The sequence below is a fragment of the Rosa chinensis genome, chromosome 3 (assembly GCF_002994745.2).
Source record: "Rosa chinensis cultivar Old Blush chromosome 3, RchiOBHm-V2, whole genome shotgun sequence".
In the NCBI taxonomy this organism is placed as follows: domain Eukaryota; kingdom Viridiplantae; phylum Streptophyta; class Magnoliopsida; order Rosales; family Rosaceae; genus Rosa; species Rosa chinensis.
The window spans coordinates 44,715,658-44,778,304 of record NC_037090.1 but is presented as its reverse complement, the minus strand read 5'-3'; the positions used below and the strand labels follow the sequence as shown (position 1 = coordinate 44,778,304).

The window sequence follows — 62,647 nt, the reverse complement described above, 5'->3', positions numbered from 1 at the left end:
TTAAATTTTGATCTAATAGGTCCAATTTGTTAGTTTTCCGACAATTGAGTTATTTAACTTGTTAATGTGGCTCATATATGGCCTATGTTTTATGATGTGGTGTCGAGCTGGTCTGCAGAGTCAATTTAGGAGTGAGTCCTACTATTAAAAATAAATAGTTTTTCAATAAATAATCCAACTATAACTTGAACCCATAACAGAATATTAACGAATTGGACCTATTAGATCAAAATTGAAAGTGCAGGGGTGTTTTTGATGAAATTAGAAGTCCAGGGACTGAATTGATTTTGGACCTAAACCACAGGGTACTAACTAGTATTTAGCCCTTTAAACTAAATACAACTAGTAATTCCTGCATAGAAAATTAGTTCAGGAGATCATCAAAAAGAACATAATCCAAATCCATAATAATCCCTACATATAGTTTAGTTCAAGAGATAACATTAAAACCAAAAAAAAAAAAAAATCATAGTAATCCCTGCATATAGTTTAGTTCAGGATACTACATTAAAATCAAATAGTAGAAATGAAAAAGGAAAACAAAATAAGGAAATTAAGCAACTCACGATAAAGCCAAGAAATCGCCCTTTCAATGCAAGTAAAAACTCCCACTTTTTAAATACAATACCCATGTGCCTCTTGAGAATGTTCCTGATTATAGTCATCATTGGGGGACGCCTCAAAGTCAGAACCTACTCCTAAAAATATAGAGCTCTCTGAAAATTACACTAGTGTCAAGGTTTTAAAAAATGCTAGGTGCTAGTCGGGCGATGGCCCGGAACCTAGCGCCTAGGGGCCTAGGCTGGGACTAGGCAGTTTTATTTATTTTTATAACAAATATTTATATAAATAAAAATACTGAAGATATTAAAATTAAAAAAAATGAAGTAACCAAACCTGTTTTTACCATCTATTATGTACATAATTGTCATTAATTCTCTTCTGAACCTTATCATCATCACACAACTAAGTAAAAGATAATCTTTGTAATTATAGAAAAAATGAAAAATACAAGAACCCCAAATCCATTTCTATTATATGATTCCCTCTATCACTATCATCATTTTCCTCATAAAAAAAGAACAGAAAAATAATCAGTCTTTTTGTTCCTTTTCTTTTACCAGCTCAAACAGAGAAACAAATGCTTGAAAGATATGAATCACTAGCAGACATATGGGTCCCATTATAACTCTCTCCAACATCTCTCCCAACCTACCTCATTCCTTTGCGTTTGCCGCCTTCATTTTCATTCTTGTTTCCTACTGGACTTCAATATATTTCCATAAACTTGAAGGTCACAGAATGATTGGATAGGAAATTTGATTTACCTCTTAGAAAAGTTTGATAGCAAAATTAGCAACAACCACAATTTTCTTCTCTTCTTTCGTGAATACCCAGAAACGGTCTTGCCAAAATTAGCTCGAAATCAAAATAAAAATCGGATCTTGATTTTCTCAGCTCCTGAACCTTAAACTCATCCAAAAACAAATACATTGCCTGCAAATAAAATCAGATCCAACTAAGAATTCAACCAATTAACACTTCTGCAATCCAACTAAAACAAATGATTAAGCAATTAACGCATGCTAACCTGGGCTTCGCATAGCTACCCTTGGCCTGAATCCTATCAGCAGTGATAACTAGATACGGGAATGGCTCGAACAGCTTGAACCCTCTGCGCAATGGGAAACCCAACATTGACCTCTGCCAGGTCGTCGATCTTGACCGCCAGGACTTCCTATGGTCAAGCCCCATCAAGCACGGACACCAAACACGAGTAGAATCTATGATGATCTAGAAATCGTTGTCTGCCGCGTACCTAATCTTGCCGTCTAGGCCATATCCATCGTTGCCCAGCGCCCAGCTAACTCCATTTAGTCTTTGCCTAGCCCGCCTAGGTAGACGCCTAGTAGCCCAGCGCCTAAGACAAACACTTAGGGAAAAATCCGAACAGGTCCTTGCTGCCTAGCGCTGTTTTTTAGAACATTGACTAGTGTATATGAGACGTGGGATAAAAACTCCATCATGAGTGATGATGTATTCACGCATTTAATTGCACATGAGTTTTTTGAATCCAATGATATCGAACCACGCTCTGTTGAATGATATCGAACCATGCTCTGTTGAAGACCTACTTGTGAATGAATGCCAACGTAGAGAAAATTGCCCTTAATGGAAAGATGCAATCCAGGTTAACTTGGATTATTTAACAAAAAGAAAGGTTTTTCGAGCCAGTGATCTCCTAACATAAAATCTATTGACTAATAGGTCTTCGTTAGACAGTGTGATGAGAAAAAGAGATAGTAATCTTGCCTTATGGCGCAAGGCTTCTCACAAACGACATGGAATCTACTACGAAGGGACATATTCTCCCGTAATGGATGTTATTACACTCCAATACCTTATCAGTTTGGTAGTTTCTGAATAACTAAACATGTAGCTTACGAATATGGTCACTACATTTCTCTATGGGTTCTAGATACGGAATATACATGAAGGTTCCTGGTGGGCTTCATTCACCCAAGTCAAGTAGCTCTAGACCACGGAGTGCGTTTGAAAAGAGGTTGAAACTCTCACTAAAGTGACTACCTGATTGGGAAGGGATATACCTGCACTTTTTCATGACAAGTTCTGGATTTTATCGCGGCTCATGTTGGTGACATGATCTTCTTTGGAAGCCATTAAAGAGTTAAGGGAAATTGTTGAACACTTGAAATCTGAGTTTGAGATGAACGATCTTGGGAGAACACGATTATGTCTCAGTTTGGTACTTGAGCATCGTGTTAATGGATGCTTACGCATTTTAACAAGGTCAAGCCTTCAAGCACGCCCATGATCGTCCGTAGTCTTAATCCTAAAAAGGATTCTCATCGTCCGAAGGATGATGACGAAGATGTGCGAGAGGCAAAGGTGCCCTACTTGCGTACAATAGGCGCATTATTGTACTTAGCTCAATGCACAACACCAGACATCTCATTTGCAGTGAACTTGTTAGCTAGGTATAGTTTTACGCCAACACAATGCCATTGGGCTGGTGTAAAAGATATCTTTCAATACTTGAGATGCACGATTGATATGGGCTTGTTCTATCCCTACAGAGAGATAATGGATTCAGACCCATCACACACCAGGAGTGACCAAAACTGGCATGCATCCTCTATCCCCATCCCAAAACGACAATAGTGTTTTGGAAGGTTTTGCTGATGTTCGGTACCTCTCTGACCCACACAAAAGTCGTTCCCAAATTGGTTAAGTGTTCACCATTGGTAAGACCGCGATATCTTGGAGGTCTATAGAACATACCCTAGTCGCTATACCTTTGAACCATGCAGAGATTTATGCTCTTCACGAAGTAGTTCGTGAATATATATGGATTGGATTCATAATTATGGATGTTCAAGGCAATTATGGTTTGAAGTCTACCATATATGAGCCTACGAGCATTTATGAGGATAATGCCGCTTGCATTGAACAAATGAAGGAAGGCTACATCAAAGGCGACATCACCAAGCATAATCAGCAACAACAAGCTCTCCTCAAGATCAAAGTGAACTAGGTTCGATTTGAGGACGATGTGGCAGACTTGTTCACTAAGTCATTGCCCAAATCCACTTTCGAGAAACATGTTGGTAGCATAAGTTTGCAGAAATTATCCGAACTCTCATGACCGTAGTTATCAGGGGGAGATGCAGACATCAAGGGGAGATGTCTACATATATGGTCTCGAAACGTGAAGGGTGTGTTGTACTATTTTTCTCCTTCAACCGAGGTTATTTTGTTCCACTGGGTTTATTTTACTCGGCAAGGTTTTTGACGAGGCAATGAGAGGAGCACCACGTTTGGGCGACACAAGGGGGAGTGTTTAAGGATACCTAGTTTGTGTGTCTGGCCCAAACTCTGATTACTTGTCTGAGTTGTAATAGGGTTAGTCTTACCGATATCTACGGAGATATTCTAATCATTGTATGATTCAGTTACCATGTAAGACGCAGATTCTTTACTTGTAATCCTCTATATAAAGAAACCCCTATTATCAATGAAAGTACAACTCAATTTTCTCCCAATTTCAGTTTTGCTAAAACAATTACATGTTAATTGTTTGTTTTTAATTACAGATTCATTTATGGTCGGGAACATTAAACATACTACATGCCTAAACTAGTATTGGCTGGAATGAAGAGCCGACGATGCGCACAGCAAAACAGCGCACTCGATGGTGGACTGGATTACATAACGGTGCAATATGCATGAACATTGTCATCACTGAAAAGATGAACAGTTTGATCAGAAACAGTCGAATACAGAGGGTCAGGGAAATATCCACGAACAGCTTCATTATAGCCGTGCATGTAGTAGTTATACGATGACGAGTAGGTTGACTCGTCGAAGTATTGAGATGCGTAGGGATAGTATTCGGAGTCATATGGAAATGGCCAAAACTCGGCTTTCCTTCCCGTTCGTCTCACCACCTTCAACACCTTCCTTTGATCCACATATCCGGTCACTGTCACCTTTTGCTTATCCATATCTATTTCCAAGCTATCCACACCTGCGCATAGCAGCATATATATCATCATCATTATCATTATATGCATGTAAACGTTTACTAATGTTAGTTAATTTGCAATCAATCTCTTACCATCTATTTTTGAAATTGCTCGGCGAATCCTCTTTTCACATCCTTCACAATCCATATGCACCAAGAGTTCCACAATCTGTGCGTACGCAGATTATACAAATGATAGATCGGGGAAGGAGAGGGAGGGAGGGAGGGAGGGAGGGAGAGAGAGAGAGAGAGAGAGAGAGAGACAGAGAGAGAGAGAGACGTACTGAGATGGCATTAGATATTTGTGATGTCTTCCCATGTCGCCAACCAAACATAATGAAAAGAAATTATATTGGCATGCAAGGATGGACAAGCTTAAGCTGGTCACTCCTATATAGCCCCTCTCAAAAAGCTAGTTTAAAATTCTTGGGCATGGATATATCGATCAAATAGCTATCTAGCTTGTAGTTTAAGCCCCTCTCAAACATGCATAAGGGACTGACACTAATATTCTGTCAATCTTCGTAATACTTTTTGTGTATATATTTTCTTGATCGAGCAGCTGTCGAGCTACCTAAACTGTTAAAGGAATGAAATTGATCACCACTTGACCCCATTGCTAGCTAGTAGCTGTATCTCAGTTATGCACTTCGTCACTTTCTAAATGCAAAAAATCAAAAACAGAATAAAATTAGAAATTCTCATTGCAGTGTTCCGGTCTATTTTGAAGAAAACAAAATAATCACAAACAAGGGACAGACGCCTTGAGAATTTCACGTTAAAAAATGTGGTTGTTTTGGATCTTTTGAGTAAGTTTGGACTGTGAATTTAAGTTGAGTGAGTCCGGTCAAAATTTGGTCAAAAAACTTATTAGTAATTCTAGTCGGATCCAGATTTTTAGAAATGTTTAGATTTTTCTACTAATTTCTGACTTTTTGGGTTTTAGAAAAAAAAAATGCTTTGATAAAATGAAAAACAGGTTGTAGAACTTTACTTTTATGATGAAGACAAATGTATAAGAATATTGAAATGGCCAATATGGATGTCGAAATTGGTGTCAGAGTTGGAATATATACTCAGATTGATTCCTTCTTCTGTGGGCTAAAATCATATCTATACATTGTCCACAACCCCACATATACGTGCATGCTAATTTATGATAAGCTAATTACAAGGAAATCAAAAATTACGTTCATGCTCATTTGCTAGCTAGTACTGAACAGGGGAAACATTATGCTTGGATTTTTGTCAAAAAGGAAAGAAGCATCCAGGAGTTAACCCAATTAATTAAGTAATTAAATGCAGCATGCATGAATTATTCTTTTTCACTTGTAACTTGTATGATATCTGATTGATGTGCAAGTTGAAGTGAGGTCCAGGAATAGTCGTGATCAGTTTCAGGAAAAACGAATTCGCAGACAATTTGGCAAATGTGACTTGGGCCAACTATATGCACGTGCACCGTTCACAATCATATTATAGGGATATCATGTTTCTCTAGGAAAATTTTAACAACAGTCCCTTATAGCCCAACTCACTTTTAGTACATGCTGGACACATTTTTTAAGAGGGTTAATTCCTGTTTACCCAGAAATCACATGTATTGTGCCCACTTGCACCAACAAGTTTGTATTGTGCCCATTTACAAGACTCTTAGAGAAAAAGACCTATAGGGGTAGTATTTTCTAAACTAGTGCCTAATATGTCTTATGCTGACTTTTGGATCTAACCTTTACTTTTTCTTAGGAAATCCTGTTCAAACTTTGGAAAAAAAAAACAAAATTAGCCTTCAACCTGCCCAAGTTTTTCACCTAACAGCTCCCTGCCTAGCGGTTACTTTAACAGGCGGAATCACTGCTGCTTGTTTCTATTCTTAAGCTGAAGCAATTTTTTCTAAGAAACAGAAAGTTTAAACCCAAAAATAGTACAGGAATAGAGGCAGAAATAGATATTAACATCTTTAGACTTTGAAATAAAAATTAACAAAAAATGACAAGGTGGATGAGCAATCTGAGATGATTTATTTAAACATAATTACAGACTATTATTCAGAGCCTCATTCTCCAGTAAACAACTTCTTAGCTGTTTAGTTATCCATAAGAATGATTACAGATACTTACTTGAAGGAAAGCACACTGCTTCATACTTAGACAGGAAGGAAGCACACTGCTACTAGGACTTTCTTATTTCTTGAGAGAAGACTCTTCTACTCAAGTTTCTGATCTAGACTAAATATGAAAAGTTTTTTATGGAGGAAGTTTTCGATCTCCAATTTTTCGATGCATCTACAAATGAAACTAAGGCTCCATATATAGGGAGCGGAACTCAAACCGAAATTCAAAACATAAAAATGTACATAACAACTCCGTGATTTTCTGCTGTTATGAGTGCTTCTGATGATGGAGGTCAGTTGTTGCTTTCAAACTTTTCAACCCACTGTAAGCATGCCAGTGTCGAGTCTATTTCCTTTCTCGTGAGAGAGAGGAAGAGATCGCTACTGATTACGTCAGGATGATCGTAAGCAGTGATTATTGTTTTTTCTCTTGCTGCGGAGATATTATTTGTATCTTCTTCGATGATCTTCTTAATGTATTCTAGGGACATGGCCTTCATCCATGGAATGCTTGAATTTGGCTGGCCATTTTATCCAACACAAGCAGGTTGCATATATCTTCTTTGAATGATCCTCACATAATGATATGGAGAAATATATTCAACTTCCCCATTTCCCTTTTGAATCCATTCTGGAGGGGTGAATCGGAACTTTAGCCTCAGCATGCAGTCATTTTTTCTGACATTTTTGACTATGTTGACAATGATGGGTGGCAGACCCTTGAGATCATCATTTGTTTTAGTCCATAGATTATGGACAAAACCATTTTCAACAAGCCAGAGCTTGTGTTCTTGAGGCTGTTCACTCTGAACATTAACTAGGTATGTTCCAACATAAGGTCCTGAGACTATGAAGAGAGTTGGAGGGATACAGGCTTCAACATTATGCTTCCCTATCAGATCATGAAACTCGAACCAATCTGATTCTTTTAGTACTATGATAGGAACTTTTGCACTTTTTGGATCTTCAAGGTAGTGAATTTTTTCTTTCTGGACAGCACTCTGCTGTGTATGAACTCCTTCAGACTGTGGTCTAGCATTTTCATAGAGTTCTTCAGCTAATGCAAAGAGAGCTGCGAACATGATGCCACTGTTTCTTTCCTGAAAGGCAAATAAGAGGTTATCTAAAATTGCCTTCTGGTGGTATGCTAGCCTCCTGTCAGTTCTAAACATAGGATCAGCGAAGGTTTTCAATTCATAATTAAAAACATTTATAACTCCACTTGGAGTTGATTTGCTTTTTGGTAAAGCAACAGCCATCAACTGTCTTGATGAGCCTTTACCATCTGCCGTTTGAGACGGGCTAGCCAATCCTTTACCCTGAGATTGATCAGTTGTGGCTAACCCTTTCGGACTTAGCAGAAACCTTTTGAGGATTTTTTCTTTGGGATCCTCAGTAGTTTCATGTTCTTTCCCAGTTCTTCTGTTCCTGGGATTGCGACATTTGTCCTTATCTTTTCGGCTGAACATTGCCATTTCTCTGGTTAAATCGTCTGGAAGATAGTTCTTGTTTCCTGCAATTAACTCAACATTATAATCATATTGGTTAAGAAATAATTGTCAGTTTGCTAATCTTCCTCTATCAGCAGCTTTATCAAGTTTAAAATTTTTAAAATTCTTTACTCTAGCACAATCGATGCGTACAGTAAAGGGTTTTCCAAGAAAAGCTGGAGAATTTAAAATTGTTTTCTTGACAGCCAAAATATCTTTTTCTCCAGTAGGATAATTTAATTCTGCAGGGTTAAACTTGCCACTACAAAATTTACAGATCTTTTCAATGTTAGTTCCAGGCGTTTTTGCCAGAACAACACCGGACTAGTAATTATCACTAGCATCCATTTGGAGAATGATCTCATCATTTTCCTCAGGTTGTTGGAGAGGAGGGAGGTTTTTGCAGAGATTTTTTATCTGCTTTACAGTTTTTTCATCATCTTCTATGAAGTTCCATTTTCTTTTGGAACTGATTTTCGGAGATAACATTGTTGTTAGTCCCAAGATTTTGGGAATAAAATCCCTTCCATAGTTGATGACTCCCAAAAATCTCTCTAGACTCTTTCATCAGGAATTTTATCTGGGAATTTTCAGATCTTCTCAAGGATATGGGATTGGAGTTTTATTACTCCATTCTTGATGTTTATTCCTAGGAAATCAACTTCATCTAAGATAAAGAAGATTTTTTTTTCTCCTAAGACGATTCCATGCTGAACTATCAACTTTACAACCTCATGGAGGTGTTTCATGTGTTCTTCTCTGTTTTTTGAGAAGACTAGAATATCATCAATATAGACGACGCAGAATTCAGCAACATATTTGAAGATGTCATCCATCTTTCTTTGGAAAATCGAAGGGGTTTGTTGAAGATGTCATCCATCTTTCTTTGGAAAATCGAAGGGGTTTGTTTTAGGCCGAAAGGCATTACTAACCATTCGTAATGACCTTGTAGTGTTCCAAATGCAGTGAGAGGAACACTTTCTGGGTGCATCTTGACTTGCCAAAAACCCGACTTTGCATCGAATTTTGAAAAGACTTTAGCTCCTCTGAGCTGGTTGATCAGTACTCTTACTTGAGTAATTTGATAACCGTCTTTGAAAGTCTTCTTATTGACATCTCTGTAGTCAATTACCATTCTAGCTTTGCCTCTGATGTTTTCTGCATGATTTCTCACGTAGAATGTTGGAGCATGATGAGGGTTAGTGGATGGTTGAACTAATCTCTTGTTCAGGAGATCTTCAATGTCTTTTCTGAATTCCTTTTGATCTTCCTCTTTGTACTGAGGAATGGTTTTGACATGACATATGGCATCATATCATGTAATCTCAACTCACAGATCACTGGGTCTTTTTCCCAAAACTTCTGAGGGTCTACATCGATATTCTGTTCGAGTAGTTTCTTGATTTTATCAAGAGTGGAAATTTTCTGAGACTCAAGCTTATTATGAAAGTACTTGAGATTATGCTCATGGATGAAACTAGCTTCTTCATCTTTGCTAGTTATTTCTTCTTCTTCGTCTGAAGAATTTTCTATAAGCAACTCTTGTTGCTGTTTGATTTGAAGCATAGGTTCAAACTTGGGTTTGTAGGGCTTAGGATCACCACTATTCTGTTGCGGTCTCTAATATTGAGTAGTAAAGTTGGGACCTACTACACTTTTTGCTTGTGTAAGCCTGTCGGCCCAAAACACTCTGTCTCTTTTTCTGAAGCCTATGGCTTCTTCATCTTGAATGAATCTTTGTTGGAGAATAAAATCATTTCCCAACAAGAAATCAGATCCTTGGCCTTCTGATTGCCAAAGAGTGTTGATAACAAATGTTCCTCCACCAATGGTGATGTGAACATTTCTAGCTACCTTGTTCATAGTTAGGTGGCTTCCATCAAACTGGACACCAGTAGCTATTCTTTTCTTATCTTCTTTCCAAAGTTATTCTGGAATTGCAAATCTCTTTGCAACTGTAAATCCTGATCCATTATCTACAAATGCATGTAGATGATATTTTTTATGAAAAGGGAATTTGAGTCTGATCTCTATGTAGTTGCTGTATCTACTAGTAGAGACGACTTTCAATTGTTCAAGCTCATTTTCTTGAACTTGTTCCTGAGGTATAAATGGTTTACATTCTTCTGGAACATTTTCTGGTATTTCGACCAGTTCTATAGTTGTATCGAGTTTTTCTTCCTCGAATTTTGTTTCAACTAGTTCAATAGTTGCATCGAGTTTTTCTTCCTTGATTTTTTCTTCCTTTTTTTAGGAAGTGAGTTCCATAATTTTTTGGAACTGAATTTCTAACTCTTTCTCTCTTTGGTCAGAGAAATATTCTTCATATTCTTGCTCTACCAATTGGCTGATAAGACCATTCTTGGTCTTTCTTCTCGCTTCAGCTATGAAGCATTCTTTGTGATAAGTCTTTTTTGACTTTTCACAGAACATAGGAAATCCATTCTTTTCATGACATAAGCAGTAGTCACAAACAAATGTACCAGAGTTCACCTGATAAGAAGACATTATTGCTTCCGTCTTACTTTCTTCCCAGTTTTTGACATGTAGAACATTCATCTGTCTAGATTCCAAGTACTCTACTTCAAAATCTATTTCAGAATCAGATGATTCTTCTTCTTCAGACCAGGCAGAGTAAACTGACCTGTCGTCATCTTCTTCATCAGAAAAGGCTATTTCGTAGCCCTTCATATTTGCTGTTTCTACTATAGGCTCATATTCTTCAAATAGAGCTTTAGTAGATCTTTTACCCTTTTCCGGGCATTCATTGGCATAGTGCCCTTCAACTCAAGCTTTCTTGCTTGGTTGAGTATTTTGATGGTTAGCTCGGTGATTCTTCTTTTTCTTGAAAAAATTCTTTTTTAGATTTTCATCCTGTTGTTTCTTGTAATTGGAACTTTTCTTAAATTTCCAATCTCTTTTCTTATTACTCTTTTTGAATTTTTTCGAGTAATATTTTTGTTTTCTTTTTCTGTGGAACTTGGATTCATGACATCCCCAGTTGGTTGGCATATCCAGTATTCCATAGCAAAAATTTTCAACTCCTTTGAGTTGTTTCTTGGCCATCTTAGCTCTAAGATTGGCTTTGCATTGCTTTTTCAGTAATTGCCTGATTCTGTCGGCAATTCCTCCAACTAATAATCTTTCAATTGGTTTTTCAGCTATGTTTTCTCTCACATCTGTTCTCCATGGTTCAGGGAGTTTCCTATGCAACAGGTTGACTAGATCAGTAGTCTCTAGTTTGCCGATTGTACAGTAATATTCTTGAAATTCATTCAAGTATTCTTCAAAATATCTCATGTCACAGATTTTGAGAGCATAAATATTTGATTTGGTCGTTTCTTTAGCCTTCTCACTCAAATTTGAGAGGTCTCCACATAACTGATCGTACAGGGGTACTGCAAAATCATACGGAGATTTTGAATTTTTTTTTATCTCTTTTGGCCAGTCTTTTCCTCTGGCAGTCTCCTTGAAAGACAAATAGTACTTTTTGACTACTTCGGTGAGAGTAGTTTCATAGTATACCTGAAGATCTGGAGCTTCAAATTTTCCAAGGGTAAGAGGAGAGGCCATCATCAGGCTATCTACCCATTGGTCAATGGCTTTTCTTTTATCTAGAGCCTTGTCTAGATTTAGCCAGATGCCGTAGTTCGTGATTGGAACTCTAGGCATGTTGTCCTCTGGGACAAATCTTTGAGAGTTTCTCTTTTCTTTTCTACCCGTAGGGGCTTTCTGCACAGGGAGTTTTAATTTTTCCTTTTCTCGGATGATGAAAGTTTTGGAGCTATCTCCTTCTTCCATTTCAATATCTTGATAGGGAAAGATTTTTCTTACCTTTCCTGTATTGAAAATTTTCATTTCTTTGATTAGTTTTTCTAATCGTTCTAGATTTTCGCAAGATTCTGCTTCATCAATAAGTTTATAGAGCTTTTCTGCTTTAAGCATATTAACTGGTCTGTTCAGATCAGCTTCTAATTCTTTTTCAGTGATAGGCTCTGATGGTTCTTCAGAGTATTTGGTACCGCTAACATTAGCTTCTCTACTTCTGAGATGATTTTTGCTTATCCTGATATTTTCAGGACAGACATCACTTTTCCTGTGATTATCAAAATTTAGACTGATTTCTCTAGTCTTTCTGCTTTCATAAATTTTTGCTTTCGCATTCTCTGGTGGCTTTTTTGGGCCAGATAATTTCCATTCAACAGGAAACATTACTGCATTCCAAGTAACTTTGTGAATCTATTGTGAATGGTTCTTCTGACTGGTGAGGAATCTAGTAGTAAGACCTGGGATATTTGACATCCTTGTCTTTGGTTCTACAGTGGTACTCATCAGTTTATAGTATATTCTGTATATTATAGCAAGTTCTTGCATATCTTCTTTCATTGATATGCCATCTATCTTGACTCTGAGTCGTAGACAATGAGCTGCATCTTTCAAGCTGGTTGAGAAGTTTGGGAAGCAGTTGAAATATGCTACTTAATTGCATAAAGATGCTTCAAGGTTTCCCAACAGGCTAGCTTGAAAATCTGTTAGTCTATTGTCTTCTAGGACACATAGAATTGAACAGTCTATGCCTTCTCGGGCAAGAAGTTTTATGCCTACTTGGACTGCTCTAATATGCATAAATTGATAATTTTTTGTTCTTGCTCTGGCAACTTCTTCAGGAGTAATCATCAAGAGATCTGTTTCTCCTGTTGTAGAAGGGGTTGTAAATTCCAATAATTTGAAATGATGGCTATCCATCAGTTCAAACTTTCCCCTTTTGTTGATTTGTTTAAAATCTAACTTTGGAATTGAGGAGTTTTTTTTTACCTCCTGCTCAATTTCGTTGTATTCGAATTCTTCTGCATTTAGGAGTTGTACTCCTTTCTTTTTTCCAAAGATGTTCATCATTTTGACATCTCTCTTTTCTGAATTTTCATACTGGATACTAATCTGACTAGTAGATGGTTCCAGAAAAATCATGTTTGGAACAAGATTTTTATCTGGTTTTTCTAATGGTTTGAATCCACTAGTTTTCTTTGTTTTTACTGGAGGCACTTTCTTGTCTTTCAGTATATTTTTCATAGAATCCAGCGTTTTTTGTTGTTCAGTGATTTTTCTATTAACATTTGTTAGCTTTTCTTCTTCCGTTTTTGGAAGTTCTTTGATATAATCAATTTTGTGCTCCAATTTTTCGAATTGGTTGATTATATCTGGTACTTTTTCTAGATGATTTTGACATCTAGATACTTCTTGTATCAGCTTCTGATATTTCTCATCAGAAGATTTTAGTCGAGAATTTAACTTCTCTATTAAACAATTCTGAGATTGTCCCCATTGGGGATTCCCCTTTTGAGCTCTTTGCAAGCTCTGATACCAGTGATGTGCGGATCTAACCGATGCTCAAATAGTCCAAAGGTTTTTGTTCCTCGCTGACTATGAATTTTAGATCTTCAATATTTTTCTCAATCTTGTGGATTATTTTCTGTACTGGGAATATTCTATCCCAAAATTAGGAGTGACTCGACTGAGTCTGTCTCTGTAGTCTTTTGCTCTTCTTAGCTTTTCTCTTTCTTCTTCCAGCTCTTTTTCAAATATTCTACAATTTACAAGTAAGTCCAATCTAGACAGAATAATATCTAAATGTGCAATGATGGATAATAAAGTTTTAACTGCTTACCGTCGAATATGGAGGATGAAACTTAGCTGTAACTAGCATTTAAACAAGTAATTTCAAGATATGGACCCACCGCGATTTATCAAAATTAAATAACAGATTAAGATAAGAGAAAAAGATGAATAAGAGGGGTATTCATGGGATGAATAGTGAGTGGTTTTAAAAAGTAGGGAGAAAAAGTGGAAAGTTTTGTGTGAGTGGGAATGAAAATAAGTTAGTGGGGTGTATGGGAAGTATATTGGTGGATTTGAGATATATGAGAATTTCCCCTTTTTAAAATTGAACGGTCGAGATGATGAAATATGATACAAAAGTAGGTTTCACAAGAAATCCCTTAAAATGATCAGAAAAAGGGGATTCTTTAGTGGAAGAGCCCTTTTTTTGGTCATTTTAAGGGACCCAATTTTCAATCGTATTTCAGCATATCGACCATTCAATTTTAGGTACTAATGTATAGATCATTTCTGCAAATTTTTAGTCAAATTGATGATCGTTAAATTATCGAACTAGATTAAATCAATGAGTGAACCGAATTTGTCCATCCTAAACCGTTCGTGTTCATAATTGTAAATCGCAGTTATGAATGCCTTAATGATTATCAATTTGGCTGAAAATTTGTATATATGATCTACTCATATATACCTAATAACTGAATGGTTAAAATGTGAATATATGATCGAAAAGTGAGTTTAATGAGCGATCCCTTAAAATAGGCAAAAAAAAAAGGATCCCTCATTAGAAGGGCCCTCTGTGTGTCTATATATTAATTGTACAATTATCTTTCCTTGTACAACTCTATATCTATGTCTTGTAATCCTCTATATAAAGAGGCCCCTATTATCAATGAAATCACGACTCAATTCTCTCACAATTCCCGTTTCTCTAAAACACGTTATCAGCACGAAGTCCTAACCCTGAAACAAATAGCTAAAACCCTAAATCCGAATACAAAACACGTTATCAGCACAAAACCATGAAACCTTTTCTGCCTCCGCCACACAAATTGAAGCCCTCGACCCCAGGAATCTAGAACCGATGGCAGAACCACCAGAACCTGTCGGAAACTTACCGAACCGGCCACCGGAAGCTCCATACAACCCGCAGCAAATATTCCAGCGGTTCACCATCTTCCAGACATCCAATTGCCACCAATTTTTCCAATAGTAGTGCCTCATTCCTAGAATCCAGGAACCAGAATCCTCTTTCCCTGAACTGGCCGTTTATTCCCTGAACCGGCCAAAAGTACAAGCTACATCTTGAACCTGCAGAGAGAAGAAAAAGAAAAAAAAAAAGGAGGCAGCCCAAGTGGAAGCCCAAAAGCTTTCAAGCCCACAGTTGACTCAGCCCACTGACCCACAGCCACTGCCACGTTAGCACGGACCCCAGCGCCACGTCAGCACCAGTCAACGCTGATCAACGCCAGTTGACCGTTTCAGGTCAACTTTCCGGCCACTTTCCAGCGACTTTTCCGGCCATTTTTCTGGTCAAATTTTCCGGCGACCTATTTCGAAGTAATTTTTACTAAAAGTTCTCGTTTTTTAGTTTTTATTTCAATTTCTCTCATTTTTCTCGAGACTTGCCAACTCCCTTCTTTTACCCCCCCCCCCCCTTCTTCATTATAGGGGAGACCAAATTAAGCTGAACTATGGGGGTTCGTGCTCATTCCAAGCTTGGAGCTTTTTGAGATCTCCAAACTTAGAATTTGTAGAGAATTTATGATCGACCAGTTACGTCATTGTTTCGATCTAATCCAATACCTCTTGGAATTGAATTTCTTGGAAGCAATTACGCTCCGAAATTCCTAATTTCTTGAAAGAGATTACGCTGAGGAATTTTATATGTTTTCGTGGTAGCTTTTTCGCTCTGAAACTAGCCCTTTTTCTTGTTCTCTTTTAGGATGAGTAACCTGAACAAATTGGACTTTGCTCCATTGGGAGCAACTGGCTCTGGATATCACAGGTGGGTTTGTGATGTCCGCCAGCATCTCAAGGCCGATGGAATCTTGGATATGATTCTCGAGCCTAGCCCGGACGTGCTAACTCTTGAGCAAGCTCAAGCTTTGAAAGCAAATAGAGCAGCCTTAGAGACAAATAAGGCAAAAGCCATCATCCTAATGACTCTTCATATGGATGATTTGCTCCAGTATGAGTGTATGAATGAAGAAGACCCCAGAAGGCTGTGGGTCTCACTTGAAGAAAGATTTGGCAACGTCCGTGACTCCCTGCTTCCTGACCTAGAGGTGAGATGGCATAGCCTCCGCTTCTATAATTTCAAGTATGTTCTTGACTACAACTCGGAAGCACTTCACATTAAATCCTCAATGGAATTCTGTGGTAAAGAGATCACAAATGCGATGTTGACTGAGAAGACTCTCTCTACCTTCCCTGTCTCTGTATTGATGGTTGCTACGAACTATTGAATCGATGTTACTGCAGGACGGATCACAAGGTTTCATGAGGTTATTAGAGCTATGAATGTTGCTGAAAAGCATGACAACATCCTTGTGAAGAACTATAATTCGAGATCTGTAGAAACAAAGCTTATTCCGGAATCTAATTATAGTCACACCCCTAAGAAAGGGTACCAAGAGCGAAACCCTAATCTTAGGTAAACACGGAAGGTAACCACCAAAATAGGTAACCGCCATCTAAGTGACGTTCTAGACATTCAGAATAAGTAACCGCCAAAATAGGTAACCGCTATCTTAGGCTGTGATGCCCCGGAAATTCGTATTTATTTCCGAGGATTTTCCGGAATTAATTTGGTGGTTATTAGACTATTTCGTGGCTCGTGGATGGAGTGGAAGTGTTTAGGGCGAATAATTATTCAGGAAGCGTCATTTTAAGGGGCGCGCAAGGGTTGACTTTTTATTCGTTAGGATTCTCCAAAAACTTCCTTCATAAAAGTCATAGAGCGCATCGATACCAGTTCGTGGACATGTGGACCGCGAAAATCGGAGTTCGTATGAGAAAGTTATGGTCTGTGGAAGTTTTGGGAAAGTTTTGGGAAGTTTTATGGGTTGAGTTCGTAGAAGCCTCCCTGATTGATCTGTGGTGTTTGTTTTGATCGATTCAAGTTGGAATCAGATCAACTCAAGGTGTACAGTTCACGGCGGCTTGTGGCGGTGGTCTAGGCTGTGTTGGCTTGAACCCCACGTATTAAAGTTGGTCTATTTAGTGTTCTGGACATTTTGGACGGTTGAATTAATCTAGTCTTGAGTTTTGGCAGGTGGTGGTTGTGCCACTGACTGTGGCAGGGTTTTGGTGACTTTCCGGCCATGTAATGGATAGTTTCTAGTCTTATATATCATCTACTCGTCGATACGAGCAGTTTGATATATAATATGCAATTTTTGGAGATCGTATGAATATATTGTGATTTTTACAGTTTTGGACCGGTTGATGATTCGATCCGTGAGGATTCGAGCATCTGATCGACTTGTGGTTTAGTCATATTGATATTGGAAGTATTCCATAGACTTTGGGAGGTCTCGGATGTGGTTTCGCCTCAATTGGCATTACTTTGGGATTGTGGTTCAATTTGGGGATTCGAACTTTAATTATTTGTGATTCGTTGACTGAATCAAGGCTATTTTTTTCTTAGGTGCTTGACAGATTGCGTTCTGTAAGTAGTCTAGTGGTGTGAAGATGCAGCGGGAGTTTCAAGGTGAGTAATCTCACAATGTTCATTTACGAACGAAGTTACCTTTATTGTTTTGAGAGTTATTTAGTTAACTGCAAACTATAGTTGGTATTAGTGGCATTCCTGAGTGAATGATCACGTGTATATATATATATATATATATATATATATTTACGTGAAATATGTATATCCTTATGGGTTGATGAATGATTTATGAAATAGGGATTGATGGGTTTCATTCTATTGTTTGGTGCTTAACTTTTCAGGAAACATTGTTTTAGGAATTGAGAATTTCTATTGTTTGAAAAATGTTGAGATTTGGTGTGAGTTTCTTAATGTTTTGATCTAACGACCAGGGGTCAGAAGATTTGAGAGTCACAAGTAATGATTTCTCCTTTTGATTTGTTTTAACATTTTGTATCCAGAGCGACTTGCTTAACGTTTTGATTTGATGACTGGGGAAGTCTGATGATCGGAGGTCACAGGGTGACATCTCCTTTTGTGAGTTGAAAATCTTTTGATCCTGAGTGACCATTTTGAAAGGTTTTGATCTGACGACCGGGGAGGTATGAGGATTCGGGGTTGCTGGGAGTGACCTCAGGCATATATATTGGGACTCCACACCTTTGGCCGGGTGAGTGGATATGATCAGTTAGAGCTCTAGTCTGTTGCCATTGTACATCATGGGGATATCGGGGAGCTATTTGATGCTCATGAGTACGTGTTTTAAAAGGGTGTTTCGGAGATTCTTTCTTTTAAATGTCCGGGGAGGTCTTGTGTATCATATTTAATTGTCAGAGTTTCAATTATTATGATTTGGTCACGGGGTGACTTGTGTTGAATTGAGAATGTGTTTTAAAAGGGAGTTTCGGGGATTCTTTCTTTTAAATGTCCGGGGAGGACTTGTGTATCATATTTAATTGTCAGAGTTTCAATTAATATGGTTTCCATCACGGGGTGACTTGTGTTGTTTCTTTTGGGAAAAGAATGTGTTGTTTTGGGAAAACAGGGTGTGTGTTCCTTTTTATGAGTTGATGGGTTTCCTTGTTGGGCAAGTTGTGCATGTGTGGTTGAGTTACTCATACGGGCTTGCAAAATCTTACCGAGTTTGTTGTGTGCCAACCCGGTGCACCATTCAAACAATGTAGGGGTTAATACTACAGGTAAGGGTAATCGTGGTTGAATTTGGGATAGCGTACTTGCAGCTTAACGGTAGGAAGCCATTGTTGTGACCTTACTGTTAATAAAGACTTCCGTTGTGTAGTTAGCTTTGAGGAGCATTTCCGTTTTATTTTATTGCTGACAATTTAATTCGTAAGTTTATGTAATATATGACTCTGTGGAGCGGGTCAATATTGACATTGTGGGTTTAGGGCATCAATATGTATTTGGTTAAAAGGAAAAAAAGTTTCTAGGTGTTTTGTGTTGATGGTTGAATGATCACGCATATATAAGTATGAGATTGTATATCGATTTTTATTTGTGTTAAAAATCAGGGGCGTGATATAGGCGAACCCTAATTCTAGATGTTCTGGTCCATATAATCGCTCTACTTGGGAAGGTAACCTCCAAAATAGGTGAACACCGAACCGAAGAGGTCAACGTGGAAAGAGAGAGGGAGGCAACGCCTCTGGCCATGTTGGGAGCGCCACCAACACTAAGAGCCATTTAAGTGACGCTTTCAAAGTGCCTCAATCAATGGAGTCTGAGCAAAGAGATGTAAGTTCTCGATGTGGAGTATCTGGTCATTGGGCACACATTTGTAGAGCTCGTGAAGAAATTGTCACCGCCTAAAAGCATATTGTGAAGAAAGAAAAGCTCATTATGTGGAACAAGAAGATCAAGACACAAAGATCAAAGCAACCAATGTCCCTTTTAACTTTCTTTTTTATGTTAATCGAAATTGCAAAGCACTAGACCAATTTATTTCGAAAAGTAGACATCACACATACGTTGAAAATTCGTTTTCAAATCATTAAGTTCAAGAAAGAATTGATGAACATGCAAATCCAAGCACTCAAAGCAAGTCAATTCATCACATGCATAATCTGATTTCGACTCAAAGCAAGCCTTTACTACTTATTTGAATTAAGGTTCACAAAGCATCAATCCTAATTGTTTGTCAGACTTAGAAAATCGTTAACATGTAATGAAGCATAAAACCAGATTATTATTCTTTAATTTCGGCAACTAAACAAGATCAAGAACACATAAACACATCAATCATGAAAAGAACCATCTAAATTGCATCCAAAAATCAGTTTGTCACATCATAGTTTCGGTTTACACAACAGAAATTCCAAAGCAGAAATTCTAACTACAAGAAAGCCAAAACCGTGAAAACTCTTGAGAAGATGGTGGTATGAACAACCCTTAGACACGTCCCAAGGTCCAACACAGATCCAAGGTGTCGCACAAGTGTTGATCATGGCTAGGAAGATGGATGGTCACGGCTTTGCTCCTTGAAGATTGTGAAACCTGAAAAACTAGAGAGAACAAGTGAGAATACGAAATCGTGGAAAAAGTTGTTCACCTTGAAACGTCAAATACACAAGGTATATATAGGAGGATGTCCCAAGGCTCTCCCAATCCGTTTCTACTTGGTTTCTCTTAGTTCATGTTGATTTAGGACTTCTTTCTCACAAAACAGATTTCCGACAGGATTGACCTCAGTCCACTAAAATGGCCATAACTTCCTCTAGAAAATATCTATTGACAAACCGTAAAAATATCTTGAAACTAGACATCCGTAGCTTTCCAACCATATAAAGATCATAATTTTCTGAGCTCTGAACGATTTTTGACACTCCGTTGAAGTTGACTGATCTGCACAGGAAGATTTCCGAATCTGTAATGATTTCGACTTTTAAAGCACAAGTTGAGTCCAATTCGGTTTTCCTTTGCATCACATGCCTCTCACATGTCTTCCACGCTTTGTTGAAGAATGAAACGTCAAGAACTCCCTTGAACCTTCAAGAATCTTACGGCAATTCCAATCCATACTCAAATAGAAATCCAAACTCCATATTGCTTTGAAATCCGATTTCTCTTGTTGCTTCCTCTTCCATGTGCACGGCATATGACCTTCTTGAGACTTCTAGATGCTTCATGATCGTTCCATAGCTCTCCTAGTAAGAGTAGAACTCCATATGCAAGTAGGTTTCCTAGTTGAATACAAACTTCTTTTCTGTGATGCTTCTACACTCTTCCGGAACCTTCTTGAGTAATCCTTATCCAATAGGGACTCCTTGTCACACTAGTATTCCTTATCTGAGTAGAATTGGGTTTCCTTGTCCAAGTAGAACTTCTAATTTCCGCGACTTAAGAGTTTGAATCCAAGTCAGCTTCTGATTCCTACTCCAACTAGGATTCCTTTTCCTAGTCAAACTGGGAGAACTTCCATTTCTTCATTTCTTTCTATTTATGTGTCACTTGTGCATTCCTTAGCCATTTTTGGACTTTGAGACTCCATTTTACCTGTAAAACACTAATTAAGTTAAATTGATCAAGATAAAGGAAATAACTTAGAAAAATATAGGGTTTAAACATTATTAACGTCGCATTTTATGCTCCTATCAATCATCAATTATGGATCAAACATATCATAGCAAGAAATCAATCAAGAACAGAGATGAAAACAAACAAAGTCCTTATTACTTCCCGTAATTAAATTAACTAGATGAAGGCACCATAGTTAACCCAATTAAGTATGCAATTACTAGTAGTAACTAATCACTAACAAAACACAATCAATGCATTAAGCACATATGGAAGGTTGATCGATTTATGCAAAGATAACAAGCTAGAATGCTAATCTCATCATGCAAAGCTCATTGTTGATTTACCCAAGGAACTATAGGTTTTCCACTTGAATTATTAACAACTAGAACGCTAGAAAATCTTAATATGGATTCAATTACAAGTCATCAATCAAAGTATGCATCATAAGATCAATAAACACATAAACAACAGCAAAGGTAATCAATTTCCTCTGGCGAAATATCTTCTGTCATTTCAGTATTCCTGAGACCATCATTACTGACAATGGCTCTCAGTTTGATAACGACACACTATGGGAACCTGTTGGGAAGTATGGCACAAAAATCCTCTACGCTTCTCCTACACAGCCTCAAACCAATGGCCAGTATCTAAAATGCCATTCTTAGCGAAATGGAAGAATCAATTGAGCTAACCACTGATAAAGATGTTTAGCCATTTGGTGATTGTAGGAGTGAGCATGTGGAGGAGATAGGATCTCCTGAAAGAATTGTCAAAAGCGAGGTTGTAACGATGAACATCAAGAAGGAGATACTTAGACTAGCTCAAACATCAACTCACCAGTGCTCCCTTATCAGTAACTTCCTTGCTTAGTGAGAAACTAGCATCGGCTAATGAGCCGACAAGAGAACAGCTAGTTAGCATGTACCAAATATTTTTTGTGATTACTTCCTTTCTTAGTTTCTGTTGAAGGGCTAATTGTTAGTGACTTTGAAATTTTAGGAAGGTAAGAAAGGGTTTGAAGCAGAGCTACAAGCTTTCATGAACGCTTTTCGGCCGACGTTTTCAGCTAGCCAGAAGGCTTCTAGGCCAGTTTGCAGTCTTCTACTTCTCAACTAACTTTGAATGAGGAAATCAATGAGGCTCTTAAGATGGTACATGAAGCTTTATCCCAACCATTGAAAGAATTTGTAGAAACTGGCCAACTACCAAAGGTTAAGGTGGCCATGAATGTGTTACTTAGAGCAAAATACTTTCCTCAACCCAAGGTAGCCTTCATGGGTGAGAAGCTAGAAGTGTTCACTCAATAGATATCTCGTGTAGCTGGCTCCTATCAAGAAATACGAAGGAGGAGACAACAAAGCTTGGCTTATTAGCAACTGATGGAAGCCTTGGTTCCCGAGTTCGGATGGTGTATGAAGCAAAATCTGGTTGTGGAGTCTCTTGAAGTCAAGATAAGTGAATTAGAAAGACAACTGGTATCCTTGAGATAGGAGAGACAAGTAGTGCGGGAAAAACTTCTTCAAAAGATTAAGCAATGTTTTCCAAGCCAAGAACAATTGAAAAAAAATGGAGGCCGAAGTGAAAAGTTTCGAAACCAAGCATAATCAAATTGAGAGTGATCTTCTGGATATTGGTTTTACCTTGGTAGCACTTAGGGCTTTATTGGCCGAGTATTAATGACTTATGTATTTGGCTCGTTTGTCGGCAATGAGCCATTTTTATCAACACTTTAAATATCTTTAGTCGATGAACAAATGAATGCCAAAACTTTTGATTAATTATCTGCTTGCGCTTAAATTACCGTAAACATTATTATTTCATGTATAGAGAATATCTTGTATTGAATAAAGATAAAGCATATTTGTTGGCAATGAAAATTTTTTATCGGCAATGAGCCATTTTTATCAACATTTTTATCATGAAAAATGGCATTCATTGCCCTTTGGTAAGTTTCTCCAGCATTCTTTAAGTAGAAAGGCATAACTACCCACTCAAAAGTTCTAATAAAGCCTGGACATCTCACTACTGCAATAAGTTAATCAGGCGACAGACATTTTGTGTTGTGTGATGACCAGCCTCACTGTGGTCTAAACGAGTGTTGTGTGATTGAAAAATCACACAACGGTGATTTCACCGTTGTGTGACAATACTTTGCTCAACAGAATACCTGTTTCCGTTGTGTGAATTCTGCGCAGGCATGTGCCTGCCATGACATGCGCGGGGATGTGTCGACACATTCAGAAAACAGAAGAAGGAATTTGCCGTTGTCTGAGATTCATAACACACAACAGATATAATTCATTCTTTGTTGTCTGAGGTTCATAACACACAACATATATTACTCATTCTTTGTTGTCTGAGATATGCAACACACAACAGATATTACTCATTCTTTGTTGTCTGAGATATGCAACACACAACTGAAGTGAAATTATCTCCCTTGTCTGTTGATTACTCAGACAACAGAGATGATTTCATTTCTGTTGTGTGTTATGAATCTCACACAACAGAACTTTGTTTTCTTTTGTTGTTGGTTGTTAGTTCACACAACCACTATATTTGGTTAGCTGTGGTGTGAATATTGTAATCATATTGACTAATAGTCAATTACTGTTGTAGGAGAAGCCTTAATTTTGAAATCGTTTACAGTCATACAATACATTATTTTGTATTGTGTTGTATGAGATCAATGCTAGGTGAAATCATACAAAATCAATGCTAGAGATTATTACCAATGAGCAATAATTTTATATTAATGCTAAAAGTAACTTTGATACATCAAAACAAACTCCAATCGATTCACTATATACAATTTTATAAGCATTTAAACATTTCATTGAACTAAGCCTTCCAATTTCATAAGCTATACAAGATTGTGTTCGATCCTCACCCATAAGCAATGCTGCAATACGAGCAATCCAATTTCCATCTCGTGCAGCATATGCTTGAGGATTCTGATGGAAAAGTTCATTATCTGGTGCATCATTAGTTCTAGATTCATCTCCTACATGGAATCTTAGGCCTGAATCCACACCCAACTTGGATGCCAAGGACAGTTATAGCAGCTGCCTTTGCTGCTGTTTCAGCATCATATTTCTGCATAAAGTATTAGCAAAGACGCATTGTGAAATCCTTAGAAGAAGCCTAGTCAAAGTCCCAGGAAAATCCTTCATTTTTTGTTTCTCTCAAAAATCCAACGAAGTATCAAATTCTTAATTGGTTTCAATACCTCATATCCTTTAGTCCTATATAAATGTGTAACAGAAAATGCAGCACCAAGGGCTTGATCAAATTCTGTTAGTCCTATATTAATGCAATTCCATATGCTCCATCATTCTATTCATGCAAATTCCAACTAATAGACGCTTTCAATCAAATCGATTCAACTCTTTCGTAAAAGAATCCATGAAACAAATAGATATCATACAAGCTAATAATTCTTTTGATATCCAAAACAAATATCAATATAAGATAACTACTGAAGCAATTAGTTCACCAGAAAAAAAAAAAGTAATAAGAAACCTAAGTTAAGATTCATACTTGAGACAAGAAGAAAGAGTGTGGAAACAAGGAGTTCTTAACATACGCCTGCACACAGAGGATTAATAGATAAACTGTTAGAAAATTTTAAGAGACAATGACACCAACACTATCCCCAAAAGAAACAAATGATGCATCCATATCTAAATAACTGAGATATATATATGACAAAAGTACCTGCTTTACAGCTTGCCCATTCATTTCTCATGACCTCTGGGATATGATCAAACCAGCATCCTTCAAGTTCCTTCTGAAGGCATTCACGAGACTGCTAGTATGAGGCCTGTCCAGATAAACTAGAACATATAAAACTTCAGAAAATTTGGGAAATGTAAATACATGAAAGACAAGATCATGAGGGTAAATGTGTATTTCAAACAAAGATCTAATCCTACCTCAAAGACCAGTCAATCTACATCAAACTCTATATAAGTTTATTGGCTACATATAGGTCAGAGAAACCCTAAGGTTTGTAATGTCAAAGTCTGAGCATCTTCAGACCTGAAGCTTTAACAACCTGCTCACTGAGTAGAGAAAAACTAAATAAAAATAAATTTTTTTTTCCAAGACAAGTTCCTATGCCTAAGAATAAAGAACAAAAATTATCTTATTTTGTTCATCACTAGTTCACTACAATCATTGATGAAAGCTTAGAACAAGAAGGGAAACCGCTAATACACGACCTACTACTAATGATTTGTATTAGTATAGAGAAAGGTGTTGACTTGCTAAAACCTTCAATGATGATTTAAAATCTGTAAAATGAAAATTCATGATCCCATAAGAAGAGGACTTGATACAAGGCCATAAGAAGAGGACTTGATACAAGGTATAGGATGAGGGGAGGACACCATATGCATCCGTGAGCCCAGACCAAGCTGCCCTTCTCCTCCATATCCCCATCCCCACACCTGTCCCATATCTGAACATATGTCAAACTTTACATAATAGAGCTTCAAGCATCTAAATACCATTCCAGATGGAGTTCGTACTTCACTGATCCTAATACAAACACACTCTGATTTCAAAATTTCAGATAAATCAAGAGATGCATGTGCTTTAGGAGATGCTTGTGCTTTATGCTCTTCAACTATTTTAAGGATGATGCTTTTTCTCATATCATCCTAATTTTCACAAATGGAAGTGCTTGACATCCTACCAATTATAAGTCAAACCTCATGATCGGTAAGGTGCGTACTGCTGCCATTTCATGAATACAAGAGCAACATATTTTATAAGGGACATGAAGAAAAAATTTTAGAAAGTTTATTAGGAAAAAAGAAGGAAACAAAGAATCTGGTGTTTCAAGATGTCAAGGTTTACACTCATGCATATGAAGTAGATATACAATATTCTTGCATCAAGCAGTAAACATTAAAGCATTCAAATGCAAGTAGACACACCATGAAAAATCGAAAATCCTTAATCAGCATAGTAACTTACTTTGAAGACGGGCCCAAATCCTCCCTCTCCAAGCTTATTATCTAGACTAAAGTCATTTGTAGCTGCCTTCAGTTCAGAAAAACTGAAAGTGAGAGGTCCAAGATCTATTCCCAACAGCTCTGCAAATTTTTGACAATGAATATGTCTGTTGGCATGTTTCTCTCTCAATCAAATTGCATTTTTTTTTTTTTTTTTTGCTTAAGTACAAAGTATGCATCTATGTTTTTCTCACAATCAATTTGCTTTCTTTCAAGTAAAATAAAATATCCTAGTTTACAGAAATAAAACAACAAAAGTAGAAGATTCCACTTATAGCTATTAGCTAATACAATATATAATTATTTTGTCTTTTGAGAAGTCAAACTTTTGTAAATAGTTTACCTTCATCATAGTCATCATCAGTGTTGTGCCTCTTTCTTCCTTGAACAATATATAAAAGCAGCACCACCAGAATTAAAACTCCACAACCAACAACAATTCCCACAATAAGCCCAGTCCTATTCTTCTTACTACTTGGCAGCTTGTTGCTGACGGTAAGTTTGAATTCTGTAGAAATTAAAGCTCTTTAGTCAATAGCATGGAGCACAGTGTGAAAGAAAGCATCGATCATAAACTAATAAACTGGTCCGACTATAATTTTCATTTACTTTACCAGGTGTAGCACTGATGGCTGAAACAAGAGGTCCATAAGTGCCCTCCTCTGGTATACAGCAAGTCCCCTTTCCAGCCCAGATGAAATGGATTTCAAGGTAATTCTCTGAAACCACCTGAGACTTGTATACCTTTTCAATAGCTAGCAAAGATGTCTTTATTTGTCTCCTTCCGTATATCAAAATCTTTAACAATAAGAACATCCTGAAAATAGATAGATGAGGAACATATAAGATATTGCTGGTGATAAATGTGACATTTTGGGCAATATAAGATATATGTGATGGTTAAAGGTAATAGACGAGACCAGAAATAAGATCTTGCTGCTGATCGATATTCTTTTCATTCAGTGATTCTCAATATCCATTAGATTTTAAAGTGCATCTTTCCTAGAGCATGGTTTTATTAAAATAATAATAACAATAATTTGAGATGATACAAACCTGGATATATATATCAAACACACGTCTTCCAAGACTTTTTGTTTTAAGGGTATCTAGGATAGCTTGTTCTGCAAATTCAAGCTTCACGGTATAGTTTCCATTCTCAAGACCCAAGCCATAGTATCTGAGTGATGAAGCAGAGATCCTTGCACTCTGAAATAGCGTAGGGTCTGAAGTATTTCCGATTGGAGATGAAGTGGATATTGTATATATACTTTGGAATGTTGGTCCCAATCAAATATGATGCAGCTGTTGGCATTATTGATTAACAAGAATTAAGTTAAAAGTAAAAGCTTGAGCAAGGATAGATTTTCATTTCATACAAGATGCCAGATGATCAACAGGTGGATAATATCTTGACAAAGGTAGTGTGAAATAGAACTTTCTATTCTATACTAGACAATTTTGGCAGTCGAGACATCTATGCACAAACTTGATGAGGAAACTTGGTCTGATTACTAAGAATGTTTAATTAAAATCTTAAGGGTTTAAATTAAACTATGCTATCATAGTGACAACTAATATTATTGAAATGGTACATGATAGCTTAGCTCATGTAAATTACATGGTATATATATATTTAAACCTCCTTATGGAGGGAAAAAAATGAAGAACTATTACCTACAAACTGTGTTTTAAGACCGACATTGCTAACTCCCCATCTGTTTGTGTCAGTCACATAATATGTAGCTGGACCAAGGGGCTCAATGTCCTTCTCATACACAGTCCCATTGGATATCGTAGCCTGAGGACCACTGCAGTTAATTAGGAAGTTATAGTCTATATAAAGATACAACAGAAGCTGTCACAGAATGTTCAGAGGGGCATTTTAACTTAGAATGTTCATATGAGGTTTGAACTGTACTTACAAACTGGACTACCACGGTGGCAAGGGAAGCCAAATTGAAACCTGCATAAACCAAATACAAACACTCTTCTCAATAATGGATCTCTACAAATAAACCTAAATTTCAATTTCACCAATCAATCCTCAAATGAACTAACAGAAAAAACAAACAACAATTCCCCAATAGTTGCAAACCCTTCTTAGATTCATTAATTTGGTCTCATGAATTTGGGTTCTGTTGGAACTATGGTTCTTAGATTAATCTCAGTTAATCAGTTTAATAGAGGAAGAGATTCAAGGATATAAGTTTAGCACCAAATCAAATATGCACAGACCCTTCTTAAGAATCTATGCTCAATTATCTCAGTTAAATTGTTATATGTATATATGCAGTACGTAGATCAAACTTTGAGAAACTTTTAAGAGAGATACATGTAAATGTGTCTGTGTGCCCATGGTTATATCATTATAGTTCGATGTTGTAATTCTGGTGGCGAAATCTTTTCTTTATCAACTATGTGATTATCTATATAATTCAGTACTTACTGTGCAATTGCATCGGTATTCTTTTATGAATGTCGTGTCTCAATAATTCAAACTTCACTACCTGAGTCTTGGGATTTTGCAGGAAGTGTAAATACAGTACTGCGTTTCTTTATATCATGTATATAGTTATTATTTTCTCTTTATGTTTTAAATATGTTAGTCTGGGAGTTCATCATGTATTATCAAGAGTTGCTTTTACAGTAGAAATAGACAGAGATGAATCCGCATGCATTGTCTATTTGTATTTCTAAAATTATTCTATATCACATCTATAGATGCCAGTCGGGAATGCATGATGTTGGTCCTTAATATTATCCTTCTCAGGGCAGAAGCTTTAATGATTCTGAACCTTATATTAACAACAAGCAAAGAAGAAAGGGCTCGGTTACCAGAAAACAACCTCGTGATGAAAATTTTTGCAGCAGACAAAGAGAAAGCCAGTTTGTGGTATGTTCTATCTATTCCTTAATAAACTCTTAGGCTCCTATCCTCCCATCCCAATGATACTTATGATTTTGGTATTCACCTGAAACAATTTGCAATGCCCATGAGACTACCAGGCAATTTCTGGTTCAAGTTATGAAGGGGCTTGATTTGGTTAAAGAGAAAATGGTTGCACTTCCATATCTGCTAAGCCTTTCAGAATCTGTTTTCGTTTTTTAATCAGACTTGTAATGGTGTGAATGCAGGTGCGCAAGAGACCACGTAACAAAAAGGAATTGGCAAAGAATGAGGAAGACATAATAGACAAACTTTCCAACTCTGTAACAGTTCATGAGACTAAGCTCAAGGTAACTGCCACTTGATGGTAAACAACTTACTAGAGAAAAGATGTTTACTCTTTGCCAACGACTTGATGAAATAAATAGACAAGTATATTTGTTGCAACTAGAGCCGGCTGAATACAGATGATGCCTCCTTTTACTTCTTCCTGCCATTGGGATGTAAAAAGTAAATAACAGTTTGTATATGCAAAATCAGAGGTATATTAAAAAACTTTCATACAACCTAGGTACACTAGACATAAGACTGGTAAAATAAATGTCATTACATACCCGTACTTGCTGATAGTCTGATAATGATGGTTGTGTAAATATTTGGTATCCTTAATTCATTTCTCTTTTTATTTTTATTTTTATTTTTTATTTTTTGCAACCCTAGATCATTTTTGTTTCCCTTTCCTCTCTTTTCTCCTGTTTAGTCTGATGCTTAGCTCATGATTGTACTCATAATTCATATTTGGTTAAGAGGATTTTTGTGTTTCTGAATTCATTCTCTATGTTCTGCAGGTTGACAACATATGTGGAGAAACATGAGTTTGTTTTTGATGCAGTGCTGAATGAGGAAGTGTCTAATGATGAGGTTTATACATATATATTTGCATACATATTGCAATTAAACTTGGAGTAGAAACAAGAATTTGAAATCATGTATAAACATTAGTGGTATTCAGAATATTGGTCTTTAATATGTTTAAGGTTACTTATCAATTGTTGTCATTCTGTACTAATATGTAGGCTTTGTGCTCAACTTGGATTCAATCTTACTAAGCTATCAGTCGGTTTGAATGAAAACTCGGATGCTTTCTCTTCTCTGCTGACGGAGAGTTCGCGTCTTGGGTCAGTTCTCAACCTCTTTTTGCACGAGTTAGTATGGGAATTTGAGTTAGTTTGGATGTTGATTTTGAATTTTTGACAGAATATTATATGCAATTTTCATTTGGGATTTCTGTGTTTGTATAAAGATAGTGTCTTTGTACTTTTATTGGGTGATTAAAGTTCATATGATAAAGTGCATATATGTAAAAAGTCTGTAAATTTACTTGTATGAAGCTCTGAATTATGATTATATGGTTGTTTGATGTGTAAAAATTCAGTTGCTTGTGAAATATGGAATGAGAAATGATGGTGTTGTGCTCATTTGTTGTACATAGGTGGGTTTGCTTTGAAGAGAAAAATTGCAGGACAGTGATTGGAAGAAGAATTCAGTGTTCAGCACAAGCACCACCTCCAGCTTGGCTAGGAAGTGCTTTTCCGGAGCCGGGCCAGAGGACTTGAGATGGTCCAAAAGCCTAGTTCTGTTGTTGGATCTACTGGTTCCATTGGAACCCAGGTATGGCAGAGATCCCTTTCTTTCATTTAATATTTGTTTTGGGATTAAAGATAAAAATGTAAGTGGACAGATTATGGAAATTGCATTAGTTGGTTAAAATCACAATTTCCTGTTTCTACAGACATTGGACATTGTTGCAGAGAACCCGAAAAAATTCAGAGTTGTGGCCCTAGTAGCTGGCTCAAATGTGTATCTTCTTGTTGATCAGGTAATCCATCAGATGGATAAAATTTCATAGAATTGTTCATATTGTCATCTGATCAGGTAATCCATCAGATGGAAATTTTGTTACTTTGGCATATTGTTCATATGTCATACGTAATTTTCCTCTTTCACATAGTTATATGTATCAGGAAAAGCCTTCTCCCGTCTTTGTTATGGGAATTTGAATCTTTTGTCGTGAGACTGAAGTATAAAGTTTTATTTAAAGTTTCTTCTTACTAATTAGATGTTGCTTCATCTTATGCAGTGAGGGATTCAAAGAATAAAGCTGGTCAAGGAGGCCGTGGGGGTGGAAGTGGATATGGATATGGGCGAGGCCGTGGCGGTGGTAGATACAATTGTGATTCAGCCAATAATGAAAACAACAGTGGGTACAATCGTGAATCAGCCCCTGCTGGTCAGGGTGCTTTTAAGGATGCACCTCCTAAACGGCGTTTCTCTGGTGGGGATGGTGATGGAAGGCCATTTGAAGTGTCCCACACTCGGGTTGGAGTGTCCCACACTCTGGAGCATCCCATGCTCTGCTCTTACTCACCCACGAACACATAGTAAGCAGGGAGGAGTACTAATAGGCTAGCTAGCAATAAATATGACGACCCAGGTATGGTGGGTTAAAATCATACGAAAATCAAAAATCAGTAAGGCTTCCCCATAAGTCCCGCGAATAAAGAAAACACGGGTACGATTCCCAACCGTACCCGGAAATTCTCTTAGAAAGTCACATAAATCGACAGCGTGTCCCACACGCTAAAAGAATAATTAGATCATCATCAAGGCATTCCCAATGCCAAAACCGAAGGTCGATAAATAAATATAAAAACTAACTCCATCGAAATCTCATTTCGAAATTCTCTTATAAAATCTCAAATCGACGAATAGAAACATAATATAAGTAGTATAATTCCAGAAATCACCTCGGAAATAATTCGTCGAAAATCATGCTTGCAAATAAAAGTCATATATCGGAGATACTTATCGAAGGCTTAAAATCCATTTCCGAAATTAAATCATAAATCCAAATCCGAACATAATAAGTTCATATCCGAAACTCAAGAAAAATCAATGTCAAATTATAATCCAAGACAAAATATCATGCTCGATAAATAAAATGATAATTAAATTAATCAATAATTTCAAGATAAATGCATGCATCATTATTTAAAACAAAAGTCCACTCACAGTACTATTGGGCTACCACGCAAACGAATTCCTTCATCTAGCCGTAGCTCGCGACATTGCCCTGTACACAATTATATTTCCGTAAACGGCAATCCGATAAAATAATTACGAACCTAAACGAAACCTCGAAAATCCCTATCTCCAATACTTCTCAAATTCAACCCAAATCACACCCACAACACCAATTCCTAAATTTACATATTCCACAACGAAAACAAGGGAAACCCAACGGCCGGATTTCCCACAATTCAATCCCAAAACTCCGAACTTCGGAATTTCACAAACAATTCCAAACTCCTCCAAAATTCACCAAACTTCACATATATGCTCTATGATAATTATAGAATTTAACTAGCCAGAAATTGAAATTAAAAAGCTACCCTAGCCGCCGCTACAGCAGCCCACAGTGGCGGCGCCGCCGCCACTGCCACCAACTCCAATGGACACCAAAATTTGACAGCAACACATACTCAACACACTGATAATTTTTCTCAACTACAACACATCCCAATTTTACCTTTAAACAGTCGAAACCGGCCGGTGCAAAAATTTCCAGAAATTCCAAGAACCCTAGAAATTGAAATTGTTAATTCGACCTCTACACTGCAAATTGAAATGAAAGACCTTAGGGGAAATGATCTATGTCAAAAACCGAACCTTCGACGCCGGTTTGGTGGCCGGAGACGGCCGGAATCGGAAAATATCGGCGTTGACTCAAAACTACTACAGTGACCGTCCTCTTCTTCTCATTGCTGCTCCTTCCACAGTTCATATTAAGCTACGAAACGAACCCAGAAAAGAAGAGAAGGAAGAGAGCTTTCCAACAACATCTTAGGCGTCAAAATCCGTCGCCGGATGGAGGAGTTATGGCCGGAAGAAGGTGAAGAGGTCGGAGAGGAAGAGAAAATTGGGGAGAGAGAAGGGAGAGGGCTCGGTAAGTTTCTGAAAATGGAAACTTACCACAGTAACTCGGCTATTTATAGAAAATTATTATGAACAGTAACTTCCACATTTTAGGCCATAACTTTCGCATACGAACTCCGATTTTTACGTACCACATATGCACGCGCTCGGTTTAACGTCCTCTAGGATTTTCATGAAGGAAGTTTCCTCAAATTTTGACCCGAACGAAAAGTCATCTTTTAGGGCCACTAAAAGTATCGAAACAACGTAAAAAGTGAAAGTAGTTGTCGTTTACCGTCCAAATGACTAGTAAACAGGTGAATTTAGGTTCGGGACGTTACAACAAGGGAGAATCAAAATGGAGTTTTGATTCGTAAATGAAATAGAATGGTTCTATAAACTTCACTGCCTTGTTAATTAGAACCTAAGAGATCGCACACTATATAAGTGGATCCTTGAGATTGTATATGAAGAAGATTAAACAAGAGTTCGTTATGACCAAATAATTAATTAGATTTATTATTTAGACATAATTAGGTTTTTGGGTAAAACCGAACCTATTGGGCCTAAACGATTGTCGGGTTTTGTTGTGGACTTGGGGTTCACTAAGTGAGACTTGAATGAAAGCCCAAGACACAATTTTAGTGCCCAATAGCATGTACCAGCCAACATATTGGCTTTGTGAAAGTCAATATTTCACTTTTAATAGTTGGAGTTATTTCCTATTATATAAGGTGAAAGCATGGACAAAGAGAGGAAGGAAGTAAGAGTGTGTCTTCACACTATCATCTTTTAGTTGGTAGGAGAGATTTCTCCCTTTGTCTAATTGCACAAGTTGGTGTTATAACAAGGAAGGAAGAACACTTGCATACTTCTTCCTTTTCTTTCATCTTTCTTCATCTCTTGATTCACTTGGTGAAGATCCTTAGAGGCCACATCCTTTTGTGGCTCTACTTGTAACATCAAGGAGGAGCCTACAAGCACAAGGAGTATAAGAAGGAGTTCTCAATCCAAGGTACTTCAAGGTGGAGGAAACATGCACAAGGAGAGATCAAGGAGAGGAACTTTGGTGGTTCACTTGGATCGGATTGAAATCCCACTCCAAGGGTGAGTAGAACATAAACTCCCTCTTTGTTCTTCCTTACTATGCATGCTATGTTTATATACATATCATAATAAGCCAAAATCATGGGTTAAAGGAATGGGTTTTATGTTTAGTTAGTAGTTTAATTGTTAAACTAATTAAAAAGTTTTTGAAATCCATCCATTCCTTCAATTAGTATTAGAGCCATTGTCTTAATTTTGATATGTTATAAACATGGCTAAGTATGTTGGTTGATGTGATTTTCTTAAGCCTAGAGTAATATGTAATTTAGATCATAAAATTTGTCTTGTCATAAAAGTTATGGAGCATGTGATGTAAGGTAGATTTTATGATAGCTATAAAAAGTTTCTAGAAATTACATGTAGGAAGTGGTATAAGTTTTATGAAACTTTGATGCATATGAGATATGTATTAAGGGGTTCTATATTTTTCTTAATTAAAGTGTTAATCTTATAAACATGATGGTTAAATATGTTTTATGGCATGCATGATTTTTGGCTTCAAAAGATGCGTAAACAAGTGTTCAAAGGAAGAACACAAAGCTGAAATTTATTTCCAGCTTTGGAAAATGTTGAAGCTAGTTATGAACTAGGTAATTTTTATGTTGTTTGCTTTCACTTTTGATCCATAAATTCATGAATTGATATTTACCTAATAGTTAGTGATGACATAAAATCATTTCCATGTTTCTCTCACCAAATATTTGTAGAGTTAGTCATCTTTACTATTGAAAGGTGATGACTTCAATGCATGTTCAATCACCAAAAGTTGATGAATAAGATAGAAGTCATGTCTCCCTAAATCGATGTAAGATTTAAGACATCATCCCCTAAATCACTCAACTAATTTACTTGCATTAAATTAAAGTAATTTAGTGGTTAATTTATTTTGATTGAGTTAATTATGCTTGTTTAATTAACCTAATTATTTTGGTTAATTAAAGGATGATTATGGACTATGGCCTAATATAATTGAGCATGAGATTGGCCGACTATTCATTTTGAATGAATGAGGTTATGTAATTAAAGTAGTTAATTCGCTTAGGTTATGTAATTAAAGTAGTTAATTCGCTTGGGTTATGTAATTCATTTATTTAATGCATTTGGTTGTGTAACTAAGTAGCTAGCTTAGTTCATTCAAGTTTGATTAAATTTAAGTGGGACCTTTTATGCCCCTTATCCACTCTTGTAATTGAAGATGGAGGCACTTAAGGATGATCCAAAGAAGAATGATCGGAGTGATATTTTCTATGTTTTTAGTATCATTTTCTCTACATTTTACTCAGTTATTCTCTTAAGAATATCATTTCTGACTTAGTTTTGTGTCTTTAGGTACATTTGAGCTCCAAACGCAAGAAATGAGCTAAGAAGAGCTGGAAATGATGAAAATGAAGGCAAGGAGGAAATTAGGTGCAGAAATGACAAAGAAATAAAGAAATGAAGTTTTCCCAGTTCTACTAGGAGAAGAAATCCCAGTTGAAGTAGGAATCCTAATGCAACTAACTAGGAGTGAGCTCGAAAAAATCTACGTGGAAATGAAGAAATGACAGACTCCCAGTTGGCCTAGGAAACCTGATCACACTAGGAGTCCTGATGCTGCTAGGAGACCTGGTTGAGACTAGAAGATGCTGTGTCTTGAAGATGACTCAAGATGGTTCAAGAATGTTCTAGAATAAAGAAGGAATTTTGGCAATGCTAAAGAATACTTTCGAATTGGCCCATTTTGGGAGAGTTTGGCCCGAAGTTTGAAGCATGTGACTTGCACATGATGTTCTAGATTCTTCTTGACGTTTTGGAGGAGTCATAGGCCTATTCTACATGCGTTTGCCGTGATATTTACAAGAAATTACTAGAAGATTTCGGCAAAAACATATTATGGGATATTATTGGATTTTCTTGGCATGGGATGCTCCAGAGTATTGGCTCAACCTACCCTCGACTACCACTCACACATAGATTGTGTGAGGAGGAGAACTAATAACCTCGACTGCCACCCACGTGAGGAGGAGAATAAATCACCTCGACTGCCACTCACAAACACAAAGTAAGTGAGGAGGAGAATAAGCTACCTCAACTGCCACTCACAAACGCAAAGTAAGTGAGGAGGAGACCTAATCGAATGACCCGAGTATGGTGAGGAAAACATTCAAAATCCATAAAATCCGAAAGGCTTTCCCAATATCTCACGAGAAAACAAATAAGTATATTCCAATGACGTGACCCCGCACGCCAAATACTCTCAAATTCAGAACCAAACCCGGAAATTAGTACGAGCACAAATTCCTTCGGAAAAATCTCATTTCCAATAATATTCCAGAATATCTCAAAATTGACTACTAAATATAATATGTAATCCAAAAATCATCTCGGTAAAGTAAGTCGTCGGAAAAAAAAATCACGTAAATCATATTTCCAAATAATAATCATATATTCCAAAACCAATTCCGAAAGTCATACCGAGATAAATCATAATTAAATTCCAAAATACTCTGGAGCATCCCATGCTCTGCTCTTACTCACCCACGAACACATAGTAAGCAGGGAGGAGTACTAATAGGCTAGATAGCAATAAATATGACGACCCAGGTATGGTTGGTTAAAATCATACGAAAATCAAAAATCAGTAAGGCTTCCCCATAAGTCCCGCGAATAAAGAAAACACGGGTACGATTCCCAACCGTACCCGGAAATTCTCTTAGAAAGTCACATAAATCGACAGCGTGTCCCACACGCTAAAAGAATAATTAGATCATCATCAAGGCATTCCCAATGCCAAAACCGAAGGTCGATAAATAAATATAAAAACTAACTCCATCGAAATCTCATTTCGAAATTCTCTTATAAAATCTCAAATCGACGAATAGAAACATAATATAAGTAGTATAATTCCAGAAATCACCTCGGAAATAATTCGTCGAAAATCATGCTTGCAAATAAAAGTCATATATCGGAGATACTTATCGAAGGCTTAAAATCCATTTCCGAAATTAAATCATAAATCCAAATCCGAACATAATAAGTTCATATCCGAAACTCAAGAAAAATCAATGTCAAATTATAATCCAAGACAAAATATCATGCTCGATAAATAAAATGATAATTAAATTAATCAATAATTTCAAGATAAATGCATGCATCATTATTTAAAACAAAAGTCCACTCACAGTACTATTGGGCTACCACGCAAACGAATTCCTTCATCTAGCCGTAGCTCGCGACATTGCCCTGTACACAATTATATTTCCGTAAACGGCAATCCGATAAAATAATTACGAACCTAAACGAAACCTCGAAAATCCCTATCTCCAATACTTCTCAAATTCAACCCAAATCACACCCACAACACCAATTCCTAAATTTACATATTCCACAACGAAAACAAGGGAAACCCAACGGCCGGATTTCCCACAATTCAATCCCAAAACTCCGAACTTCGGAATTTCACAAACAATTCCAAACTCCTCCAAAATTCACCAAACTTCACATATATGCTCTATGATAATTATAGAATTTAACTAGCCAGAAATTGAAATTAAAAAGCTACCCTAGCCGCCGCTACAGCAGCCCACAGTGGCGGCGCCGCCGCCACTGCCACCAACTCCAATGGACACCAAAATTTGACAGCAACACATACTCAACACACTGATAATTTTTCTCAACTACAACACATCCCAATTTTACCTTTAAACAGTCGAAACCGGCCGGTGCAAAAATTTCCAGAAATTCCAAGAACCCTAGAAATTGAAATTGTTAATTCGACCTCTACACTGCAAATTGAAATGAAAGACCTTAGGGGAAATGATCTATGTCAAAAACCGAACCTTCGACGCCGGTTTGGTGGCCGGAGACGGCCGGAATCGGAAAATATCGGCGTTGACTCAAAACTACTACAGTGACCGTCCTCTTCTTCTCATTGCTGCTCCTTCCACAGTTCATATTAAGCTACGAAACGAACCCAGAAAAGAAGAGAAGGAAGAGAGCTTTCCAACAACATCTTAGGCGTCAAAATCCGTCGCCGGATGGAGGAGTTATGGCCGGAAGAAGGTGAAGAGGTCGGAGAGGAAGAGAAAATTGGGGAGAGAGAAGGGAGAGGGCTCGGTAAGTTTCTGAAAATGGAAACTTACCACAGTAACTCGGCTATTTATAGAAAATTATTATGAACAGTAACTTCCACATTTTAGGCCATAACTTTCGCATACGAACTCCGATTTTTACGTACCACATATGCACGCGCTCGGTTTAACGTCCTCTAGGATTTTCATGAAGGAAGTTTCCTCAAATTTTGACCCGAACGAAAAGTCATCTTTTAGGGCCACTAAAAGTATCGAAACAACGTAAAAAGTGAAAGTAGTTGTCGTTTACCGTCCAAATGACTAGTAAACAGGTGAATTTAGGTTCGGGACGTTACAACAAGGGAGAATCAAAATGGAGTTTTGATTCGTAAATGAAATAGAATGGTTCTATAAACTTCACTGCCTTGTTAATTAGAACCTAAGAGATCGCACACTATATAAGTGGATCCTTGAGATTGTATATGAAGAAGATTAAACAAGAGTTCGTTATGACCAAATAATTAATTAGATTTATTATTTAGACATAATTAGGTTTTTTGGGTAAAACCGAACCTATTGGGCCTAAACGATTGTCGGGTTTTGTTGTGGACTTGGGGTTCACTAAGTGAGACTTGAATGAAAGCCCAAGACACAATTTTAGTGCCCAATAGCATGTACCAGCCAACATATTGGCTTTGTGAAAGTCAATATTTCACTTTTAATAGTTGGAGTTATTTCCTATTATATAAGGTGAAAGCATGGACAAAGAGAGGAAGGAAGTAAGAGTGTGTCTTCACACTATCATCTTTTAGTTGGTAGGAGAGATTTCTCCCTTTGTCTAATTGCACAAGTTGGTGTTATAACAAGGAAGGAAGAACACTTGCATACTTCTTCCTTTTCTTTCATCTTTCTTCATCTCTTGATTCACTTGGTGAAGATCCTTAGAGGCCACATCCTTTTGTGGCTCTACTTGTAACATCAAGGAGGAGCCTACAAGCACAAGGAGTATAAGAAGGAGTTCTCAATCCAAGGTACTTCAAGGTGGAGGAAACATGCACAAGGAGAGATCAAGGAGAGGAACTTTGGTGGTTCACTTGGATCGGATTGAAATCCCACTCCAAGGGTGAGTAGAACATAAACTCCCTCTTTGTTCTTCCTTACTATGCATGCTATGTTTATATACATATCATAATAAGCCAAAATCATGGGTTAAAGGAATGGGTTTTATGTTTAGTTAGTAGTTTAATTGTTAAACTAATTAAAAAGTTTTTGAAATCCATCCATTCCTTCAATTAGTATTAGAGCCATTGTCTTAATTTTGATATGTTATAAACATGGCTAAGTATGTTGGTTGATGTGATTTTCTTAAGCCTAGAGTAATATGTAATTTAGATCATAAAATTTGTCTTGTCATAAAAGTTATGGAGCATGTGATGTAAGGTAGATTTTATGATAGCTATAAAAAGTTTCTAGAAATTACATGTAGGAAGTGGTATAAGTTTTATGAAACTTTGATGCATATGAGATATGTATTAAGGGGTTCTATATTTTTCTTAATTAAAGTGTTAATCTTATAAACATGATGGTTAAATATGTTTTATGGCATGCATGATTTTTGGCTTCAAAAGATGCGTAAACAAGTGTTCAAAGGAAGAACACAAAGCTGAAATTTATTTCCAGCTTTGGAAAATGTTGAAGCTAGTTATGAACTAGGTAATTTTTATGTTGTTTGCTTTCACTTTTGATCCATAAATTCATGAATTGATATTTACCTAATAGTTAGTGATGACATAAAATCATTTCCATGTTTCTCTCACCAAATATTTGTAGAGTTAGTCATCTTTACTATTGAAAGGTGATGACTTCAATGCATGTTCAATCACCAAAAGTTGATGAATAAGATAGAAGTCATGTCTCCCTAAATCGATGTAAGATTTAAGACATCATCCCCTAAATCACTCAACTAATTTACTTGCATTAAATTAAAGTAATTTAGTGGTTAATTTATTTTGATTGAGTTAATTATGCTTGTTTAATTAACCTAATTATTTTGGTTAATTAAAGGATGATTATGGACTATGGCCTAATATAATTGAGCATGAGATTGGCCGACTATTCATTTTGAATGAATGAGGTTATGTAATTAAAGTAGTTAATTCGCTTAGGTTATGTAATTAAAGTAGTTAATTCGCTTGGGTTATGTAATTCATTTATTTAATGCATTTGGTTGTGTAACTAAGTAGCTAGCTTAGTTCATTCAAGTTTGATTAAATTTAAGTGGGACCTTTTATGCCCCTTATCCACTCTTGTAATTGAAGATGGAGGCACTTAAGGATGATCCAAAGAAGAATGATCGGAGTGATATTTTCTATGTTTTTAGTATCATTTTCTCTACATTTTACTTAGTTATTCTCTTAAGAATATCATTTCTGACTTAGTTTTGTGTCTTTAGGTACATTTGAGCTCCAAACGCAGGAAATGAGCTAAGAAGAGCTGGAAATGATGAAAATGAAGGCAAGGAGGAAATTAGGTGCAGAAATGACAAAGAAATAAAGAAATGAAGTTTTCCCAGTTCTACTAGGAGAAGGAATCCCAGTTGAAGTAGGAATCCTAATGCAACTAACTAGGAGTGAGCTCGAAAAAATCTACGTGGAAATGAAGAAATGACAGACTCCCAGTTGGCCTAGGAAACCTGATCACACTAAGAGTCCTGATGCTGCTAGGAGACCTGGTTGAGACTAGAAGATGCTGTGTCTTGAAGATGACTCAAGATGGTTCAAGAATGTTCTAGAATAAAGAAGGAATTTTGGCAATGCTAAAGAATACTTTCGAATTGGCCCATTTTGGGAGAGTTTGGCCCGAAGTTTGAAGCATGTGACTTGCACATGATGTTCTAGATTCTTCTTGACGTTTTGGAGGAGTCATAGGCCTATTCTACATGCGTTTGCCGTGATATTTACAAGAAATTACTAGAAGATTTCGGCAAAAACATATTATGGGATATTATTGGATTTTCTTGGGATTTTATGAAAGAAAATAGTGGAATAAATATTGATTTATGACTCTACATGCAAGGAGGCCGAAATATGGACTAGATACATGATGAATTCGGCAAGAGACTAAGGTGACTTGTTCTCTACTTCTTAAGGAATTTTCTCATTGGTTGAATGATGTCACAAGGAGATTTCGACCTAGATTCTCTAGCCTATACCGTTCACTATATAAAGGGAGTTTGTGAAGACATTCAACACACCACAAAATTCAGAATCAAATACACAAACACTCCCCTTTCTCTTCCAAGGTTTCGGCAATTTCAAGAAGTTCAAAGTTCAAGACCGTGAGCATCCATCCTCTCCATTCAATCATCCTTGCCATAGCTCTCATCCATTTCACCACCTTTTGAAGCTTCTTGCATCCTTGAAGATCAAAAAGTGTAAACATGGAACCTTATTTTCTGTTTTCGGTTTTGAACTATGTAAAACGATTTCGGTTTCTTATGAATTTCGATTTTGGTTTTCTATTTTGGTTTCTTGTTATGCGATTTCTATGGTGGATGAAAGATTGATTTTAGTTATGTGATTTTAGAATACTATGAAGCATGTTTTAGGTTTTAGGTTTTCAAAAAGATAAATTGCGATTTCAAAGTGTTCTTGCATGATTGTTAATTTCGAACTTCAATCCCATCTTTTATGTGTTAATTGATCTTTGGATGCATACTTAGGTTGATAAACATGTAATTGAATCCATATTAAGGTGCTAGCGTTCTAGGCTTTAATAATTTTGGTGGAAAACCTATAATTACTTAGATAAATTAATAATGAGTCTTGCATGCTTGATTAGGGTTCTAACTGTGTGTTCTTGACTTGACTTCATCAAACTTCTATGATTCTTAATGCGTTATGAGTGTTTTTGTTAGTGATTAGCTACCACTAGTGATTGCATGATTAATAGGGTTAACTATGATGCGTTCATCTAGTTAATTTAATTAAGGGAAGTAAAAAGAACTTTGTATGCGTTCATCTCTGTTCTTGATTGATTCTATGCTTGGATATATTTTGATTCATGATTTGATGTTTGAAACCCTGCCAACGTGTTAGTAGTAGTTAATTACATATTATTTTCGTTCCATTCATTTCATTTCAATTTGATTCTTGGTTTTGATGTGTCACGTGTAAATATTTACTTAGTTGTTGGATAAAATAAATCCTAAATCCCCTTATTTTTATTTTTCGTAAATAATGTGTATATATATATATTCTTTAATTTGTTTTACTAACGTTTTATTTTTCAGGAATTAATTAGGCCCTAATCCCCGGTTGAGAACGATCCCTACTTATTCTTACTACACTGATAAATTGATACACTAATTTGTGTACGTCAAAGAAGTTTGAAGTCATCTAGCCTTGAAAGGAGTTCAAGTGCAAAGTGTAATAGCTTAGCTTAGTTGTTTAATTTCGGTAATCGTTACGCGTAATTAAAATCAACCACCCAAACATGACCTTGATCCAACATATTGGCTCATGTTGGATCAAACTTCAAGTCCATAATCATCCTATATGACCTATTATAATTGCATATTCATTGCACTTGATCAAGTAATTTCATACTTCCCATGATTCCATTTGAAAAATGTTTTTGATGAAATCAAATTGTTTTTCCGAAAACAACTAGTGGAAGTATTTTATTATAGATCAAGTATAATGAACATGTTATTGCATTAGGATCAAAGCATATGCAATGTGATTGTTATTAATAAGATTATAAAAGATGAGACCTCAAAATTCCCTCAAAGTGATATTAAGTTGAAAAACGAAGAAGGTGTTATGAATACTTCTTTGTGGCCTTCCATCATTGTAATCTCCTATTAGATGTTCTTGCATGTGAATTTCATTCCGAACGGAGGTATTTCATGCTAGGAGCTTTAAAGAGAGGTTATTCAACATTTGATGTTGTGAGGTAGGGGACAAATCTTGGTTAATATTCTATTATGATGAGATTTAACTTTTGATCCCTATACTTACATGAGTTGATGGGTATAGCTTAACTACAGCGATTTGTCAATATCCTATTATGGTGAGACTTACTTACTTTAGAGGCCAAAGTTATGGATACTCACATTTGATGTGATTGGATAAGAGTATCCTCTCATGGAAATTAAGTTGACCTATAGTTCTATTATGATGCGGTTGGCTTAATGGAAATGAGTCTTCCATACTCACTAAGAGTTTTAGTTTAAACTCTCGAATTCTATGAGGGATTTGGAATTTGTCAAAATAGTGAGCAGGTACCATTTGATTCTTAAGACCCGAGTCACTTGGTTTAAAATCAATCTCACTTCTTTTATCCTATCACCAAAATTCTCAACGAGAATCGTGTTGAGGGCCCAAACTTCAATCAGTGGCTCCGCAATTTGAAAATTGTATTGACATTCGATAAGATCGCTTATGTCTTACAAAATGCACCTCCTCACACTCCTTTGGCTCAAGATGCAACCGATGAGCAACGTGTTGCTTATCAAAAGCATAAAGATGATGACACTTAAGCTAAATGTGTTATGCTTGAATCCATGAACTCACAACTTCAAAAGCAACATGAGAATATGGATAACGCCATTTCTATATTACTCCATCTCACTGAATTGTTTGGTGAGAGAAATAGAAATGTGCGCTTCACAGCTGTCAATGAGCTTGTCAAGACAAAACATGCGAGGGGTGCTCCTGTGCATCAACATGGTCTAAAAATGATAGGTCTTATTGAGCAAATTTGAGACCTAGGATTTGCACTTGATACAGAGCTTGCTCAAGATCTTCTTCTATCCTCCCTAGATGATTCATTTTCTCAGTTCATAATGAACTATAATATGCAACAAATGGATCATACTCTTCCTGATCTTCTCAATATGTTGGTAACAGCTGAGAAGCAAATTAAGAAAGAGAGTGGGAGTGTGGCCATTGTCGCTTCTTCTTCTACCAAGTCCAAAGGCAAGGGCAAACGGAAGAAGAAACAAGTGGCAAAGCCTAAAGGAGCAGTCCAAAAGAAGAAGAAGAAGAAGAAGGAACAAAAGGAACCAAAAGGTGTTTGTTTCTTTTGCAACAAGGATGAGCATTGGAAGACGAATTGCGAAGCTTATCTTGCATCCTTGAAGAACAATTCTTCAATAGTAGGTATGATCAATGTGATTGAATCAATATTTACAATTAATAATGCTTCCTCTTGGATATTTGATTCAGGTGCATCTCACCATGTTTGCACTTCGTTGCAGGACCTAGTGGGAGCAATGAAGCTTAAAGTTGGAGAAATTTCCCTAAGTGTAGGAAATGGCACAAGAGTTGACGCCAAGGCCGTGGGAACTTATTTTTTGAAGTTACCATCAGGAGATTCATTGGAGTTGAAGAATTTTCTTTATCTTCCTATATATATAAAGAACTTTATCTCTATCTCCATGCTTTTGAAGGATGGTTATAGAGTAGTTTTTGATAAACTAAGTGGTTCTGTATCTATTAATGAACGCATCATATGTCATGCTAATATTATTGGTGGTATCTTTCATCTAGCTTTAGATGCTAGTATTAACTGTATGAAGGAAAATGCTTTGGGATCTAAGAGATCTCGAGAAACAGTTAACCCCATTAAGATGTGGCACCTTAAGCTTGGTCATATTAACCAAGATAGAATTCACAAGTTATCCAGAAATGGATATTTAGAATCATTAGGATCTGATCATATGCCTACTTGTGAGTCTTATCTAAAAGGCAAAATGACCAAGTCCCATTTTGGTGGACAAAGAACAAGAGTTAAAGAACTCTTAGGCCTAATACATACCGATCTATGTGGTCCTATGTCCACTATTAGTAGAGGTGGATTCTCATACTTCATAACCTTTACCGATAACTACTCTCGATTTGGTTATGTATACCTTATGAAGCACAAATCTGAAGCCTTTGAAAAGTTCAAAGAATTTAAGAATGAAGTTGAGAAACAAACTGACAAGAGTATTAAGGCTCTAAGATCCGATCAAGGAGACAAATACTTAAGCAATGAGTTTATTGATTATCTCAAATAAGAAGGCATTGTTTCTTCACTAGCTCCTCCTGGAACACCACAACTCAATGGTGTCTCTGAAAGGAGAAATCGAACTTTGTTGGACATGGTTCGTTCCTTGATGAGCTATACTGATTTACCTATATCCTTCTGGGGATATGCACTTCAAACAGCAATTTATTTGTTGAATAGAGTGCCTTCCAAATCTGTCTTTCTTACACCATATGAGATGTGGCATGGGAAGAAACCAAGTCTCAATCATATTAAGATTTGGGGTTGTCCAGCTTATGTCAAAAGACTAGAAGCAAGCAAGCTTGAAGCTAGATCAAGCAAGTGTTTATTTGTGGGATATCCTAAAGATAGTTTAGGATATTATTTCTATCAACCTGAAGAACAAAATGTGTTTGTTAGCAGGAATGCCACTTTCCTTGAAAGGGACTATGTCCTTGATGGAAGTGTTGAGCAAATGGTAGAACTCAAGGAAGTGTCCAACAAGCCACAAGCTAACACTTCATTTCCCGATGAACAACTTCCTAAACCAACTATAACAAAAACTCCAAGAAGATATAGTAGGATCCGGATACCTCCTAAGAGGTATGGTTTGTGTCATGAAAGCCTTGGAGAGTTAAATCTCCTTGGTGACAATGAAAACCTGCATGATCCTTCTAGTTATAATGAAGCAATGTCAAACATTGACTCAAAGAAATGGCAAGAAGCCATGGAATCCGAGATTGACTCTATGTATACCAATCAAGTTTGGACTCTCGTTGACCCTCCACCTGCTATTAGACAAATTGGAAACAAATGGGTCTTCAAGAAAAAGATAGGCTCAGATGGTAAAATAGAAACCTACTAAGCTAGGTTGGTGGTAAAATGCTATAAGCAAAGAGAGGGCATTGACTATGAAGATACGTTCTCTCCTGTTGCCATGGTTAAATCCATTCGGATATTATTTTCTATAACTGCTCACTATGATTATGAGATATGGCAAATGGACGTAAATACTACCTTTTTGAATGGCAGCCTTGAGGAAGAACTATATATGGATCAACCTGAAGGCTTTGCGTCCAAAGATGACATTCATAAAGTGTGTAAGCTTCATAGGTCCATCTATGGACTTACGCAAGCTTCAAGGAGTTGGAACATCCGTTTTGATGATGCAGCCAAATCTTTTGGTTTCACTCAAAACATGGATGAACCTTGTGTTTACAAAAAGGTTAGTGGGAGTGTCGTTGTGTTCCTTGTACTTTATGTAGATGACATCCTACTATTTGGGAATGATGTAGGAATGTTATCTTCAATTAAAGTTTGGTTGTACAAGACCTTCCTTGTGAAGGATCTTGGAGAAGTTGCCTATGTACTAGGAATAAAGATCTCTAGAGATAGATCAAAAAGATTAATTGGATTATCTCAATCCTTGTACATAGACAAAGTGTTGAATAGATTTCACATGGAACAATCTAAGAAGGGTTTTCTGCCTGTCAGACATGACATTCACCTTTATAAGAAAATGTGCCCACAAATGATTGAGGAAGTGCAAAAGATGAGCAAGATCCCATATGCAGCTGCGATAGGGAGCCTCATGTATGCGATGCTATGCACAAGACCTGATATTAGTTATGGCGTAAGCATAACTAGTCGATATTAGTCCAATCCATGTTTAGAACACTGAAATGCTGTTAAGAATATCCTCAAGTACTTGAGAAGGACTAAAGATTTATTCCTCGTTTATGGAGGTGGTGATTTGCAATCAGAGTTGCAAGTGGAAGCATACACAGACTCAGATTTTTAATCTGATGTGAACGACAGAAAATCCACATTAGGATTTGTTTTCACCTTGAATGGAGGTGCAGTAAGTTGGATAAGCTGCAAGCAAGGTGTTACTGCAGATTCCACTACTGAGGCAGAATATATTGCAGCTATAGAGGCTGCAAAGGAAGCGGTTTGGATGAAAAAGTTTATCACTGAACTTGATGTTGTTCCTACCATTGAGTCACCAATTCCACTTTATTATGACAACAATGGGGCAATTGTTCAAGCTAAAGAACCAAGGTCTCATAAAAAATCCAAACACATCGAAAGACGTTTCCATATCATAAGGGAGATTGTTAATCGTGGAGACGTTAACATTCTCAAAGTAGCATCTGTTGATAACATATTGGATCCATTCACTAAGTCTTTATCACAAGTAAAGTTAGAACGACATCTTGAGAAGATGGGTGTACGTTTCATGGCTAATTAGGTTTAGTACAAGTGGTAGATTGAAGGAGTTGTGTCCTAAAACAATCATTTTGATGTAATTATTATTAATCAAAAGGGCAAGTTTATTGTTCATTGCTTATATTTGATATTTGATTGAACAAGGTCCAATGAATTTGAGTTAAAGAGAAAGTAATCTAAAGAGTTAGATATGTGAGACCTTTACTCTTTTACACTCTTATCCTAAAAGGTTCCTGGTCATAGGATTATCATTTGGATATTGATAATCTGGAAAGACTAGCACATACTATGTATGCTCAATATGGAGGATGATATGTCTCCTATCATTCGTATAGAGACACTAATACAAGTATGTGGATGCTCTTATCTTAAATAGTACACTGAACGCGATCACTGGAGTTCTTGTATGGAGTTTTACTTACATGTCAAATTTGAACTATAAATTGCAATAATACAAATTAGTCATTTGACCTGAGACACTATGGTTGTCTTATGAGTGAGTGGATTAGCTCTTGATGATGCAATAATATTATGTCCCTTAATGGATATGATTGATGCATTCATTGGTATAATCAATTTGGTCATAGAGACATGTGAGTGTACAATAAGGAATCTCTATCCTTAAGTAAATAAGGTGTATGTTCAAAGATGTGATTCAATAAGTCTTTGGTCAAAGCATTGAATGAGATTAAAAAGGAGTTTCTAATCATATTCTACGAATCACATCATAATAGAAATCACATTAGGGGATTGACATATCAATTCCATACCCCAATGATTGATTTAGAACATAGTATTAGAGAAGGACCGTATTGTATTGTAATTCCAATTGAGTAGGTTATTTGTAATTCTATATTAACTAGGGTAGTCATGATATGTTGCAAGACGTCACTCATGACTTGTGAAGTCCCTGAGGATTGATAAACATTTATGATTCTAATAACAAGGGAGAATCAAAACATTCGTAAATGAAATAGAATGGTTCTATAAACTTCACTGCCTTGTTAATTAGAACCTAAGAGATCGCACACCATATAAGTGGATCCTTGAGATTGTATATGAAGAAGATTAAACAAGAGTTGGTTATGACCAAATAATTAATTAGATTTATTATTTAGACATAATTAGGTTTTTGGGTAAAACCGAACCTATTGGGCCTAAACGATTGTCGGGTTTTGTTGTGGACTTGGGGTTCACTAAGTGAGACTTGAATGAAAGCCCAAGACACAATTTTAGTGCCCAATAGCATGTACCAGCCAACATATTGGCTTTGTGAAAGTCAATATTTCACTTTTAATAGTTGGAGTTATTTCCTATTATATAAGGTGAAAGCATGGACAAAGAGAGGAAGGAAGTAAGAGTGTGACAGGACCCGCCCCGGATTTCCCCCCCCCCCCCCCCCCCGAAATACGGAGTGGCCCTGCGGGGCCCACCTTAGTGATAACTCTACCGAGAACTGGTCGAGTCACCCCCTAAAGTGGACTACCCAAAACAGTAACCCACAATAGATCAGAGCCAAACAAAGAAGTGCGGAAGCTAATCGTCAACTATGCCTCGAACCACATACGCCCGACCCCAACTAATAACGCCTGCAAACTGGGCATTAGAAACCGAAGGGCCCAGGGGAAAGTAAACGAAAAACGTTAGCGTGAGTGGACAAAAACATAAAAAAAATATATAAAAAAAGAAAAAGATTTCATACTTTCCCACATTTATTTCTTTAAAAAAAATTCCCGATGCATGCAACATTTATAAAACGTAAGTCTTTAAAACTCGGAGTCTCGTGAAAACATACCAGTCCCCGCTGGCTAAAAGAATCGGACTAGCCCCGCTAGTCAAGTACAAATAGTAGGATATGGGGAAAGGATGTCACCATACGGGTAAAGGAGCCCCTTAGGCTCAACCTACCCTCGACTACCACTCACACATAGATTGTGTGAGGAGGAGAACTAATAACCTCGACTGCCACCAACGTGAGGAGGAGAATAAATCACCTCGACTGCCACTCACAAACACAAAGTAAGTGAGGAGGAGAATAAGCTATCTCAACTGCCACTCACAAACGCAAAGTAAGTGAGGAGGAGACCTAATCGAATGACCCGAGTATGGTGAGGAAAACATTCAAAATCCATAAAATCCGAAAGGCTTTCCCAATATCTCACGAGAAAACAAATAAGTATATTCCAATGACGTGACCCCGCACGCCAAATACTCTCAAATTCAGAACCAAACCCGGAAATTAGTACGAGCACAAATTCCTTCGGAAAAATCTCATTTCCAATAATATTCCAGAATATCTCAAAATTGACTACTAAATATAATATGTAATCCAAAAATCATCTCGGTAAAGTAAGTCGTCGGAAAAAAAAATCACGTAAATCATATTTCCAAATAATAATCATATATTCCAAAACCAATTCCGAAAGTCATACCGAGATAAATCATAATTAAATTCCAAAATCAATTCATATACTCGGAAAGTGATAGTTAATTAAATAGAACGTACTTTAGTAAATAAATGCATGCATCACTTATTTAAAAACAAACAAAAGTCCACTCACAGTACTATTGGGCGACCACGCAAACGAGTTCCTTCATCTAGCCGTAGCTCGCAACATTGCCCTATACACAATTATATTTCCGTAAACAGCAATCCGATAAAATAAATACGAACCTAAACACACTACATAAAGTGAATCAGACAACAGTCAAAAGCCTGTTGTCTGAATGAAAATGGAGATGTTGTAAACTGGCGTGTTGTCTGATCTCCCCCATCAGACAACATTCTTTTTTAATTGTCTCTCTGGTCATTCACACAACATGTGTACCTAAATATGTGTTGTCTAAATTTACCAAATTTTGATTCATGACGGTAGTCTGTTGTCGGGTATGAACTCAGACAACAACTTATTGTCGGGGTGTTGAGTGAAATTCACCAAGCACAACAATCTTTCCAAGCCTTTGTTGTCTGCTATATATTTTCAACAACAATATTGTATGAGACCTGATGTGTGAAGTAAACATCACACAAGCATTTTTGATTACCAAATGTTGTGTGAAATGTATTACAAATATCAATTTGCTCGATATGGTGTTGTCTCGGGTGAACCTCAGACTACATCTTCAATAACCGTATGTTGTCTGAATATCTCTAAGATAACAATTATCTAGATTCCAATGTTGTCTAAAATTCAATTAATATAACAATATTAATTAAGCATGTGTTGTACCGGATGAATTTCAGACAACAAATTTTTTTTTTCTTGTTATCTGAATTAACAGTTATATAACAAGTTTGATGATACTGATGTTGTCTAAATGTAATTTAAGATAACATTAATGTTGATGAATTTGTTGTCTTGAATGAACCTCAGACCACAATATTTTTTCCTTCTTGTTGTCGGTGTTCCTTTAAGATGACAAGTTAGTATATAAAGGTGTTGTCTGAATTCTCCTCAGACAATAAGCTTTATTTGGACCTTTCTTTTGTGTTGTGTGATAGTTTGCACTACAACAGTTACATTCATATATATGTTGTTGGACTTGAGTTTGCACAATTGATCTGGAAATAGGCAGATATGAAATTCAAAGTTGTCATTTACTTCATCATTCTCATACATCATTCTCGCAAATCTTACATTATCAATTCAAAGTACAAGCATCAACTCATGTCCAACCAAATCCATAGAACAAAGTTTCAATTGAACTAAAAAAGAAGATATAGCTCCATAAGTACCAAGCGCAATGCTTACATATATGTCTTCACCATAAATTTTGCCCACTCATTTCTGACCACATCAATATCTTCCTGGGTATATGTTGCTTTGTCTCTTCTCTCCCACTGAAATAAATTAGTTTGTAGTTAGTAATGGACAAATTTGCAAAAAGAATCTATAGCTGTACGTCATTGAGCATTATGTATTCTGGACAACCTTGACAAAAGACATGTAAAACAACAGCAACCAAAATTTCAAGCATTCTGGACAACCTTGACGTAATCCAAGCAACCAACACCAACCAAAAGTCATATTCACCCAAACACATGAAACACAACAGCAACCAAAATTTCAGTAACTATATTCCAAGCAACCTCAACTAGTTTTAATTACCTTGGTGAAAAAATCTAAGCTCTTATCTTCCACTATTTCCTTCATATATCTCATTACATAATATCCACAGTCTTTGTCCGTCTTTTGCTCAGGAATACCCTAAAAAAGTAAAAGAAAATTAAAGTGACCGTATGAAAAGTAGTTGGGAGAAGTTATTACAATGAGAGAGCATGAGTATCTCCTTTCAAACAGATCCAGCAATTTGGCTTTAGGGAGCCGGTCAAGAGTTGCTATATAATCCTGTCATGGAATTAGGGGTGTTTTTTTTTTTAACATATGTGATCTTTCCAATTGGCTAACATATTTTGATCTATACGAGATGCAGTACGTTGAGTAGGAGATAAGAACCTGGATTTCTTCTGCTTCTTGAGATATGTCGGCATCTCTGCCACGAAGTTTCTGCAGTGCATCTTCAAAATCTTTTTGGTTTCCTGTCTTTGCCTGTAATCACAAGGAGGTAAGTCTTCATTTATGGAAAGTTACAATTAAATAAATAGAAACAGACTCGGGAATAAAAAACAGACAAACTCCAGACAAACCTTGGCAGTGAAGTCATCAGAACCACTTAACAGGTAAGTCTTATCCCTGTGAATGAAGTAATCAATACAATTCACTCCTTTTGAGTGGCCTTGTAGTGTAAAATTCGGGGCAGAAGAGCCAATGTTCCATGTCTACGAAAAGAGACATTGCAAAAGTTTAAGTGACAGGTAAAGAGGTATTGAGACCAGAGATGCAGTACTTGATTAACTAGTTTGCAAAAAGATAAGCCTTGCAACAACAATACCTTAACGGTTCCATTGACTGTAAGCACATAAACAAATGATAAACTTAAGAGATCTTTCATTGAGAGAAATGTAGCATGCCAACACTAAGAAGAAATGAAAGCAATTTAAAAAAAAATGCTGTTATGTACCTGGTGACTCAGTGACATTGATGGACTTCTCCAGGGTCTGTGCAGTTGCATTAAGTTAGTTCATGTGATAGAATAAATAAAAGCGTGAGAATCCAAATTGGGTTATTAGACTCCACGAGTTTAGCAATGAAGTACAAGTATGTAGACTAATGGATTTACCTGTGACTGGTAGTTCCAGATACAAATAGTTCCTAAATACAAACTTGCTAGCATCCTGCATTGAATTTATTAAGCAGTATGCTTCGGTTATATGTAGTGGGAAATATAAATTGATTTTTGACACTAAAGTACAAAAGGAACCAGCAGTGACAAACACAGGTTTGAAAATCAAAGTTTGGAGATCGATGCAGAAGATCGATCACATAACAGAGTTGCCTGTTGATGGCCAGATATGTTTACATACCATGGCTCAGTTGGATGCAGATCCACAGACTTCACTCTTTCTGAGGCTTGAGCAAATTCTTTCTGAAGAAGAAATTAAACTGTTAATAGTTTGGAGTGACTATTGAAGCATATATATATAGACTTTGTTACCATAGAAACAAGACTAAGAAAAGATGAAGAACCATACCTCAGTAGTTAGTGAAAGAACCTCCTCCCACACCAAATGTGGAAACCAGCAAACAAGTAGAAATTTGTCAGTCCAATATTAAAATCATAATGAAATCGTTTAAACTACTAGTTAATTAGCTAAATAAATCCCCAGTAACCCTATTTGTTTGTGATTGGTACCTTGTATGAGATGCCTATTTTACTATATGAATTTAGTCAACGATACTCCAAAAGGAGAAAGAAAAAAAAAATGTGTTCAGCTTCACAGATGCATTGTTATACATGGACATGCAAGAGCAAATAGTCGATCACGTACAATTGTGTCATACTTGAGCAAATCATTGTAAAATTTCAATATCTAATCAAGAAAGTCTCAGTAAAACACTATCCACATCATAAAGAACAATCAATATTTATGATCACAATCATCTGATGAAAAGTGCATAATGTATATTTCATACCAGTTTTTCACTCTCTTTTGCTGTAACATCAGGAATAGAGTTATGCAGAGGCTCAATGTGCTGACTGCCATCAAGTTGTACTCAAATAAAATATTGTACATCTCCCTGTTTACATAAACAAGTAGAATGGCAAATCAGTTCCATATTCTTTTCTATTTTGGTAATTGTTTAATTTGAAATTTTATTATATCCTTATAAAAAAAGCTTGTATTCAACAGTAAATTAGAATGATAGCTGGGATAATGAGAGAAGAAAATCAGAAAATAAGGATAATTAGAATTTTATTATATCCTTATAAAAAAAGCTTGTATTCAGGAATCTCATCCCAGCTCGCTGGGATAATGAGAGAAGAAAATCAAAGAAAGATAGCAAATTAGAATGACAGACTTGGTCTTCCCATACCATCATTCGTTTAAAGCTGCAGGGACCTGGGATGAGATTCTCATTTAATCTTCCTTAAATCAAAAACAACATGTGAAGCAAGACCCAGTTCCATTTTCTCTATAAAAGTTCAACCAAGTGCAAAACCAAAATCAGAACAAGAAGATGAAGACAGACCAGAGGAGAAGAAGAGAGACAAGTCGGCTATCCTTCTTTACCCTTGCACCTCCCAAACACCACCCAATTCACGTTATAACTAGAACAAGCAATGACATCAACATCTCAAAATCTCAAACTCAAATAAAACCCAAACCCAATCATACCCAACAAACCCAGATTGAAAATTTTCAAACCCTAATCAAACAAAGGCCAAATTAAAGAGGGATATAGTACCTGTAGACTAATCTAGACTAATCAATTCTCTAGCTCGACCAGAGTTGATGCGGCCGTAAGCTTCGGCGAATTCGAGCTCAGGCAGCGGAGAGAGTAAACCACCTGGGTAGCGACTAAGCTTCGGCGACTTCGAGCTCGACCAGGTAGCGACTTCGAGCGGAGAGAGAGTGAGAGTGAGAGGCGGAGAGAGAGTGAGGCGAGAGCGAGAGAGAATGAGGCGAGAGCGAGAGAGTGTATCGGTTTCTGGTTTCGATAGGCTGCTGAGATGGTGAGATGGTGAGAGCAAAAAGGAGGGAGAATGACCTAATTTCTTTCAAGAAACGGAGGGCAGTTTTTGGCTTCGATACGACCAAGGAAGGAATTGAGCTAGCAGATAAGGATTTGACCGATTTGTGTTTTGGGCTTTTGGCTACAAAAATAAATATAAATTAAACTTTTTTGTTTTTTCTGATTTCTCAGACAACACATGTCCTAATAACTGTTGTCTTACAGTTATCAATTTCACCAAACTCCAATTGATTACAATGTGTTGGCTGAGTTTGAGAAGAAACGACAAGTATAACTAATATGTCGTCTGACTAACTCAGACGACACCAAAATGTCGTATGTCGTCTGTTACATGTCGTGTGATTCACTTTGTGTAGTAGTGAAACGAAACCCGAAAATCCCTATCTCCATTACTTCTCAATTTCCACCTAAAACTCTTCCACAACACTACTTCCTCAATTTACATATTCCACAATGAAAACGAGGGAAATCCGACGGCCGGATTTCCCACAATTCCATCACAAAACTCCAAACTTCGGAAATTCACAAACAATTCCAAACTCCTCCAAAATTCACCAAACTTCACATACAAGCTCTACAACAATATACAATTTAATGGGCTAAAAACTGAAATTAAAACACTGCCATATATGCCTCCACGCGCCACCAACAGTGGCGGCGCGTGGGGCCCACGCGCCGGCGGCAACCACCACCAATGGCCACCAAAATTTGGCAGCACCATCTTCTCAACAAACCTAACCTCTTTCTCAACTACAACAAGTTCCAATTTTACCTGGAAGAGCTCCAATTTGGCCGGTGAAAAAAATTCCAGAAAACTCCAAGAACCCTAGAAATTGCAAATCGTTAATTCGACCTCTACACTGCAAATTGAAATGAAAGACCTTAGGGGAAATGATCACCATCAAAAACCGAACCTTCGATGCTAACCTGGTGGCCAGAGGTGGCCGGAATGGCCGGAAATCGGCGAAACCCCAAAACTGTAACCGGAGCAAACCTTGCTTCGATCCGAGCTTTTCCGGCCAAATCGTCGAAACTAACGGCACCAGCGTGACCAGGGGGAGGAGGCGACCCTGTGGTGGCCGGCTTTCTGCCGGGTGATGGCCGAACGGCCGGGAATTGAGAGGAGGAAGATAGAGGCCGAAAGGGAAAGAGGGAAAGATCGGGGGAAAGAGAGAGAAAGGGTGGGTTTCCGGTTTTGGAAACCTACCACAGTAAAATTTCAATATATATATAAATTTACCATGAACAGTAACTTCCTTATTTCGCTCATAACTTTCGCATACGAACTCCGATTTTTACGCACTACATATGCACGCGCTTGGTTTAACGTCCCCAACAACTTTCATGAAGGAAATTTTCTCAAATTTTGACCCGAGCAAAAAGTCAACTTTTAGGGCCACTAAAAGTACGGAAACGAAAGTAAAAGTGAAAGTAGTTGTCGTTTACCGTCCAAATGACTAGTAAACCGGTGGATTCAGGTTCGGGACGTTACAGAGTGTGTCTTCACACTATCATCTTTTAGTTGGTAGGAGAGATTTCTCCCTTTGTCTAATTGCACAAGTTGGTGTTATAACAAGGAAGGAAGAACACTTGCATACTTCTTCCTTTTCTTTCATCTTTCTTCATCTCTTGATTCACTTGGTGAAGATCCTTAGAGGCCACATCCTTTTGTGGCTCTACTTGTAACATCAAGGAGGAGCCTACAAAAACAAGAAGGGGTATAAAAAGGAGTTCTCAATCCAATGTGCTTCAAGGTGGAGGAAACACGCACAAGGAGAGATCAAGGAGAGGAACTTTGGTGGTTCACTTGGATCGGATTGAAATCCCGCTCCAAGGGTGAGTAGAACATAAACTCCCCCTTTGTTCTTCCTTACTATGCATGCTATGTTTATATACATATCATAATAAGCCAAGATCATGGGTTAAAGGAATGGGTTTTAAGTTTAGTTAGTAGTTTAATTGTTAAAATTTTTTGAAATCCATCCATTCCTTCATTTCCGACCACTTTTGCTTGAAATTGGTTGTTGTTACAGGTATAAAAATTGTTGGGTTTGTTGTGGAGATGTTTTTGAGCTAGATAGGTGGGCCGAAATTGGGGGTGGGTGTGGTCACGCGTGAAACCACGCGCCGCTGCTGCCGGTGGTGGTGAGGAGGCTCGGTCAGCCCCTCAAAACCCATTATTTTAAGGGTCCATGACCATCAGCCCCAAAATTGGGAAATTTTGGCCCAGTTACCCCAGAAAGAAAAACTGTTCCCACTAACCCAAACGTGGGTGAAAAAGACAATTTTACCCACCAAAACCCATTTCAACATATCAACTCCTTTAAGGCGGTTCGTTTTCCACCATTTTTCAGTTTCAAAAAAAAAAAAACTCGCTCTCGATCTCTCTCTCACTCTCGATTCGCAGTTTCTCCACCAACTCCGGCGGTGATTCAACGTTCTCCGGCGTCGGTATTATAGATAGTGAGTGGAAATCTCTTTTCCGTTTCCGATTCTTTACCTTTCTGTGAGATTGAACTTGTTCATAGCCTAGGTTTGGTTAATCGAGTGGGCAAATGAGAAAAATAGTATTTTCATGTTTCAAAATTAGAAAAATCTAGGATTTCGGTTTCAAATCTATTACAAATTCATGTTTATTGAATGTTTTATGTTAACTGGGGACACAAAAATTGAAAAATATGAAAATGAACATGTATTGTGAGCTTTTTGTAGGGCAATAGACGTCTATTGTCCCAAAACATAAGCTTCTATTAGGGAGCAATAGACGTCTATTGGCCCACAATAGAGGCTTCTGTTTTTGGATAATAGATGTCTATTGGGCAATAGACGTATATTTCCCTGAAATATAGGCTTTTGTTGTTGGCCAATAGATGTATATTGCCCCGAAAGAACCTTGTGTTTTTGGATAATAGTTGTCTATTGGGGCAATAGACGTCTATTGGTCCCCAATATAGGCTTCTGTTGTTGGCCAATAGGTGTATATTGCCCCGAAAGAACCTTCTGTTTTGGGACAATAGATGTCTATTGGGGCAAGACGTCTATTATGCCAAAACAGATGTGACGTCCCGAACCTAAATTTACCAGTTTACAAGTCTTTCGATGGGTAAACGACATTTACATTTAATTTTTGGCTCCGTTTTGACATTTTAGGAGGCCCTAAAAGTTGACTTTTTGTTCGGGTCAAAATTTGAGAAAATTTCCTTCATGAAAGTTGTAGTGGACATTAAACCGAGCGCGTGCATATGTGGTACGTGAAAATCGGAGTTCGTATGCGAAAGTTATACGCGGAAATGTGAAAGTTACTGTTCACAGTAAGTAGTATATATTTGAATTTCTACTGTTGGCCGGTAACTTTTCTTTTTCTTTCTCTCTCTCCTTCCCCGCGTCTTCTCTCTCTTCTCTCGCATCACTCTCTCTCTTCGGCCTCACCCCTGCAACTTCCTCCTCCGGCCACCTGGGAACGTGAGGCGGGCACCGTTGGACTCCTCTGCCCGTACCCAACCTCCCCACGGTGGTAGATCACGATGTCTTGGCCGGAAAATGGGGCACCAAGGCCTAGAAGTTTACTGTAGCAAGTGACCGTTGACCTCAATTCCGGCCACCTCCGGCGACAAAGCCAGGCTTTTTAGAAGCGTCTTGAGGCGTACTTGAAGCTCCCCAAATATCTTGAAGCGATTTACAGCATGGAGGAAGAAAGCATAATTAGAAAATTTTACTCTACTTCGGTTTGCTTAATTGTTCGGCCACTTAGAGGTATTTTCTGACTTGGCCACAGTTATGAAAGATTCTTAGAATATTGAGTTGTTGATGCTGGTAAAATTTGGTAGCCAGATATGGTGGTTGACCGGCGGCGCGTGGGCCAGGCGCAGCTGCCTGTGGCGGCGCGTGAGGGCGCGTCCGGCCGATCCTGGTGAGTTGTTTTGGTCTATTGACTAGTATATATTGTTATGAATTTATGGATATGTGTTTGGTGGAAATTGGAGGAGGTTTGGATATTAATCAAAATTTCCGAAGTTCAATAGTTTGGTTATTGGTTTATGAGAAATTCCACTATCGGATTTCTCTCAGTTTTTCCCTAGAAACCTTCAATTAATGAATTGGTACTAATGGTGAAGTTTGGGTTAAATTGGAGAAGAAATGAAAATGTTGATTTATGAGGATTTGATGTGGGAATTGTATTTAATTTCCGGATTGTTATTGGCGAATTATAATTGTGTACAGGGCGACGTGCCGAGCTACTGCTCAACGTAGGAAACCGGTAGCGTGGTCGCCTAAATAGTACTGTGAGTGGACATTTATTTTAAATTAATTGTGCATGCAGTATATTAGCATTTTCCGATTGAGATTTAATTTATAATTTGAATTATTGAGTTTTATGGTTTTATGAGATTTAGTTTATCGAGATTTATTTATGAATTATGAGATTAGTATTGAAATTCCTTCCCGAGGGCTTTTAGTAGATTTTTGAGATAGTCATTCATGAGTTATTGAGTTGAGGAATGATTTTCGGGAAGTGACTGATTCAAAAAATATTATGAGAATTTTGGATTTCGAATATCGGTTTTTATGAGGATTCACGAGTACGAATGTTTCATCGAATATTTGAGCATGATTGATTTATCGAGATTTGTTGAGGTTTGAGCTCCGTACTTATCAGCTTTGAAGTTAGATTGAGTTTTCTTTCCGAAAGCATTTATTGATTTACAGAGTATTTGATTTTATGCTTTCGAGGATTTATTGAGATTTTGAGGTTATTTTCAGTTTCTTGAGGAGGCTATTCAGTTTATTAAGGAGGCCAGTTTCGGCGCATGCGTATCTTACCTAGTTGGCAGTCCCTTCTAGGTAATAGTCTGGTTGGCAGTCCCTTCCAGACTACAGCCCGGTTGGCAGTCCCATTCGATGCGTCACCTGGTTGGCAGTCCCTTCCAGATGACATGAGGTTGTTAGTCGGCAGTCCCGTCTACTACCTGTGGTTAGTCGGCAGTCCCGTCTACTGCTTGTGGCTAGTTGGCAGTCCATTCTATCCACCGCCTCCTATTCCGGTTGGCAGTCCCTTCCGATGCGTCATCTGGGTGGCAGTCCCTCCTAGATGGCATGAGATGACTAGACAGCAGTCCTTTCTAGTCATCAATCGAGCCTCATGATAAGGATGTTTTTATAAGGATTGGGGATGAGATTTTAAGAGGTTTCAAGATGTTCTTGTTACGTGATTGAGATTTCAGTAAAGAGGATGATTAAGAGTGTTTTCAAGATTGTTACTGCATGCGAGGTTTTAGAGAATAACTTGGGAAAACATTAAGTTTTACTTATACATTCGAAATTACTTATTTTTCGTCCACTCACTCTAACGGTTTTTAAATGTTTTCCCCTGGGCCCTTCGGTTTTAAATGCCCAGTTTGCAGGCCAGTTTAGCTTGAGGTCGAGCGTACGTGGGGTTGAGGTATAGCTGTCATAGCTTCCGCATTATAAAAGCATCGGTCATTTATCTTGTTTTCTATTCTCTTGTACGCATGTACATTAGATTGCTCTGATAACCTATGAGATTAATATTCTTAAATTCAGAATTGTTTATGAAATGAGAGATGTGAGATGTTGTGATATAGGGAGCAGGGTGGCTCCAGGAGAACAAGAATGGATGATTTAGAAGTGTGGATGTTTTTCTACAGGTTTTGGGTTGTCCATTTTTAGGGGAAGTTCTGTCAAATTTTTGGTAGAATTTCTTCTAAAGTGGGCCCCGCAGGGCCTCTTCGGAATTTAGGGTGAAATCCGGGGCGGGTCCTGTCAACAGATGCCTCTATTGGGAGCCAATAGACATTTATTGCCCCAATAGAAGCTTCTGTTGGAGATTATATATCTCTATTGGGGACCAATACATGTCTATTGGTCCCGAATAGAGGCTATTGTTTTGGGATAATAGATGTTTAATGGGGTTCAGTAATTGAATGTGGATGTGCAATAATGAATTGTTCTTCTTTCCTTTATTAGCAGAATGCCAAGAACCAAACGACCACAATTCAGCTACATCTTTGAAGAAAATATGGACGGAACACAAAGTTCAAAAGAACAAACACTTCGGCAAAGGATGGAAATGATAAAGTCTAGGAAGTCGTCACGAAGAAAAGAAGAAACTTCTAGTAATGACGAAGAAGTAGAAGAAGAAGGAGAAGAAACAGAGGAGAAAGAAGAAGTAGAAGAAGAAGGAGAAGAAACAATGGAAGAAGAAGAAGAAGAAGAGGAGGAGGAGGATGATGACCGAGAAACAACACAAAGGTTTTATGTGCAGACAAGAAGTCTAAGGAGCAAAAAGAAACAAAAGTATGATGAAGACGAGGCCGAACAGCTAACGAAAAAGAAGATCAAACGGGAAAAGTCAAACACGAAGGAGGAAAAGGCAAAGAAAGGGGAAAGGAGGAACACAAAGACAACAGAAAAGGCAAAGATCCAGTGGAAGCAACAGAAATGCACTCTAAGTGCTTTCTGGAGATTGATTGACACATATAGAGAGAAAATACCTAAAGGGGCTTGGGATATTTTGAGTACTACTGTATTTTGGGGGATGATCCGACCATTCTATGAGAAGAAGCTTACAGAAACTCAGCTTCACAAACATGAGGCCGACTTGGAGATTATACTGAAGTACTTTGATATTAAAAAAGCCAAGTTTGTGTTTGGGGAGACAAAAATGGAAATAACATTGCAGGACATAAATGAATTGTTTGACCTGCCAACAACTGGTATTGAATGGGACCTGAGCAAGAAGGTGCTCAAGGAGGAATGGAAGGCATCTTCAATATTTGACGTCAACATGAGGAAAGAAACAGTAATAAAACCTGATCTGGAAAACAAACTCAGCAAGGAGCTCAGCAAGAAGAAGAACGCTAATCCCAAGATAATCGCGGCACTGCTTATCATGTACCTCTTCAATGCATTCTTCTTCAGCAGGACATCGACAACCTTGACATGGGACCTCATCAACGCTTGTGAAGACATAGATAACATAAACAGTTTCAATTGGGCCAAGATGGTACTAGATTTTCTGCTGGATGGCCTTCAGAGGTACCGAAAAGATCATCCAACAACTCTTTTTGGCTGCCTCATTCTCATATATGTAAGTACAATACTAATTTTCTGGTCTATTGCCCCCCAATACAGGGGTTAATATGTGTCTATTGGGGGGCAATAGACACGTATTGGTTGTCTGTTATTCATTTACTGACAAATATAATTTTGGTAACAGTACTGGTTCTTGGAGAAGACCAAGATCAGAAACTGGATTCCAGGAATGGAGGATGAGAAACCGAGATTTGTGAGGTGGTCGATAAAGGAGCTGTTCAACCTGCAGAAGCTCCATCAGAATCCAGACTGGCCAGAGGAGTTGATAAAAGAAGGGCCTTGGTTAGAACATTGCTACACCACCTTGTCGGATACGGAGGAGGAGCAAGAAACACCAAGTTTCAACAACTGGGTAAGTTAGCAATTAAAGTGGAATTGAACAAATAGTCTATTGCGGGTGCATAAGGTGTCTATTGCGGGGCAATAGACATCTATTGGCCCCCAATACTGGGTTTAAAGGTGTCTATTGGGGTCAATAGACGTCTATTGGCCCCCAATACTGGGTTTAAAGGTGTCTATTGGGGTCAATAGACGTCTATTGGCCCCCAATAGACATTAGTGGTTTTTGGTTTTTTCTTTTTTTTTTATTCAATTGTTGCTTTATTGGTTACAGGTTCCCCAAGCGAGCCAAGACGAGGAAGAGGAGACCATAAGGGTTACTGGTAACATGAAAGTTCTGCTGAAAGAAATGGATAGAGTGATTGAAGACAATGGTGAAAAACAGGAAATGGAGAAGCAAATGAAGAAACTATTGGAAGCAAATGAGGGACTTGCAAACCATATTAGGGAGCTTTGGAAAAAGGTTACTGTTGCTGATGAGAAAATTGAGAGTATGGAGAAAAAAATGACTGAGGTGATGCAGGAAAACAGATCGCACCAGAACCACATAAAAGCTCTGAAGAAATTATTGGCAAAAGCAACCAGCAGGAACCCTGACCTGAAAAGCAGTGAGCAGCAAAATAATCAACTACAGATGGTGCTGGTGTCGACCGAGAAAGATCATAGGAGGGAATCTACGGGGAACTTTGCAGAATATGACACTCAAACACCAGTCAACGAAGAACCAAGGGCAGCAGATTCAATTAATGCATCTCCAATATCTTACAAGAGTCCAGAACGGAAAGTGTTTGAGGATACACATGTGGACACACTAAATGAGATGGAATCAGAAAAAATAGAT

The 62,647-nt window shown here is 37.4% G+C and overlaps 1 protein-coding gene and 2 long non-coding RNA genes across 3 annotated transcripts; 1 reads left to right on the top strand and 2 right to left on the bottom strand.

Annotated features, from left to right (window-relative positions):
• Nucleotides 1–4,016: 4,016 nt before the first annotated feature.
• Nucleotides 4,017–4,969, bottom strand: LOC112191323 (heavy metal-associated isoprenylated plant protein 45). Its single transcript, XM_024330639.2, has 3 exons — nt 4,831–4,969; nt 4,640–4,715; nt 4,017–4,549 (listed from the first exon to the last, which is right to left on the bottom strand). Exons 1-3 carry the CDS (start codon nt 4,879–4,881, stop codon nt 4,227–4,229), a joined length of 450 nt encoding a protein of 149 aa, XP_024186407.1. The 5' UTR covers nt 4,882–4,969; the 3' UTR covers nt 4,017–4,226.
• Nucleotides 4,970–24,514: 19,545 nt separating this feature from the next.
• On the bottom strand, nt 24,515–26,629 carry LOC112194633. Its single transcript, XR_005807930.1, has 5 exons — nt 26,590–26,629; nt 26,319–26,483; nt 25,938–26,056; nt 24,672–24,777; nt 24,515–24,542 (listed from the first exon to the last, which is right to left on the bottom strand). It is a non-coding gene; the product is annotated as an uncharacterized LOC112194633 (long non-coding RNA).
• A 3,362-nt stretch (nt 26,630–29,991) lies between these two features.
• Nucleotides 29,992–31,223, top strand: LOC121052075. Its single transcript, XR_005807925.1, has 4 exons — nt 29,992–30,043; nt 30,358–30,536; nt 30,658–30,800; nt 31,006–31,223. It is a non-coding gene; the product is annotated as an uncharacterized LOC121052075 (long non-coding RNA).
• Nucleotides 31,224–62,647: the final 31,424 nt, after the last annotated feature.

Coding starts and splice junctions, on each gene's coding strand:
- LOC112191323 (XM_024330639.2), bottom strand. CDS start 4,881: ATGTTTGGTTGGCGACATGGGAAGACATCACAAATATCTAATGCCATC. Junction 4,716..4,830: donor AAATATCTAATGCCATCTCA/GTACGTCTCTCT, acceptor GCGTACGCACAG/ATTGTGGAACTCTTGGTGCA. Junction 4,550..4,639: donor AGCAATTTCAAAAATAGATG/GTAAGAGATTGA, acceptor TGCTATGCGCAG/GTGTGGATAGCTTGGAAATA.